Source organism: Cornus florida, unplaced genomic scaffold, assembly GCF_030987335.1.
Source record: "Cornus florida cultivar Cherokee Brave unplaced genomic scaffold, ASM3098733v1 CherokeeBrave_3.0.0_Hap2_Chr06, whole genome shotgun sequence".
Lineage (NCBI taxonomy): Eukaryota > Viridiplantae > Streptophyta > Magnoliopsida > Cornales > Cornaceae > Cornus > Cornus florida.
In genome coordinates this window covers 84,745,391-84,817,479 of record NW_026775576.1, presented here as the reverse complement: position 1 = coordinate 84,817,479, position 72,089 = coordinate 84,745,391, and the positions used below count along the sequence as shown (strand labels likewise).

Sequence of the window (72,089 nt, the reverse complement as noted above, 5' to 3'; positions counted from 1 at the left end):
GGGTATACTCAACTATTTTAGGTTGGACCTGTTCAGACTCGTGCTTTCAGACTTTTTTTATCACAGAATTTGTTCATATCCTATTTTTCTCTCGATTGAATGGCCTCGACCCGCCGACTGTAGCCAATTTCATTCCATCAAACACACTGAAGCCTCATATATAACTCTCCTCTCATATTCATCTCTTTCAATTTTTCTCTCATATCTCTTCATGTTATATATATATATATATAGATATATGCACCTCTGTATTCGTTCACCCAATCCCTTTTTCATCATCCGTTCTTCGTTTTTTTTTCGTGCCCTTAATCATCTCTAATCGCAATCCATCGTCTCGTATGCACATATAGAAGACAATTCGACCTAGGATTTGAAGAGCATAAAATTGGGGGTTTTGATTTGAAGTAAAAATTGCAGAAATTGTTGGATCACATTTGCAATTGGGGGTGTTTGGATGGGTGTTGAGGCTTAGGGAGCAGTTTGGAATAGTGTGTAGTGGTGCTTGTTTGAGCAAAGGGTGTGAGTACTTGCGGGTTCTGCTTGCAGTGGGGTTTGGATTGATATGGGCGTTGTAGTGGTATTGCCTTTGTTGTGATAGTACAGAGCCGCGGTTTGGGGTGGTGGTGTTGTTGAGACATTGGGGAGGTTGTAGAGTGGGGCGGAGCTGGACTGGGCGACGAAAGGGGAGGTGGGGTAGTGGAGGACGTGGGAGAGGTTTGATGAGGAGAGTGGTGGTGGCATTTTCTTAGGAGATTGGAGAGAGAGTATAAGATTTGGGCCATGTAGGGTACTGCACAGCCTCGTCGGCTGCAAATTGGAGGAGGATGAAGGAAGCACAGATTAGAAGAAATGAGAAGGAAAAAAAAAAAAAAAAAAATGGGTTATACCAGAAATTCATGGGCAATGCCCAATTTAATTTTATAAATTTTGGACACGTGTCACGATTTGATTGGGTTCACGTTCCCAGGTTGGATGAACCTAGTTGGACACAAGTATTGTCCTTTAGATAATTTTATTAGAATATGTTGTCATTTCCCTTCATTTCCTCCTAATTTGGGGAGATAACAAACGTTGAAGGTGTTGCCTTAGTGTCACGTTGTGATACCTAACGACGCCATGAGCATAAAAGACACGCATGCTGGCTGGCTAAAAGCATTCATTGACTGGGAATGGTTCCAGGAAGGGGCGTACAGGACCACAGGATGGTTCCTTTTTAGAGTTCAGACAGGTCGACTCGGTTCAGTTCGAGGTGCTTGTTACTGGTCGTGGACTTGATTATGAAGAAGGGAGTTGGTCATCCCTGCACAAACTGGTCGGGAGCTGGAACCGTTCCCCTGATGAGGCCAAGGTAGGCCGAAACCAGTCAACATGTATCTTTGGGAGGGCAGGTCGTGATGGCTGACCAGGGCGCTTGCGCGAGCTGAAGCAACGCCTTAGTGCCGCACGGGCTGTGCCGCTGCGCCAAATCTCTAGACGCGTTACAAATGGTATTAGAGCAGAACTTGGGGCAAAGCACAGAGGTGTGCCCCCTCATCGATCCGGGGGTTTTGAGAATAAAGTGGGTGCACTAAAGCGTCGATGGGCAATCAATGCTATTAGAGGAGAGCCTCCATCTCCCCAAGAGGATGGGTCATTTGAAGGTCGGAGGGCTGCGCGCATCGGATGGCCGGAAGGCCGCGCACATCGGATAGCCAGAGGGCCACGCGCACCAAAGTTCTTGCAAGATCAAGGGGGATGCAAATCGTTGTGAAGGGCAGGTATAAAGTCAGTCGGAGGGCCCTTTTTTGCTCGGGGTATCGCGGGGGCAGCATAACGTGGAGTTGCGTCCCGAAGAAGTGGGCGTCCCTTTAGCCAGAAACCCTATCATTAGGCGAGTGCAGCTAGGGGTTGTACAAGGAAGCGATGGTGGGCAGACAAGCATACCACTTGGAGGAGAGAGACTTTGGAAAGTTGGACGCAGTGGAGTCAGCGTTGTACTGCGACAAGGGCGTCGCATAATTCAGGTGGGAGAGTGTCACGTTGTGATTCCTGACAACGCCATGCGCATAGAAGACACGCATGCTGGTTGGCTAAGAGCATTCATTGACTGGGAATGGTTCCAGGGAAGGGGTGTGCAGGATCACAGGATAGTACCTCTTTAGAATTCAGACAGGTCGACTCGGCTCAGTTCGAGGAGTTTGTCACTGGTCGTAAAATTGACTATGAAGAAGGGAGTTAGCCATCCCTACACAAACTGGTTGGGAGCTGGAGCCGTTCCCCTGACGAGGCCAAGACAGGCCGAAACCAGTTAGTATGTATCTTTGGGAAGGCAGGTCGTGATGGCTAACCAAGGGGCTTACGCGAGCTGAAGCAACGCTTTGGTGCCGCCCGTGTCGCTGCACCAAATCTCTAGGCCCGTGACATTAAGCTTCATTTTGTCAAATAGTATTAACTGGAAAAGGAAAAAAAAAAAAATTAGAAAATTTTAAAAAATTAGGATTCTTACTTGTAACCCTTTATTTTCTCCAAAATGTTTCCTTTACAAATACGGGGAAATTTTATTTTCCCATAAAAGCGTGTCTTTTTATTTTGTGTTCCTTTTTAACCCAACAATTTCATTAATATTATTTTAACTAACAATTTCATTAATATTATTTTATCCAATAACTTCATTTTATATTTGGAAATAATAATAATTTTTTACTAGGTTTCAAAGAATTGGAGTTCACTAACAACTTTATCATTGATAAATTTTTTATTAACTTGACTTTCATTCTTAGCTGTTTTTCAACATATATGAATAATAGTAATTCAAAGGTCTAAATTAATTGAAAACTTTATCATTTTTTAAATATATTTTATTACTAATTCTTTATTATTTTATAAAATAAGGGTAATTTAGGTATTCAAACTATTATATGATATTTTCTTACAATTTTCTTGAAGAAATTTTCATCCTAACCAAATACATATTAGAAAATTAATTTTCTTTTCATCACTTCACTTTTCTTTTCATTTTCCATTTCTTTACCTTTCTTGCATTTTTCTATCTAACCAAACGGAGTGTTATTGAATACCTCCTTTTCCCACTGTTTCCTTTCTTTTCTTTTTCATATTTTACACCAAACACAATTTTATCTCCCTCCATTACCTTTCTTTTCTTTTCTTTTCTCCCTTCCATTTCTTTCCGCCCATACTGCCCCTTAGATATAAAGCAAAAGTCACTTACTGCAAGTGTGGGTTCTACCACTATTAGAATGTATTATGTGCACACCGAATATCCTACAATTACAATCTAAGTCATTACTGTTTATTAAATTTTGAACTTTAATAATCATATTCGTTTTAACTATAATTAGGGGTGACAAAAATTGACACGATTCGTCAACACGACTCGAACACGATACAAAATAAATGGGTTTGAGTTGACCTTAAATGGGTTTGGGTCATAAACGGGTCAACACGATTAACCCGTTTAATTAATCATGTCGTGTTTGGATCGAGGAGTTCAACCCGTGTAATCCGTTTATACACGTTTAACTATATATGTCGTAAATAAATTTCTATTTAAGTTCTAAAATTACTATATAAACTTGTGTTTTATAATTTAATCTTTGTAAACTATAAATTATTTAGTAATTTAGTTGATTAAAATTTATATTTTTTTGTAGTATTTATTATTTTATTGAGTATTATTAATAATTTAAATACAATATATATATATATATATATATATATTGTAAATAAATTATAAACGGGTTACTTGTGTAACCGGTATAATAAACAGGTCGGGTTAGTGTTAAGAGTTCTTGACACGACTATTAAATGGGTCGTGTTCGGATTGAACTATTTAATATAATACCCTTAAGTTGACACGATACAATTACGACCCGCGAACACGAATCGGCACTCTTAACTCTCATTCTATTCATACAATGGATTGTTACCATTTACAACATTAACAGAGGAGTATATTTGAGTGCGAGAATCTTGATCACATATGTTTTGCATAATTCGATCAAAAGGAAATAATATTAGTTTTCTATTTTTAATACAACAACCAGTGAACTGATTCGTTTCCGTCGCCTGATCTTTGCGCCAAATCCTGTTTGATTATTTAATTTAGTGTTTAATTCTGAATGGATTAAACGCTTATTCAATTAAGGGCGTTTGATAACGAAATTTAAATACCATTTAAAACAGTAAGCGTCACTTAAAATGAACATTAAAAATTCAAAAAAATAAAATAAAAAATATGAACATAGAAAATTCAAAAAAAAAAAATAAAAATATTTATTTTTTAATTACCATTTAAAAACTTCAGGACTTAAAATTCTGTCCTTAAAATTTTCAATATTTAGTTTTCAGTTTTACTAAACAGCACCTAACTCTAACCGACATACTACTGTCATTTATGCTAATCATTACACCCTCTAGAATCATCAGCAACTCCCACCCTTTTTATAGGCTAAAATCCTTGCAATGAATCTACAAGATTTATATACGTGTCATATCCAACCAAGATTTATAAAAATGTCACATATCCACATTCATGAGAATTCTATAATTGAGGTCTAGAAACAATACTAAAAAAACGCTAGAATATTTACAACTTAATAGTTTTCATTTGGTGTTGCAACTTGCCTGCTGATTTCTATTTCACTCTTGTCCTTTATGTTTTATTCCATTTATTTATTTATTTTAATCCAGGTTTTGGATTTGGATCCTGTCTTATAATTTTTCCAATTATCACTAAATCAACCTCAAATAGTGAGCAAAAAAAAAAAAAAGTTAAACAAGTGATCAGATTACACCTTTTTAATAATTAGATGTTATTTTAAAGATGCTTAGAAAGAAATTCTTTGAAGATTGTCCCTTTTCAATGTGTCCGAAGGACAAATTTTAGCCATTACTTACAAATTTAATTAGATTAAATTTTCGATCGAAAGTACCATATAAAAACTTTATTTGGTTCCAAATAACTCTAAGTTATTAATTAATTTTTTTAGCTCAACGTTTTTTTAGTAACTTTAAAATAACAGCTTTTGTTAAAGTTTTATAGTTCAACAACCCAGACCTTCCTTCAATACATGGATGCCCTTTCCTTTTAATGCATATATAACGCGAAAAGCTTTGAAAAAAAATGAGTTCAAGCTGTACACAAACTTTTTGAAATTGAATGACACAATGTTAAATGAATATATTTCTTGTGGCACAGCAGGTGGATTTATTTTGAAATTAAAACATGTCAACACGCCTCTGTGGGTCGGCCAACCATGGGTCCAACTGACAACAGAATTACACAATCCTAAATTTGAGGTCCAACTGACAACTCCATGTCCAATTTTCAAATTGGAAGCCCTAGAGGCTGGCTAGGCCCAGGCCGGCCGTGGAGAGCCCTAGAGATTTGTTGGGTTATCGCCCACAAGTAATTAGTGTGAGTACCAAAGTGTGAAGAAATATAGAGAACATGGCAGAGGCAAGTTTCTACCATCTTGATGGAGAGTTTAGGCTCATTGGACAAGTCCTTTGCTCCCCCTTTTCAGCAAACCCAAAATACTCAGAGTACCATATTTGATTGGAAACACATGCTTTCTGAAACACCCCTTCCGCTGAGGTTCTGCAATCTTCATTAGACTACGCAACCGCTGGGGCCTTGATCAAAACTTTTTACATGGTGAACACAAATCTGCCCTCTTTTCTCATTTGTGAGTGCTAGTTGTTGATGCAAGGAATTCAACAAACACTTACACTTTTGTCTTGATTGCAGCAAAATCATCCCTAACCACTTTTGCACGTGTCTGGTACAACATACAATACGACGTTCCTTTCGCTACCACCAATGAACACTAGGTTAGTTTTCCACTTTCAATTACCTGAAGTAGTTCTGTTAACCCAGCTGATCCAATGCAATCCCAGAAATCAGATTGAGACGCAAATCATGAACATGCGGCACATCTTTTATGTTGGGTTTAAATAAATAAATCATATGTAGAAATTAAGAATATTACAATTAATTAAATAGGGAATTTAGATTCGTACCTGATTAATGATTAAATCTTTTGATATCTTTAAGAATTTCTTAGCGCCCTTTGAGATATCTGAAAAATTAGAGCGCTTTACACCCTTCTGAAAGTTGTCGATACGATAGGTCTGAATAAGAATTTTAAAACCGTTTTATATAACAACAAACCACGATCCAACGGTATAAAACTATACTCCCAATCAGACCACCAAATTGAAAAGTACAACCCAATCCATCAAGTATCAAGCAATCCTATTTTAAAAAACGTAGTGCATAGGACCATAAAATAATTTTTATTATTTAAATATATATATAAAAATTCCAACATTTTAACGTAGCCAGTATTAATATCAATACACAGATCTCCAACACGTACCTATAATCTCTGAACAACAAGTATTTCCTATCCTCCACTGTCCCAAAATCCCCTTGCTTTGTAGGACGTGAACAACTCCCTTGCAGGTGTAGCGTGATAAGAAGCTGTCATATCAACAACCCATTCAACATCCTGATTTGTAGTATGCTAAAATGCTTGCACTTTTCACCACCAACTCTTTATTTGTTACAGCGGTTATCGTGACATCTACACTGTCATTTTTCTTATTTTCTTCTTCATCCTGTTGTTTTAGCCAATGCCAACAAAATCTCTTAATATGACGTATCTTGCCACGATGAAAACACATTCTCTTATCTTTAGGTTGTGACTTACCAGTGAACCGACTCTCATCCCTAGGCTATGACTTGCCTCGGAAACAACTTTCAGGTCATCTGATAAACTCTGCTCCCTCTTTATCCTCTATGACAAGAGCTCGAATCTGAGATTGATTTCTATCAAGATCCTTTCGTCGTAATTCTTCATTGAACAGACATTATTTCACCACATTCAAAGTCACTTTAGCATTGGAGCAGAATTACTGAGCGATATCATTCAATCCATCTTCATCATGGTTATATACTTATATGATTCACCAAACTCTGAAAATCACTTGAGTGCTCTACAATAGAATTCCCTTCCTTTAATTTCAAACCAATCTCCTTATTAAAAACGCTTTATTATGGCCAATTTTCCTCTCGTACAATGACTCTAATTTCTTCCCGAGACTATGATCATAATGTCGTCTGAGAAACATGGTGAAATACACACTGGTCGATCCACTGTCTGATCAGCCCCACAATTTTCCCTTTGATCTTATCCCAGTTTTTGGCACTATTTTCTACAAACTTCACACTATCACCCTCAATAGGGTCGTATAAATCCTTACAGTAAAGGATATCATCCATATATTGTAGGCTTTCAAATTGCATAGTTTGAAGCCGTCAATTTTATCATCGCACCTATAGTTTCCTCCATCTTAGGCTAAAAAATATATCACCAACGAGCACCCTCGGCTCTGATACCACTTATTGGTCCCAAATAATTTGGGCTAAGTGAAATAACCTTCAAAATATAAATTCATACAATTAATGATGCAACCAAATCAGAGACACCAAATATTTACGTGGAAAAAACCCTCCCACCATGGGACAAACTTTTCGCTATCACAGGAAAAATTACAAAGGGATTTCCGCTCAAGTTATACACCGACTTGAGCAAATACAAGAACAAAGAAATATCTTTAAAAATTCACGATGGAGTCTCTCACCACACCATGTATTTCTCGCACCACCCTTTATTTTTCCTCGCAATGAAACCACATTCTCAACCAAAATGCCTTTGTTGAACCTATCTGCACTTTTGAGGTGTCAACAATCCGCATACGCCGACACTACGCTGCTACGCATATGCTCACAACCCACCTCTACCGTCTTTTAGAATAACACCCATATTTATAACCAAACAGGATTCACCCAAATCACACGAAATACCAATCGTGGACGCCACGTTCAAGAGACCATCCCCAACAGATTCACCATAACTTGCAAGGAAATTTGAATTGAATTTCAAATTGACCGATCAGTGCGAGTTTATGCAGGCAGAGCCCAATTTCTCGAAATATTAGTTTTAGCTAACCGAAATTACATATTAATACAAACCATAAGCAAATATTATAAAATGAATCACACTCCTTTGATTGAACAAGAATGATGTAACTACACACAATATATATTTTTTCCAAACAAATAACATATCTATTTTTTTTTTTTTTTTTTTCACAAGGTGATGGTGTCAGAGCTTTCTAAAGCGTTCCACAATTCATTATCAAGTACATGCAATCTCTTTGTTCTAAGTGCACTAAATTTTTTTTAAGAATAATTTAAATAAGATTCGAACTTCCAACATCTAAAATGTGATCATAATTTTTACGAATTGAGATTAGGATATCCCATGTATTCATACCCACTCATTAACTTGACAGCAACTTAAATTTACAACCTTTCTACTTTGATAATAAACATCAATTGAATTCGGTGATATTGATCTTGAAAGAAGTGGCAACTGTTTAGTTAGTCATTTCTCTCTCTCTTTTTATTTTTTATTCCTTACATTATATAAAAATTAATTATTTATTTATTTATTTCTTAACACTGTATTGATGCATTTGAATGGTAATTTAACATGGAATTGAAAATTGATGCATTTGAATGGTAATTTAAATCTCTATTTTATGAAGAAAAAAAAAATTAATTAATTCTATATTTTTTGAAAAACGACGGCCAAGGGTACTTTCATAAAGTAGTTTGTCAATTAAAGACCAAAGCATCAAAACTAACGCCGTCGTTTTTATGTCCATCCTATCTATAAAACCTTCGTAAAACAATCTTCTCGTGACCTTCCGTCTATCTTCAGCAGTTTGTTGCTCTTTAGTCGGACCAAAAATGGAGCTCTGTAGCTCTCCGACAACTCCAACGTTCCTCCAATTCAAACCCTCTCTTATCTCTCGTACCTCATCTCTTTCTCTCTTCTTCAACCCACCAACAACAACAACAACAGACTCTTCAATTCTCAAAAACTATCCTCCTCTTCCCGCCATTTCTCTATCATGGAACCCCCTTCACCAATCATTTCGGCCCGCTTCGTCGTTTCGGCATCAACGGCTGCAATCGATGATGTGAAGAAAGACCCACTTCCAACTGAGATCAAGGTCACAGAAACCCAAGAACCCAATTCCAGAGTGAGTTTTTGTAATGTTATCTACTTTAATTTTTGTAAGGAATTAATTGTGAATCATGTAGATATTAATTTATTTTCTTATTTTCTTCCCAATTTCGATATGCACATACAATCATCACTAGCTAATTGGGCGTTTCTTATATTTCTCAATGTATGTGTCCATAGGACTTCTCGGTATGTCTGTATAGGCTGCTTTATAATATCTGTTTGTCACTGGACATTCTTGAACCATTTCTTTGAGCTGTTTGAATAGAGTGGTTTTATCTTTATTTTTATTCAGTAGCATGGAATTGGTGCATTTGAATAGGAATTCGAGAAAAAATGGTGCATTTGAATTGGAATTCGAGAAAAATTGGTTCAAAATTTTTTCGAATTCCTATTCAAATGCACCAATTCCAACCAACCAAACATAGCAAGAATGTTTTGTTATTTCCTATTCACTTTTTTTTTTTAAAAAATGTACCCCTTATAAGTTATTTTATATGTTGGTATATGGAATTGGTGCATCTGAATAGGAATTCTACAAAAATTAGTTCAAAGTTTGAGCTATTTTTTTTTTTTTTTATTGAATTCCAATTTCAAGGCACCAATTCCATGCTACCAAACATAGCATGAATGTTTTGATATTTCCTATTCGCTTGGAAAAAATAAAAAATAGCCCATCTATGTTATTATATATGTTTGTATCTGCAGGTTAGGTTGAGTGTAGAATTTCCTCCTGTTGTCTGTGAGGATTGTTATAGAAGGGTGATGAAGGAGCTCGTGAAGCAGGCAAAGGTACTGTTGAGTTCTGTTTAGGTTTCGCTTTAATATAAGATGCTTTTGTAAGATTTACTGGGGATTAAATGCATACAATGTATCTCTGATTATACTGGATGATTTAGAGGTCATGACTTTCATTGCTATTACACTGTGATTTTGTGAGGGAAAAAACTCATTCACTCCTCCAATTTTTTCGTGGACTCCAGTTGTTATATTCAAGGATCCTGTCAACATCTTGTTATCTAAAATTTTCCCAAGCTCAAAGAAACCACAATATTTTACTGCTAAATTCGGAACATGACTTTTGTGTAATGAGAAAATTCCAAGATTTAGTAATTTTGTCATGCCAGATGCATGTTTATTCATATTTACCCGAAAAAAAAAAAAAAAAAAAAAAAAAAAAAAAAAAGGAAGACTTTCATCTCATTCATTTATGCAAATTGAAGGATTTTTTGTGCTTCACATTGGCAAATAGAATAATCTAAAATCCAACACAGATGTCATAGATATAGAAATGTTTTATTCATGTTTTCATGTAATTTGGCTTGTGAAAAGAAGTGTGAATTCTCATGCTACAAATTGGCTGCATCCTCAGGTCCCTGGATTCCGCCCGGGAAAGAATGTTCTTGAACAATATTCTGATTACTTATGTAGGGAAGCAAAATGTCCAAAAGGCTACAATTGAATCTATTTTGAAAAGAACCCTTCCACATGCTATGTCTTTGGTATGTTGTATTATTCTTTTGTATCCATTTATTGTTTTTGTTTCTACATTTTGGATTCTCCATGCTAATTGCCTATTAGATTAGTTAACTTGACTTAATCCTTTCAGATTTATTTGGTTTCTTCTTTTATTTTTAATGAGACATGCTGATATGATCATCTATATGATATGCATCAGTATCTCTCTAAGGTGGGTCGGGTCACTCTCATTAAGAACACCCTTTCTTGCCTCCCCACTTATTTTATCTCTCTCTTTCAGATCCCTGCCTCTGTGGCTGAGAGGATTGAGAGACTGCGGCGTTGGAGCTTTGGGGTGGAGAGGCGTTGGCTTTGGAGGAGGGTTGTTGCGCACAAATTTGGGGAGAGCAGTGGAGGGTGGAGTTCTCTTGGGCTGCGTGGTCCTAGGGGGGTGGGGATTTGGACTGGTGTTCAGAAGGGGTGGGATGAATTCTGTAAACACGTTCGTTTTCGGATTAGAGATGATAGGAGGATCAGATTTTGGGAGGATCTTTGGTGTGGGGAGCTTCCTCTTACGATCGCTTTCCCACGGCTCTACAGGATTGCTTCCCATGGGCAGGTGTTGGTGGTGGACTATTATCATCTTGATAACGAGAGACTGACTTGGGATGTTCAGTTTAGGAGGCACTTTCAGGATTGGGAAATTGAGGAGGTCACCCGTTTTTTAGAGTTATTGTACCGTCAGACGATTATAGCTGGGGATTCTAATTGCTGGCTTTGGAATCCTAACCCTCAGGGTTGTTTCGAGGTGAGGTCCTTTTTCAGGTGTCTTACAGTTGGCTCTGGAGGCCATTTCCCTTGGAAGTCTATTTGGCGCTCCAAGGCTCCCCCCAAGGTGGCCTTCTATCTTGGGTAGGATTTTAACCCAGGATAATTTGAGGAGGAGGAATCAGGTGGTGGTTAATCGTTGTTATTTGTGCTTGCAAGATGAGGAGACCGTTGATCACCTTCTGCTTCATTGCAGTATATCTAGGGGCTGTTGGGATTTGATGCTTGGGTTGTTTGGGATCCCGTGGGTTATGCCTAGATCCGCTAGAGGGATGATTGAGGCTTGGAGAGGATTTTTAGTGGGGACTCTCATTCGGGATGCTTGGAGGGTTACGCCTCTTTGTGTTTGGTGGTGCATTTGGCTTGAGAGAAATCAGAGATATTTTGATGGAAAGGAAAAGCCTATCTATATGCTTAAGTTCTCTATTATTTCCACCCTTTTTTGTTGGGTTTCAGGGAGAGATTTTAGATCTGTTGAAGAGATTGTTGTTTTTTTGGCCTCTTTGAAGGTTTGAGGCTCTTTTGGCCTTGTGTTTGTCTATGGGATTCGCTCCCCTTTTGAGCGCTTTTTTATGAATTTTACTTATCAAAAAAAAAAAAAAAGTGTTTCATTAGTAGTTAAAAAAAGAAAAAGAAAAATCAGCTATGTAATATGTAATGCTTATGAGCTGGCAACACATACAAAAAAAATTCCTATAGAAAGATTGATGCGTGCTGGTGGTATTAAGTGAAACCCACACCCCCCCCCCCCCCCCCCCCCCCTTCCCTTCTCTCCCAATCCCTCCATTTAAAACAACTAGGAATTGTACTAAGACTTTGCAAATGAAGACTAACATAGCTTCCTTCACGAGATATAGTGTGATGAAATTATGTTCCGCTGTCTGCCTATTTATGTCAAATGAATCCGGTGGTTAATGTAGTAGATTTATCCAAGGGTATTAGTAGAGGATTATGCTTATTAACTGGCTCTAAATGCGTCTTTTGTTTCATAGGTGACTGGAAGGGCATTGAAAGACTCTATTCATATTGTAACCAAATTTTCTGACATGGAAAAGACCTATTCTTCTCTCAACTTCCTGAGGTTTGTCAAACATTCACTTTAAGAAAACCTTGCTCTTACTTGTTCTTGGTTCAAGGTAGAATTAGTGTTTAGCTCAGTAACAAACAATTGAAAAAAAAAAAAATATATATATATATATATATAAGGAATAAAAGTAGCAGTTACCTGCCACCAGTGCTTCTTCTTTGTTGTCAAAACTCATGGCAAGGCTAGATGAGGATCCTGTTGATAGCCTAAGTACCTTCTGGGCTGCTAAGGTGAAATGTAATTACTTTTTGGTTTGTATGATGAAACTTGAATGTATTTGAACTAATAGAAGAGCTTATTGCTGGTTGAGATATTCTTATTAACAAATAAAAACTGGATAACAATATGCATTTAGAAAAGAATTAACTTTTAAGTTCAATAATAAAATAAAATGATGAAAATTAAAGTAAAAATTTAGAGTACCCTTTTCTCTGCAAGTGGTGTCTTGTTGGAAAGCGTTCTTTTGTGTGTGTGTGTGTGCGCGCACATATCTGCACTTGTGTTTTTGTTCTCTGTTATAGCATAGTGAAGTACAAAGGCAATAACCTCTTAATCGATCATTTGAAAAATTCTATGTTTATTTAATATTGTTACTCTAGGAACATTGGGTAACTGAACCTGGAAACCTGTACCCTAGTTTTTCGCTCTTACCTAGCATAAAGAAGAATCCGGTTGCCTAGTCACATTAGGCGGTCATAGCACCTAAAGGAGATTTTAACAATATTGGCCTTGCGTATTTAAAGGAGAGGCGTTAGTAAGGAAATATGATTGTCTTAGCTCCTCTGTGTGACTGTGTGTGTATTTTACATATGAACTTGTCATGGTTGTGCATGCTGATTTATGGTCCAGATATGATATCATTGTTGATGTGGCTCCTGAAGTCAAGTGGAATCCTGAGAATGGATACAAGAATTTGAAAATTGTTATTGAGATAGACAGTGACATAGATGCTCATATAGCTTCTGAACAAGAATTACGACGTTGCCACAAATCCCTAGGATTGCTGAGAATTGTAATTAACAGAGGCATGCAGGTAACCATGTAAAGTTGTTGCAGATACTTTTTCAGTTTTGTCTCTCCTTTTGGAATTTATTTCAATTTCTACTTCGAAGCTTCGTAGACTAGTTGATTCGAAGGAAAATAAATACCATACAGAATCATGACCAATGCTCTGCACCAAATGATGCTATTATCATTAATTAACCTTGTGTGGAATGTTAATGTTAGTTATAGCAATGCAATAGCTAATGCAACTGAATGAAATTTACTGAGCTGGTCGCGTATTCTTATGTTTCATATACCGTTTTTCGTTTTTCTTTTTTCTTTTTTTTGTGAAGAATATCGTGTGTCCTTGGAGGTGTGGGATTTGTTTCTTAAAAAATTCAGATATTGATTAATAATTTAGATGCTAATATGTTTGAATTTGTCTTTATATGGGTTTCCAAATGTTTGAAGTATGAAAGCATCTTTAGATCTATTTTACATGTATCGTGTGCACGGATGTGTACAAGCGGCAGATTTATCAAAATTCCAAATTGAAGAACACATTGACACAGTATATTCTCAATATTCTGGTCTATTTTGTAAGGGACACATCTGATACCATATAAATGTGTTATGTCAGAGGCAGGTGCTTCACTAATTTAGAAGAGTCCATTAAACATAGCTCTAGATCTTTTATCTCCCCTTGCTGTATCTGTTATTTTGATAGATAGGCAAGCGGGGACAAAGAATGAAAACAGGGTTCAGGCTCCTTTGGAGACTCGAGCCGTAGGATATGGTTCAACCACCTTTATGCCTTACCGACCAAGCTCATTAACATCCTATCCCAAGTTGCATTACATCTTATCACTGTTTTATGTTATCAGAGATCATGAACTGTGTTTTTATTCAGATAATTGATTATATCAAATTCACCGCATGATTTGTTAAGGTACTTTCTTTTTTATACTCTTATCTCATTTCACTTTCCATATAGTGATCATAAAGGAGTGTCCCTGTTATTTAAGATTTAGTTGAGGAACTAAACTGGTTGCATGTATAACTTTATCACTTGCCATATGAGCTGTGTTACTTTAACAAACTTGAAATTTCCATAGATCGGTGATGTTGTGGTCCTTGATATATCAGTGACAACAATTGATCAAGATGAATCAAATGTTCAAAAAATTCCATCTGCAGAGAGTAAAGGTTTGTCCACATGCACTTAACCTACAATTTCTGTCAACATAAACTATTTATACTGCATATCATCATGAGTATTCTTTTCCCCAAATATGTTTTCCATTGTTTCAATCCATATTTACTTTTACGGTCTTAGACTTTGATACCTGACAAAAAATTGATGGCCAGAATATATGTAAAAGGACACATATGAGTGCCAGTCTATACCCTGGACCTGAGGCATTTAAACCACGTTTAATCTGCAACTTGATGTAAAAGCATGAGTATCCAGACCCCGCGTAGATATCGACATAGCAAGACAAGAATTATATATTAGCACTGTTGAAACATAGCTTGGATTGGTCTACAGATGCCTTTAAGTACTAAGTGAGAGAATGAAAATGATTGAGAAACTGGTAAAAAAACCCATCCTTTCTTTTCCTGGCTTACAGTGTATTAGATGTGCATAATAATGAAGATCTTCAGTTTATCAGTGTCATAGTGGTCTTAACCCGATTCACATCATCGGGTTAAGATCTTCAGTTTATCTGATTGATTCGAAGTCCACTCCGATGTGAATCTATTTATTATTTTGAATGCTTATTACATGTCTTGGGTCAGAGAATATGTGCCTGACTGGGATACTTTTTTACTTAGATTTATCTCCACAGGGGACCAAATGATGAATTAGAGTCACCATTGATATCTGTACTGTACGGAGGAGCATGATGGCATCTTTTTTCAGAATAAATCATTATTAAGGACGATTCTTATATCTTCAGGATACTCAACTCAACGAAGCCTTTTTCTAACTATTTGGGTGGGTTTTGCATGAGTCCTCTTTCGCCATTCTGCTAAGGCCATAACCTTTGTTAAGCCATATGTTACGTATCTTTCCTAATTATCTCAAATCATGTTAGTTTCGGTGTTTCCATTCCCCTAGTAATTCCCTTAGAAACCACCACATCACTGTACTCACTGGTTCAGTTATTGGCTGTTGCTGCATATGGCCAAATTATCTTTGATTGATTTTCTCACTACTCTTTATTGTTTTTCCTTTTATAGGAAAAATTAATTGTGCAAGTATCAAGATATCCTAATCCTAGAGCTCTATTGTCCTCTGAGTCTGAAACCTCTTATAAATTGCAATTTGGTTGTATCACCTTATGAAATGTATTGTTGATCAAATTATTTCAACTGGTTCCTACCTCGTTGCTGTTCTTTGCAGGTTTTCAGTTTGATACAGAAGATGGAGATAAGGTCCTTTCCTGGATTCAATAAATGGAATTCAATGAGGTGAAACAAAGTCCTTTCCACTCAAATTTCCTGAATCATGGAAACAAGAAAATTTCCGTGGTGTTCATGCTCAATTTACAGTGAGTTTCCTTCTAGTTTTAAGAAATCCAAGTATCAAAGACAAAAAAAAAAAATGACTACCAAAAGACACTAATAGATTGTATGTATAGTCATTATTTTCTATGGCCTTTTTGCCATTCCATTTCTACATGCTATTTGATTTGTGAATTATTGTCAAGTTTTTTGCTGGCTTGGTATCTGTTTTGGCCTGAATCACCTAGTATCGGCAAATAGTGAACTCAAAATTTCAATACATCGATCTCCTGAAATTTTGACCAAATTTCATCTTATATGTTTCCTGATTTTTATGCAATAATGAAATATTAGAACAGCTTGCTTTCGCATAACTTTGCTGAACATTACTGAGAAAGAGTTAAATAGAAAAAATGGCAGGATTGCTTCTTGAACTAGAATCACTTTTCATATTGCTTTACTTTTTCAAAAAACAACCAGGCTTTATTTCGTTGTGTCAGTGTCAAGCCAACAAACTTTCATGTTATAATTTTTATTGTTATGTGGATGCCATATAATTTGCATTAATAGATTTTTTAGTTCTATATTCCCTTTTGTGCTCCATTCATTTAGGTTGAATGTAAAGAACTATTCATAGAGAGATCTACCAGAGTTGAATGACTCCATTGCTGATAAGCTTCTTCCAGGATGCACCACCCTTACGCAGGTAAGGTGTTGCACTTGCGTGGTTCTCAATTTCATTCTGCTTAAATCATAAGATTCTGCAATGAAATTTTCTGCTACATATTCACACAGGTTATATAATCCTTGCTGCTAAGATGCTTAGAAGTTGAGCAAACAGCTAAAGAACAAGCAACAGATAATGCCATTTTAGACCAGCTTCGCAAGGTATTTTTTATTTTTATCTTTGTTTTTCCTTAAGATTCAATTCATCTCCAGTGGCTTTTGGTTGATGCATCCCTGAATCACACTGAACAATGGTTTTCCGTGGTGTATCTTTTCTTCTTTTGTTTCTTGATGCATATCAAGCATGAGCATTCCATATCATATTATCATGGAGATTTTTTGTTGGTTTTTCATTCTATTAGGTGCATGCTGTCGCACTTGGCATTTCTATAGACTATAGTTGCTTGAGAGTAGGTGTTTGGCCTTATTTCTCTGCAGATCCCACAGAGATCCACAAAACAATTCTCTAATTTGGCACTAAAACTTTCAATTCAATTACTTGTTCGTCAACTTAGAGGAACTGTTCGGACGGGAAAATAAAAAAGGAATTGCATTCAATTATTACACAATATTTGACTAGTCCAATGGAGAGAAAAGTTGTTTGAAACTAATATCCTCTCTCTCTGTATGAATTACCTATTTTACTCCCTTCTTTGCTTTTTGACTCCCTCTTTCCACTTAATATGTTACATTTTCTTGTAATTTTCAGATGATTGACGTCAACATACCTCTATCCTTGTTTGAGGAACAAGGTAGGCAGCTATATGGATCCAGACTTTTGCAAATGCAGGTCAGCACGCACTTATTGCCTGTTTTCTTTAGGGCACCCAACCAGTAGCTGTGAATCCCAAAAATTTGCATCTTGTTTGCACTATGTACTCAGAACAAATAAGCCCCCCCCCTCTTCGTCTTTCTTTTTTCTTTGTTTATATGCATTCTCACTCTAACACTATCTTGGGAGTAGGGTTTCATGAAACTAAATGAACAACAGTTAGCATCTCTATCAAGTCCAAAGGCCGTAAATGATTTCCTGGAAAATCAAAAGGAGAATATAACAAATGTGATAAAGCAGAATCTTGCCATTAGGGATATATTTAAACGTGAAATTTTGCAGGTACATATTTTGTATTGAGATAAACTCCTTATCTGTTTCATGCTCTGTTTATTGAAGCATTGCTTCCCATTATTTGCATGTGGTTCACAAATGGTAATTGGGTAGAGTATGCAACCATCAATTTGATACAATTAGAATAATTTTGCTTGATTATCCAGCCTCATAATGTTGAATAAAAATAAGATCTCCTTAGAGGAAGCATGTGTTTATATGACAATGGCTATATAAGTTGGATCGTTTTGCAGTTTTCAACAGAGAATTTGGTCAAGGAGGTTGAGAACTCCATCACTGAATTCAAGCGTCCTAAACAAGAATTTGACGATGAACGTGTGAAAGAACAGGTTAGTATCATCAACCTTTTATAGAAGGGGAATGCTGTTGCTGCAGTCTTTGGGTTGCTACCAAACCCTACCCCTGTAATGTGCATGCATGTTCAATAGCAGATTGTCCGTAAAATGCCCTCTTTTGAAATTCAAGACAGGTGAAGGTGTCTCGGAATGGTTGTACAAACCTAACACCATTAAAATGGGAGGACTTGATACTCTTTATCACACGCTTTTTCTATTTCTAAACCCAAAATGCCCTCTTGGTGGTTGCAGTGTAGATCTTATATGTGTAACAGGTGCTGATAAGGGTACAATCTCTCTTTTTTGAAATTCTATAGGTTCAGGAGATACTAGAGGGAGTCAAAGTGCTGGAGTGGTTGAGAGAACATGCTGAGATTCAATACACAACCAGCAGGTGAGGATGAGAATCAGAATTCAGCATGTCTATGAATGATGGAAATTGGAATGTATCTGGCGGACTCTCTTGCCTCTCAGGTTCTTCTCTCGTGCCGGAACATGTCCTTGAATGGTTTCCAGTTCTTCCTGTAAAGGTTGTGGTTGAGCAGCCTGAGCTGTTCTTAGAGATCATATGACTTTTTAGTTTTGCAATAAACATAATGAAATCCATTGTTTTTTTTTTTTTTTTTTTTTTTTTTTTTTTTTTCCTAAATGAAATCCATTGTTTTCCATTTTAAATGTTCAGGAAATTGAATTGTAGTATTGCTTTCAGCTTTTCTGTTTTGGTCCTTCAGTTTGCATAGTTTTAATGAGGCATTTGGTTGTTAATATGAGGACATTTTGACCTGTGGATCAATTTTTGTATAGCATTTCAATTTAGTCAACCTAGGGGTAAAAGGTCAATAAAACTAACCAGACATTTAACATGAAATCCGCCCAAATTTTATTTATTTATTTTTTCTTACATTTGGACAATTCGGTAACAAATTAAATTTGTTCCGATTTCAAATTAAAGTTGAGATTGTTTATTTGTATTTGTATTAAATACTCTATGATTAAGTATTTGTATTGAGTGAAACCGACCCATGCATTCATATAAACAGTATTTTATTAGGTTATTAGGTTGTGATGTCACCTCTGTAAAATGATACTAGTATGATGGAAGAGCCTAGGCCAATAATAAAGGAAAAGATAATATTTAGATAATTATCTATTGATCACTTTGAGCATAATTAAAAGGGCTAAACTTACTAAACCCCCATATTGTTTTCAAAAACGTCAAATAACTCTATCAATTATTAAACAATGTCCTGAACTATCAAAAATTATAATGGTGCCCCCATTCTGTTTATCAATTATTAAACAATGCCCTGAACTATCAAAAATTATAATGGTGCCCCCATTCTGTTTTGAGCCGTCAAGTGGGAGTGAAATGACCAAATTGACCGCCATATTATATTATTATTTTAAAATTCAAATGTATATTTTCAAAATGACGTTTATGCCCTTATTTTAATTTTAATAATTATATATAATTATTTTAATTACGGTAATTACATAATTATAGTTACAGTAATTATATTATATATATATATATATATATATATATATATATTAATTAGGGCAAATTTTTGAAAACCCCCACTACTTTCAAAAAATGATCATTAAATTTCTGCCAGTTTGAAAAACCCCCAACAATATTACAACGTTACATTTTATCCCAATTCTATCAAATGGGGCCGTTAATCCAACGCTTAACAACTACTTTGCCAATGTGAATTTTGTGAGGAAAATGCCCCTGGAGTAACATGTGCCAAATAAGTGATATATATTTATATGTGTTATTTCAAAAATACCCTCACCCATAATTGTACTTATTTTTGGCACATGAATTTTGGATTTTGTCCATTACTATAATTTATATCTGGTAATTAATTAATAATAAGACACACTAAATTTTATTTTCTTCTTTATGGAAATTATCCCTGTTTATATGGTAATTAAAAATTACACTTCGGTAATTTAAATAAAATAAATAAAGAAAGAAAGAAAGAAAAAAGAACTTGTCATTTTACTAATTTGTTCTTAATTTATTATCCTGTTTTTTAAGGAAGAATTAAAATAAAAATAAGTATTAAAAGAATAAAATTAATATTTTGAAATTTTAAATTAACGGGTGTTAAGTTGTTAATGGTTAAAAAAAGAGAAATTTTCTACAAAAATAAAGGAGAGATTAGTATAAATTTTCAAATAATAAAGTACATATAATTATGATAAATCTAATTGCCTTAATGTAAAGTGAAAATATTAGTAGTAATTATAATTATAATAATTTTATTTTGGATATACTCATAATAAAATCATGAATATCAGACCGTCTTATTACTATTTTTTGAAAGAATTATCTATCGATTTAATAACAATAAATATCTGCCGGAGGAGACGACGCCTCAGGTGAGCTCATCGCCGCGATTCAGGTGATCGAGGCCGATGCGTCGCTGACGGACAGAGAGAAGGCGAAGAAGCGAAAACGAGTTCTTACAAATTCAACGCCTTGGGTGTCATTAGCGTATCCCTAAATCGATCAGTCAGGTACGGAATGTATATTTTAGGCAAAATTAGACGAATAAGACATTCATCAGAAAATGAACCGCGGAGATTAAAATTCCGTTACATCAGTGTGAGATTTAGAGAGAGAAAAAGAGGAGAGAGAGAGAGGGAGAATCAGAAACAAGAAACCAGAAGAAGATAGCTTTCTTCTTCCAAATCAAAGAACATTAATAGCCCAACACTTTGTCCTTACAAACTCCAACACCGTAACAATACATATATAGATACATATAGTGTTATATATAGAGAGTGTGTGTGTGTTGTTTGAGAGAGAGGGGAGGATTGAGGGTGGGGGTAGAGGAGGCGATGGATGGGGAAGAGGTGGGAGATGATAGCAGCTAATCGAATCCCAAATTTGGGGTAAGACCAAGATCAGAGCCGTAGATCAGGGCCGTCGAATTGGTGGACGAAATGGTACAGAACAAGAACAGCTATATTACATCAATATATATATATATATATACACACGCGGATTTATGGATTGAGAATAGAAGAACAAGGTGGAACGAGAAAATAAAGAATTGAGATGGTGAGGAATAAATGGAATATAATAAGAGTAATTTAGTTATTTTATATATTTTTAACGGCAATTAATAGAATTGAAATAAAATGATAGTGTTGTTACGTTATTATATTATTAGAGTTTTTCTTTTTTGATCGCGTGAAGTTTTCTTTCAGCCATGAGTGTATTTGTAGTATCAACAGTCTCATAAAGAGGGTGGTATCAGAGAATTCCGTGTTGAATCAAGGTTTGTGAATCCGCTTTTTATGGAGCATCATGAAAGTCGGTTCAACCTCCACCTGTTAAGTGATCCAATTAGGACGTTGTCGACGAATTGCTGGCCACCATTCACGACTGGACTCTCATGGCAGCTAAGCCTGGTGAAGTGTGTCATCGTGGGCGACGATCAATGACATGCACGAGATCACTAGATGGTGGCACGTACAATAATTGTCGAGGAGAGTTTTTGATTGAGTTAAATCTGACCCAATTTAACAACACACCAAAAAATCCCTAATTTTTTTGGATAAGGAAAAATCTATAATTTTTATTTTCGTTCCAAACTTTAACCACTATATTCGCAGCAATTGGCTCTCTCTCTCTCTCTACACAATTGCATCTCTGTAAACGTCCTATGGAGAGAAATAGCACTGTTGGCCTTGTCAAGAACCCATCCAGCAGAGTGCAGAAGAAGATAGATACGGTAGGGAAGGATAATTTGGTAATTACATAATTATAAGGGTATTTTGGTCAATTAAAACTAATTTGCTCCCGTTAGTTTTAGACTGTCAACTAACGGGAAGGGGTGATCTGATATGTTTTTTAAAAAATGAGAGGATAATATGATAATTTATGTAGTTGAGGGGTTAATAGATAATTTTTGTAAATAACCGAAAAGTTTTATATGTTTAGCCCTAATTAAAATAATTCTTGACCCATTAAAGGAGTGTAAGACTTCTCTGGTTATGAGAAGTTCACAACAATAGCCATTTTTTTCAGATAAATTCTAAATTGATGGTGACAGAGAGATTGTAAACTTTGTGAAAGTTCACAAAACTCACTATTTATTTTGTGGCCTCTTGGAACTTAAAGAAATGTTTAATTTTTACCCTTTTTAGTCTTCTTTTTCAAAGCCGAAATCTTATGAAACAATAATGAAAAATAAAAAAAAAATAAAGAAGAAGAAGATAATAATCATATTTGGAAAAAGAAATGAAATGGTCTTATATATAATGAATTTATTATAATACCTCTTTTTATAATTTTTGTCTTTTATAAAAATACCAAGAATAAAAACAAAATAGTACTAAAAAAGTTTTATTAAACTTTGTGACCCTCTGCCTTTTATTTCCATTCTCATTTTTAGGAGGATAACAAGACTCAATCTTCATACTTCATTTGTATCCCTCCATTTATTTTCTTTAATGATATATACCAAACACAATACAACATTTTCCTCCATAAACTTTCTTTTCCTTTCAATTCTCTCCAGCCACCATATATAATATCTATCACATGAATTCAAAAGAGAAAGAAAAAATTACATCAATGTCCCCTTTGTGTATAATAAAAATGCATGAATTTTTTTTGTTAGACTTTATGTTTACAGTTATATATCAATATATTTCAACAGCCTTTACAGCATTCTGAATCAGAGAAAACTGAAGTGGTGGGTTTATAATCAAAATGACAAGAATATCATTAACAACGTTGATATAATATAAAACTTCTCACAAAAAAAAAAATATATATATATATATAGTATGCTAGTATTTTTAATTGTCGCTTATTATATGACAATTTTTTATATAAATTACTAAAATATTTCTTTATCTTGTTTTTGATAATTATGTTTTCTTAAAGCTTGCGAGATTTGTTTGGTTAAATTTTTTTTTTTTTCAAATAATTTTTTTTTTCTTTGCGTCCTCTCTTTTTATCAAGAACTTTTATGATTTCCCATTCTCTGCGTTTTTCTTTGACTGCAATGTCATTTAGGTTATTTTTCTCAAGATATATACATATGTATATTTTGACTACTATTATAATAAAAAATTATACGATTACCTATTATTAATTGGTCCCACCAAAAATTTATTGCTCCGTCCTGAGGCAGCCCCAACTAACCCTTGAGTGGTCCGCCCATTGGAATGAGAAAATAGTCAGTAAAACACAATCTCTTTTTGCCTTGTACAAGCTGTTTGCCTTTTGGCCTTGTGCATCATTACTACTTGTTTTTTACTCTCAATTTTTGATTAACTACAAATTGTCTTTTGTGTCCCATTAGATTTTTTTCACCTTTCATGCATGGTGATGCATCATGAAAAAAAAAAAAAAAGGCTTGATTGATTCGTGACACCTAGCAATGATGAGACTTTTGCTTGAACCAATTCTCGTTTTTTCACTTGCAATCACACTAATAATGACTTATTTGGCTTTGGATATAAGGAGTCTTTGCTAAAGCCGGTTTACTAACACTTTCACTTTCTTATTTTTACTTTCTTCAAAAGTAAAATTATGATTTTTATTTTTAAAATTGAAATATGAAATAGAATCATGTTTATTAATTTTTCATGCTTTCAATATTTTCAAAGTAAAAAATTAAAAAACAGGTTCAATAATTATAATTTTGATTTTGTATGTAAAAATTTTTTTCAATCCTTCTCTCTCATATTTCTGTGACTAATTGAACCCAATTCACTGTCAAATTCGCTGACCCCTGCCCATCACCACACAAAAACCTCCATTACCATCCACCTAAACCAAGTTGCACCAAACAAATCACAACCAACAAAACACAGACACTGCAACCCTAAAAAAAAAAAAAATTCAGTAACAGAGACCAGAGATTGGATCCACATAGACAAACCAGAAAAGAATGGACGTTGGGAGCTACTTTCTCGTCATTAACCTCTTTTTCAGATTCTTGGGGAAATTTGGTTAGCTCCTTGAACCACAGTCATCTTACAAGGTTTTCACAAGCAGTACCCAAAAGTGAAAGTTCAGAAAGGATCAATGCGATCGGCGACCAGAGAGCTGTCGTTACCAACCGCCAAGTGCAAACACCACCACCTCCACCCAAAGCCTCCATCGCCACCACCCATCACCGCCTACTGTAAAACTCAAACCATCGACACCCTAGCCACCACTGCAACCTAATCACAGCGAACCTAAGTCCCAATCCAAGGAACAAAAACCAAACCCACCACCGGAATTACATAGTCACAACATTTCCGTCCTCGAAATTGTTGGTTGTTGTCATCGGAATTGTGAATCCTTCGTCGCCGGAATCTGTAAAACCGTGGTCATCGGAGCTTGAAATCGCCATCTTCATAAATTAAGCCAATGAAGAACAAGTCTTTGGTTGATTTTAAACAGAGAGAAAAGAAGGGTGGGTGATGAGGTAGAGAGAGATAGGAGGAGGAGGGGTGGAAATTGATGGTTGTGGCAGTGGTTGCAGTCGGCTAAGGCTCGAGGATGAGGAGCGCAGAAGAGGGATTTGGATGGGCTGGGACGAGATGCGTTATGGAGTCTTTTTTTTTTTCTTTCTTTTCTTTTTTTTTTTTCTTTTTTGTTTTGATAAGTGATGCTACAGTATAGAAAGTGATTTCAGTGAACAGTGTAGAAAATAGAGAAAGTGAGAATTTCTTACTTTCTCTTCCCTTTACAAAACTAGAAAGTACTTTCTTAAAACAAAAAAGTAAAAGTATTTTATTAAACATGATTTTTACTTTTGATTCTTAATTTTAGGAATTGGTAGTAAAAATCAGGAATTATTCCTATTAGTAAATAGGCCCTAACTAGATGCCCTTTTCTTCATACTCAATTACAAAATTGTACCTAGTTCGAGACTTGAATTTTTGGTAAATGAATCAAATTTTATTTTATTTGATTTTAATCTAATCATCATATCAATTTTATGTTCCTAGCTCAATTCTAAATCCAACAGGTTTTTTTCTTTTTTTTTTGGAGGAGGGGGTGATACATTAAAGATGCACCAATAGTTGTTCATTTTAAATTCAAGGGTAAATTGCACTCACATTCCCTGAGGTTTGAGTCAATGTCACTTAGTGGAGGGTCAACGCATTAGTTTACATTGACACTCTCGAGGTTTTGAAAGTCATATTTACCCCTAAACCTGTTAATTGACAAAAAAAAAAAAAAAAAATTAGGTAATCCCCTCACGCAGCTTCGACAATATTAACTTTCGGCAATTCCTTTTTGCAATTATCCAGTTCATTACTCTGATATGAGCTCCATCACAATTATTTGGTAACACTCTCTCTTCACTTCATATTCTATATGTAGATGGTTATTATGTATAGGGTAAAGGGCAATAAACCCCCTTGAACTTTTCTCTCTCTCCCAAGAAAACCCCCCAAACTTCTATTTTTACACTAAACCCCCTAATCTATTTCCTTTTCTACAAAAAAACTCCAGGTGACACTATTTCGGCACCTGTTCATCACCTAACCCAATATATAATTTCAAAATGACTGAGTTGCCCTTATTACTATTAAGAAAATAAATAAATAAAAATTCCAAAAACATCTTTGTTTAACCCTAATTTTCTTCACAAGTCACCGTTGCCATCAACAACGACCAGTCAAGTGCGTGCTCAAGCTCGCTGGCATTATTGTCGTCTTCCTCAACATAGACAAGTTCCCTGCTATCTCCTCCGCCACACCCATGTTCACACCCATTTGACACCAAAGCCGATCTCTACCATCACCATCAAAATCTCACCTGCCGCTTCTGCCATCACCGATCCCACCAATCAAGTCTCCGCCGAGATCGCCGCCGCCATCCATCTCAGATGGAAGTCATATTCAACAACAGAACCTGAGTTCACCAAACTCAGCTTCAATCTTGGGCTCACCGTTGCTGCACCACCGACCAATCGCCAGCCCCATCAATCGCGCTGCAAGTCCAACGGCCGAACTTAGTCTCGCTGCCTCCCGACATCACAGTTGTCTTCTTGTCTTCTTAACCATCGTCAACCACCACAGGTCTCCACTGTCATCTCTGCCATCGTCAATCCCTACCACCGATCATCACACCGCTGCTCTCCTCTGTCATCAAGCTCGCCGCCACCCACTGCCGAATCGTCCCAAGTCTGTCTCACCGGCTCTCCAACAGTCGCCATCTCTGTCTCATCGACTCTCCAACAATCACTAAATCTGTCTCACAGCCGCCCACTGCCGAAACATCCAGCTGTTCCTCGCCGGTGCCACGAGCCACCATGAATCGTCCCAAGTTTGTCTCACCAGAGCTCATCACTGTCTATCACCACATCTGCTGCTACTCCACAACCGGCCAATCCTTGCCGTCTCTTCGCCGACCAGCCGAAGCCACCCTTTCCACCTTCAGCTTTAACCCTCCCTTTCTCTTTCTACATATACCAAAGTTGTGGGTTATACTTTGAACACGCCTTCTCAGTGATCAAAGACAATTGCGATCCACATGCCATCGAAAAATAATAATAATAATAATAATACTTTGCATCAGACAGAAAGAGAAATGAGTGAGAGTGATAAAAGGGTTGTGGGATCCCTCCTCTTCATGGTGGCGTAGGATCCCGAAGATTCATACAACAACAATTGCTATGGCTACTAGGAGAGGACACACAGACGTTGATTTCGTGATTATTATGGTTTGATTTGCCAAGTCGAGTCCGAGACAAAAAATGAGGAGTTAGCCGTGATTCTCGCTGGCATTATGGGGTAGAGATGGTGGTGGTTATGGGAATAGTTGGAATGATACCTCCGCATCTGTACTGGTGGTGGTGGTGGTGCCACCAGGACTGGTTCAAATGAAAGACGGTGGTTGGTAGAGAGAAATTAGGGGATTGGGATTATGAGATTACTTAAATGTCCCTAGTATTAATGATGTGGCAGTACATGATGTGGATATTTTTGTCCAAAAAAAATGGTGATAAGGTATTTGTGCTGTCATAATATTATTTGTTATTACTAAAGGGCAATTTTGTAATTCAACATTTCCGGTTAGCTCCTTGCCGGCAAATTTAGATTTTGTCCTCAAATTATACTTTTTAAATAGTTCAGGGGGGCATTACTTACTTCAGGGGGGTTTTGTGCTTTTGGTTGAAAGTTCAGGGGGGTTTATTGCCATTTACCCTTATGTATATATTGCTTGTAAAATGATGTAGAACAAGTTATCGAATCTTATGTCCGGTCCGTTTGGAATGTCAAAAGACCAAATGGTAGGACTAACACATTTTTCGGTGCAATTTGATGAGCCTATTTTCACTTGTTGAGATATATTCCGGATCAAAATTGATGAGCTTATTTTGACTTGCGGGTACATTTTCTCAATCAAAATTGATCCAACAAGCAATACTCATTAGCTTTGTTATTATATATTTTTTGTAGTTATCTTAGTTTAGCCATTAGAATTGATTCGATCAGAATATATATATATATTTCAAAAGTAGGAAACACTCACATACCCACGATGCCTGCGAGAACTTGAACCTTCAACCTTCTCTTTTGGAATGTAATGAAGTACCATTAGACTATATCGTCTTTGTTTTTTTGTTATCGTCCTTTTCGTCATCGGATCGAATCTTCGATTTGATCGGTTCCTCGTGCGAGGCAGAAGCCGCTGCTCTCTGAGATTCTATACGGGGGCGACGTTCTTCCGACTGTTTCTCGAGTGACCGAAAAATCTTGTCACCGCCGGCTGTAACAGATCCATTGGGAAAGATATTACTGGCATTTGAAGGCTTCGTCGCACCTTTTCTTTGTCGCTTGGTGTACGTTACCTTTTGCCACCCGTGAATGTGATCTTGGTCACTTCGTCATGGTTCGATTCGAAGGCGAAGGACTTCTCTTCCATTATTCTGATTTTCTTCTATTTCTAAAGAGAGAAATTAAAGACAGAATAGAGGGATCCCTTTATAGAGAGAGAAGTGGTAGAAAATGAATTGTTTAGATAGAGAACGAGAGAAGACAATCGGTCACGTTGCCTCTAATTCGCGAGTGGTGATAGTTTTAATTGTTGGTGGTGACGGCAGTGGTGGGTTTCTCTGATTTGCGAGCGGTGGTAGCTTTTGTTTCTGATTGTTGGTGACGACTTCAGTGGTATAGTGTGTTTCTCATGAAGGGGGCGGCGATGGTGGTGGGTGGTGTTAAGACACAGAGGGCATGGGAGGATAGAGATAGAGACAGAGGATATGTTGGGTATTGGGTGGTGTATAGTATGGTGGGTTAAAGAGAAAAGGTAAAATGAAGGGTATTTTGGTCCTTTAAAATTTAGTTTACATGGTTATTAGTAATTTATATTTTTTATGTATTTGTTGACTAAGTCAAAGGTTAAAATGATCATTTTCTCGGGTAGAGGATGTGTGTATGTAAACTTTTGAAATCTCGGGTGTCAATATAAACTAATGTATTGACCGTCCGCTGAGTGGTGTTGACCCAAATCTTAGGAGGTGTAAGTGTAAATTACCCTAAATTCAAAAGTAAAGAGTAATTTACAATTTTTTTTTTTTTCTTTGCAAGTTATTCCTTATTGTATTGCATTATGACCCCTCAACCATTCAAAGAACAAGTTGCAATTAACCTCAAAAGAACTTGTTTTGAGGTACAAGTTGCAAAAAAATGTATAGTACATAAATTTTTTGCAATTAACCTCAAAATAAATGTCAATATGATTTTGAATATTGCAATTGGGTCAAGAACAGAAAACACCCTAAAGTATGCTTATAGTACATATCACACCTTTCACGTGCAAAAAACACCCCTAACGTTTAATTTGGTGCAAATAGGTCCCTCTTACAAAATTAAACCCTAAATTGATTAAATTACCCTTATTGAACCATTTTATAAAATATTTTTAAAAAAAAAATTGTAAAATGACCGAAAATAACATTATTGAAGAATGCTCCTATCATGCAAAAAATATCCCTAAAGTTTCAATCTGGTACAAATTGGTCCCTCTAACAAATTTAACCCTTAAGTTGACTAAATTGCCCTTACTGAACCATTTTATAAAATATATAAAAATAAATAATTTTATAAAATGACCGAAAATGACACTATTGGAGGACGCCAGTAATGAATAATTAAATATAAAAATATAAAATTAAAATAAAAGTATAAAAATAAAAAAAAAACAAAATAAAATGCGAACTAAAAAAAAACAAAATTTTCCAAACTCCAAAAATCAGTGCACACAGATATTGAGATTTTTTTTTTTTTTTTTTATTTAACAGTGTTGGTACCAAAAAATAATAATAATAAAGAAAAAAAATTTAATAGAAAAGAGTAAACTGGAATCTCAAAAATTCAAATTCTTGTTCTACAAATTATCAAAGTTTTAAAAAATATATAAAAGGTAATGTGCACATAACACCCCTATACTATGAGATTAGTAGCATATATACACCCTTGGGCATTTTCAGAAGAGTAAAAGAGCAAAACGGGTCTTACAACACTCTTTTATATCAGAAGAAATATTTTTGCACAATGTGAAAAGATTAGTAATATTTTTGCACACTTTTTCAAATAGGGGGTAAAAGTGCTACGCAGAGTATACTTTAGGGGTGTTTTTTGCACTTGTCTTTTTGCAATTAATCTTACATTTAATACACGAGATACGATTTATCTAGACACTGAAAATCCATTATACCATTCAATTGCGTTATTTCTGCGGAGTATGATTTATTTATTCATTAATATTAGAATGGAAAACTAAATTGTGATAAAATTGGACGACATAATTGCAATGCAAAACTCAATTGTTGATCAAATGTGACCAATTTGCATTAAACGCGATTGATTGCTTACGATACATTTTTTTGCTTTAAAATTTTTGAAAATATATATAAATATTAAAAATTATATAGATATAGATAAATATGTGTTAGAGCATTTCCAGCAGTATGTTAGAATACTCTTTTGTGTAAAATATACATTGCCATGTATGATGTGTAATTTTTTTTAATCTCCAGTTAAGATACACTGCCACATCACCAATGTATAAAATTATTATGTATTTTACACAACCTTTTTACACAGCCATATCAGCATATTTCCTTTCTGCTCCCTATTTCTTATTCCATTAAAGAATCAATCATATTTTAAATAGGTTTATAAAAATTATGTGGAGTATAGGCATGATACTGGTTGATTGTTTTTAAAGATTTATATTTTTACATAAAATGTATAAAATAGTCGTTGGCATTAAAAATAAATAATCCAAAATATACACAAAAGTTGGAGATGGTTTTATATTTTGATAATATAGCTATGCAAGGAGCGGGCATGTGGGCCCCAAATCTTTTTGAAAACGGTTTGATTGAAATGGGCCCTCCTTTTACGTAATGTTACCCTTTCATTTCGGTCAAGCAACTCCATGGTGGGTCAAAACATTATAGTAGGTATTAGTGGACAAATAAAATAAGCAAATTTATTATTCACATAACACCAGTGTCATCTTTGTAATTTAGTGTAAAATCGTGGACATAAAAATACATAAATGCTCAGGACAATTATACGATCAAAATCAAAGGTTCCCACAGAGTCTCGAACTTTTCTCCTTCCAATCCTCTGTCAAACTCTCCTCTCTCACTCTCTCTTCTCACTAAGGCAGCGAAGACGTTAGATCTGTGACCACACGCTCCAAAAACCTTAAGGGCAGCCGGTATAGCCGGCTAACAATGCTTTATTGGATTGTTAGTCACATCAACAATTGTGTTGATGTGACTAGTTACAGTATATTGCTATCTTTGAGTCACCATATGAATTAATTGATATATATTATTTTATTATTTTTTTGTATTTTTTAATATATTTAATATTTTGAGTAAAAAAAATTAAAAACATTTATTTTTTTTGTTTATTTGTATTTTTTAAATCAAAGAAGAGACTATTACTAAGCATGATCGGGAGGATGCAGCACAACAACTCTGGAAAGATTACTTCGCCGAAAATCTTATGTTTCTACCTGAATACTTTCATAGATGGTTCTAGATGCGACGACAATTGTTTCTTCGTATTTTGAACGATATTACAACTAATGACAACTTCTTCAAATAGAAGCCCGATGTTACTGGTCGTCTGGGGTGTACCCTTATACAAAAGATGACAGAAGCAATACGTATACTCACCTATGGAATTTCAGTGAATCTTTGCGATGAGTACATAAAGGTTGGAGAGCGCACTACGATCGAAAGCTTGAAGAGATTTTGTGATGCTATAATTACATTGTATGCGGAGCAGTACCTACGCTCGCCAAACGAAAGTGACATTGCACGTTTACTTCAAGAAGGGGAAGAAAGAGGATTCCCCTTGGTTTTATAGATAGTATCCATTGAGAATGGAAGAATTGCCCTAAAGGGTGGCATGGCACACACAAGGGGAGAGGTCGTAAGCCTACCCTCGTATTGGAGGCGGTTGCATAAAAAAATCTATAGATCTGGCATGCTTTCTTTGGTATAGCCGGTTCACACAATGACGTGAATGTCTTGAATTAGTCCTCAGTATTCAATCGTATCATTAATGATATAATGCCTCTAGTTAATTATGAGGTGAATGGACATCATCGTACATTGGGGTATCACCTATCTGATGGTATATGCCTTAAGTGGGCAACTTTGATTCAAACCATCATGCACCCAAATACTAGAAAAGATAAATTGTTTGCTCAAAGACAAGAAGCCGTTGGAAGGATGTTGAACGGGCATTTGGTGTGTTGCAGATAAGGTGGGCTATAACGCATGGACTAGTATATTATTGGAAGAAAGACGACCTGATCAAGATAATGAGAACGTGCATCATATTGCACAACATGATCATAGAAGACGAGGGCGACACTAACATTTTGGAATGGACACCTCCAACGGATGAGTCGGTCTACCTTCCACAGTACAATCAAGATTTGGCAACACACATTTCTACTTGCCTCAATAGAATTTGCAATGCGAAAAACTATGGGGATCTCAGGATAGATCTCATGGAGCATTTGTGGAATAAATTTGGCAATGAAATAAGTTTAACGATAATATTGAGTAAAATGTATTTTATCGTATTAAATGTTTGTGATGAATAAAATATTATTTTAGAATTTTTTTTCTTATATATTTGTTGACAAATTTTAAAGAAAAAAATATCAAAATCATAAATATTTTTTTTACAATAAAATTAAATTACATATAAAAGGAAATAGTAAAGAAAAAAAACCATCTCTAACAATATTATTTTATTTTTTTAAAATAATTTCATATATATTTGTTGAAAAAAAAAAAAAAAAATTTCAAAAGACAAAGAAATAAAAATCATACATATTTATTTGAAAATAAAAAATAAAATAAAATAATCAAAATTATAAATCATAAATATATTTTTTACAATAAAAATAAATTACATATAAAAGGAAATAGTAAAGAAAAAAAGCAAAACAAAAAACAAAAAAAAGAAAAAGAAAAGAAAAGGAAAAGAGCCGTTGTGGGGGCCAGTCATGCCTCGCAACGGCATTCTGTTGCCATAGCCCCTTCTTTGCTATTATTCGTCTGGGTCCCACAAATTGCTTTATTGGAAGCCAAACACTAGCAATACCGACTTCCTAGCTAGCAACAGCATTACACCGGTTGCTCTCCAAGTTGATCTCTGTAAGCATTTTCTGTCCATCAGTCTTTTCTCTGTTGATTCTTCAGAAATGTGGATTATCTTTTACTTGAACTCACTCCCTCTGTGATCGATTTTGAATAAAATGGCTTTGATTTGAGATCTGATACTTTTGAAGTTCGTTTCACACTTGTTTGCACTTAATGTTGTGTTTGTAGTTGTGGATTGTAGACATTCTGTGTAAGAATCAGGGTTTTGGGGGTTTGGTTCTACATTTCCTGAAATTTTCTTGTTTTACACTGCATGAGGGAAGTGAATTGCTTGTAATCATTATTAGTTTGAGTCCTTGTGGTTAATGCTCGTTTCTCGGGTGATTCTGTCTTAGTTTTTCTTTTGATGCTAAAATTTGGTTAATTGAGTGGGCTTGAGTGCAAATGAAGTTTACTGAAACTTTTTAGTCTTTACAATCTTGTAATGTTGAATTCTAATTTTTACTCTTGGCGTTTATGCTCTTTGTTTTGCCAAAACTTGGAGGGTTTTCTTCATAGATTTTCTATAATCCCATTTTTTTCATCCAATGCTTTTTCCTTTTAATGTTTTAGTTATTTATTGCATTTGGGTTATAAAATTTGTTCCTAAGTTTAGATGATTTTGAACTTAAATGTGGAACCTAGGGTTAAATCCCAAATTAGGCGGTCTTTCTTTATTATTGATGCTGACAGTTGCGGATGTTTTGATTGTCTAGTAAAGTGCTATTTCATTGATGCCATATGATGGATATGGATTTAGTTCTGTGTTTGGGGGGGTGTACTCTGCATCTTATATGTGCTTTGAAGAACATTCTGATCCATATAGAAAATTTAAGAAAGTCTTTTGAATACTTTGTTGGTGCAGGTTAGATTGTAGTACTAGCATCCATGGCAGCGGTAGATGTTCAAAATATTCTTCTTGGTGAAACCACATGTGGTTCCTTATTGAAGCAATTGCAGGTAATCTTTGTTTTCTTAATTTAAAGTTTTGGATCAAATTTAATTTTGTAATGTGTTATGTCAAGAATTGGGATTCAAGCTTTGTTACGTTGTATAAGTGAAATTAAATTTATGGAACAATATGATAGACTGATAATAATTTGTGTTTTTAATGCCAGCAAATTTGGGATGAGGTTGGTGAAAGTGACGAGGAACGGGACAAGATGCTTCTTCAGTTAGAGCAAGAGTGCCTGGACGTGTACAAGAGGAAGGTTGATCAGGCTGCAAAGTCAAGGGCTCACCTTCTTCAAGCCTTGGCAGATGCCAATATTGAACTCTCCAGTCTTCTATCTGCTCTCGGAGAGAAAACTTTTACTGGAATTGTGAGTAACCACTTTACCTTTTTGTGGAATTTTTTAGATTACTCTCACCAGAGTTATAGCAGTGGAAGAACTTAGAATTCTGGGAGTCAGTAAACCAGGTTCATTGTTGTTTTCTTGGGTCTGTTTTGCAGCCTGAGAATACTTCAGGAACAATTAAGGAACAAATTGCTGCTATAACACCAGTACTTGAACAGCTGTGGAAACAGAAAGGGGAAAGGATAAAGGAGTTTTTTAATGTACAGTCACAAATACAAAAGATTAGTGGAGAAATTGTTGGGACAGGTGAGCAGGTAGGGAGTCCTGCAGTTGATGAGACCGATCTATCCTTAAGAAATTGGATAATTTTCAATCTCAGCTCCAAGAACTTCAAAAAGAAAAGGTAAATTGTTAATAATAGTTTGTTCAATCACTAGACTTATTGAGTTGATCATTATTAATCATTTGTTTGATCTTATAGAGTGATAGGTTGCACAAGGTCCTTGAATTTGTAAGCACTGTGCATGACCTCTGTGCTGTCCTTGGGATGGACTTCTTCAGCACTTTAATGAGGTTCATCCAAGCTTAAACGACTCTATTGGTGTGCAATCCAAAAGCATCAGCAATGACACCCTAGCTAGGCTGGCTAATACGGTTTTAGCACTAAAAGAAGATAAGAAGCAGAGGTTGCAAAAGGTAATTCTTCAGAATTCAGTTCTAGGTATCTATTAGTGAAGTTCATAAGAAATTTCCATTTTGATTTATATATTAGGAGTCACAGACCAGACAGTTATGCTTTTCAGTATGAGGATAACAGATAGTACAAAGATCTGCTTGCTGTTGGTTACTACATTTAATTATGCTTGTAAAAGATTTCTTGATGTATGAAGTATGATATCTGAAGCTCAAATCATGTATTGTAATATATATATATATATATATAAACACTTGTCCTTCCATTGTTCTACTATTCTATTTGCATGTTATACAAGGATTTTTTTTTTTTTGTAACTCACTCTTCCATTCTATATGTATGATGCCGGCTTCTTCATTCTTGAGAAGAAGATTATGTTTAGATTACATTATATGTGCACATGATAGTTATGTTTTACTTGGTATTTTGTTTTACCTTGTTATATCCTCATAAAATATTAAACCCATAGTTTATCAATTTAGTTATGTAATCCTTATTACATTACATTTGTACTTGGTTACTTTGCTGTCATGTAATATAAAGAGTGGTTTGGGGCACACACTTTACTTTTGAAAATGTGGTGCTATGTTTGACGATACATTTATCTTATATCAATATGTGTCAAGGAGTTGGATTTATTAAATTCTTAAACCTGATGGTTGGTATACAATTATACATGTATTTTTGAGTGCTTTCCTTGCCTTTTAGTGTAAATGGGTGTTTTTATGTAGCATAGGGTGTCCAACATGGGAACTTTACTCATTTTGAAGCAAAAAGGAACATAATAAGAGATTTTTAAATACAATTATGCAGTATACTTGAATTACCAGATATTCTTGGTAGTGCATATCCAACCAGACATGTTATCCCAAACTCTGCTGTTGTGTGTTTGAGACAGATTGTGTATTTAAAGGAGTTCATGTAACATAGATTTGAATTACTTAAAACATGTGATGCTTTATTTCAGCCTCTATTTTCAACATTCATAAGCAATTTACACGTCTGTGACTTTGAGATCATGGGAATCACCATGATCTGCTGTCTACTCCAGCAATTGAAGCAATTCTTCTAACATGTATTTTTTCCTTTCACAGCTTCAAGAGATAGCAAGTCAGCTAATTGATCTTTGGAATTTGATGGATAACCCCCCAAGAAGACCGAAGTTTGTTTGATCACATTACCTGTAACATATCAGCTTCAGTAGATGAAGTAACCATCCCGGGGGCCCTTGCCCTGGATCTGATAGAGCAGGTAATTCAAATTTGTTCTTCCCAATGTGTAGTTGAATATACAATACCAGCGTGTGCTCAAAATACTTTTCTTTTGCTGTCAAGGCTGAGGTGGAAGTTGAAAGGCTTTATCAGCTAAAAGCTAGTCGGATGAAGGAAATTGCTTTTAAGAGGTAAGCTGAGCTTGAAGAGATATTTACCTGTGCTCATGTTGAGATTGATTCGGAGGTTGCCCGAGAGAAAATTATGGCACTTATTGATTCTGGGAACGTCGAGCCTTCTGAGTTATTGGCTGACATGGATAATCAAATAGTAAAAGCAAAGGAAGAGTCTCTCAGCAGAAGAGACATATTGGATAAGGTTGAAAAATGGATGTCAGCTTGTGAATAAGAGAGAGTTGGCTTGAAGACTACAATAGGGTATTGCTCTCTCTCTCTCTCTCTCTCTCTCTCTCTGTATGTGTGTTTGTGTATTGGATATCCCATTTACAAAGTTCTATTTATGTACGCAATATATTTCTACTAACATGACTGAACTGTGTTTTGAACTTTGGGTAATTTCAATTTTTCAATGCAATCATCAAACTCACTTGAATACATCATTGATGAAGAAGAGATTTCTGATTACATAATTATGTGATTCTGCTATATGCTGGTCATTCGGATAATGCACTTTAAACTCAAACCAGATCATACTTCCAGTCATATGTACTTATGGATCAAAATTATAATTTGGGGGTGATTTATTGGGATGTTTTGTGCCACAAGCTCCAATTCCAATATCATTCTTTTGATCTCCGGTCTTGCTTGTCAATTTTTTGTGGTCATTAATGTGAATTTAGTAATTGATAGTTGGAGATATTATTATGTTGAAAAAGAGATATTTGGTTTTAATAAGACCATATTTTAGGGGATATGATAGGCGTGTAAATATAGATAGTCAATGACCAGATTTTAGGGGATATTTTAGTGTATAACCTATAGCTTCTATTAGTGCACAGCCTGTAGCTTCTGTTAGTATACAACCTGTAATTACAGCCTGTAGTTTGCTGTCACAGCTTGTAGTCAGCTTGTAGTTTCCTTTTTTTAGCCCCTTGTATGTCCTATTTAACTAAAACATTGTAAACCATTCAAAGGAAGGCAATATACAGATTTTCTTTCAATCTTGAAATCGCCTATTTGGTATCAGAGCATCTTACCGATTCTTCTGAAAAAAAACCCCTATCTGTTCCTTTTTTTCTCTCTTCCAAACAACTCTAATCACCATGTCTGATGACATACCTGAGTCCAAGACCAAGACCTTTGAGTCCCAAGTCCAAAACTCTCAGACACACTCGGTCCAGATTACCACAATTCGGCTAAATGGTGAAAACTTCCTTCGCTGGTCCCAGTCCGTGCGGATGTATATCCGAGGCAGAGGCAAAATCAGCTACCTAACAGGAGAAAAGAAGGAACCAAAACCTGAAGATCCATCCTACTCGACCTGGGATGTAGAGAATTCGATGGTGATGACCTGGTTGGTGAATTCTATGGAGGAGGACATCAGTTCTAATTATATGTGTTACCACACAGCAAAAGAACTTTGGGACAATGTCAACCAAATGTATTCAGACCTAGGAAATCAGTCTCAAGTCTATGAACTAACGCTGAAACTCGGAGAGATCCGTCAAGGAGATAACAGTGTTACAAAATATTTCAACTCTCTGAAACGTTTGTGGCAGGACCTTGATTTGTTCAGCGATTATGAGTGGAAATCGCCTGAAGATTGCAACCATTACAAAAAGAAGGTGGAAGACAACCGCATCTTCAAGTTTCTCATTGGACTCAATGTCGAGTTTGATGAAGTGAGAGGCAGAATAATTGGACGACAACCCTTGCCTTTAATCGGTGAAGTCTTCTCCGAGGTTCGAAGAGAAGAAAGTCGCAGTCTGGTCATGCTTGGAAAAAAGTTATCAAATGGTGCTGTTGAGACCTCTGCCTTGGTCGCATCTGAAGCGAATATTGGCAGGAAACATAATGAAAAGCCCCGTCTTTGGTGTGACCACTGCAACAAGCCTCACCATACCCGTGAAACCTGCTGGAAAATTCATGGTAAACCAGCGAATTGGAAGAGTAAGCAGGAAGGCAGATTCAACCAAGCCCCATCAGCTCATAAAGCCGAGGCACTTCCTTTCAGCAAAGAACAGATGGATCATCTTCTAAAATTGCTGAAATTCAATTCCTCATCTGGTACTCCTAATGTTTCTCTTGCTCAAACAGGTAACAACCCGAAGGCCTTATCTTGTCGTTTAAATTCCAGTGTTACCCCATGGATCATTGATTCAGGGGCTTCTGACCATATGTGACAAGTTGTTCTCATTTATTTCAAACTTATTCACCTGTTCTGGCTCTGAAAAAAAAATCAGAATAGCTGATGGTTCTTATTCTCCTATTGCAGGCAAAGGTTTAGTGAAACTTTCAAAAATTATTGATCTTAAGTCTGTCCTTCATGTCCCTAAGCTTGCTTGTAACCTTTTATCAGTTAGTAAATTGTCCAAAGACTCTAATTGTCGTGTTATCTTTTTTGAATCCTATTGTGAATTTCAGGACCAGAACTTGGGGAAGACGATTGGCAGTGCTAAGATGATAGATGGTCTCTACTATTTTGAAGATGATATTTCAAGTAATAAAAAGGCTCAAGGTTTGAGTAGTTTTCGTTCTATCCCTGTTAGAGAACAAATAATGCTATGGCATTTTCGACTAGGGCATCCTAGTTTCCCTTATCTTAAAAAATTATTTCCTTCTTTGTTTAAAGGATTAGATTGTTCATCTTTTTATTGTGAGAATTGTTTTTTATCAAAGAGTCATCGTACTACGTATTCTCCTAAACCTTACCAAACATCAAAACCATTTTATTTAATCCATAGCGATGTTTGGGGCCCTTCTAGGATCACAACTCTTTCTGGAAAAAAATGGTTTGTGACTTTTATTGATGATCATACACGTTTGTGTTGGGTGTATTTAATGAATGAAAAATCTGAAGTTGAAAAATTATTCAAGGATTTTTATATGATGATTGAAAATCAATTTCAAACAAAAATTGGCATTCTTCATACTGATAACGGCACCGAATACTTTAATGAAGTTTTAGGAAGTTTTTTAACAGAAAAAGGAATTTTTCACCAATCCACTTGTGTTGACACACCCCAACAAAACGGATTTGCTGAAAGAAAGAATAAACATTTACTTGAAGTTTCTCGTGCCATCATGTTTTGAATGAATGTTCCTAAGTATTTGTGGGGTGAAGCCGTTTTAACAGCAACATATTTGATTAACAGGATGCCTACTCGTGTTCTTAACTATTTTACACCCCTTGAAAGCCTTAAAAAATCTTTTCCTGAAACTCGGATTTATTCAAACCTGCCTTTGAAAGTATTTGGGTGCACTGTCTTTGTCCATTTACCTAGTAGACTTCGATCTAAATTGGATACTCGGGCTGAAAAATGTGTATTTGTTGGGTATGCCCCGAATAAAAGGGGTACAAATGCTTCAATCCGACAACAAAAAAAATGTTTATCAGTATGGATGTTTTTTTTCTAGAAAATCATCCTTATTTTCAGAAAACTTTTCTTCAGGGGGAGAAAGAGAGTGAATAAAATTTTTGGGAGATTTCTACTAATATTCCCTTACCTAAAACTATTGTCTCACACTCTACTCCAAACACTGATATTTTTAATCAAGAAAATGATGTTCTAGAATCAGGAAACCCGGGGCCTCCTAGTCCTAATCTGCCGAGCCTTACTGTATCTCCAACAGGGGGAGAAATCCTACCAACGGTTCCAAAAAAACCGAATCCTGAGCTTCTGGTTTATAACAGAAAAAAGACTCATCAAAAGAGTAGAGAGCCTACTATTGTACCTGAGCAAGGCCAATCAGAGGTCCCGAGCAATGACTCCCTGAACACTCAAGGTACTCTAAATCCTAACTTGTCTACAGTTGTCCCTACTATTTCTAATCGTACAGAGACACCTAGCCAAGTTCCTGTAGACCTTGATATCCCTATAGCTGTTAGAAAAGGAATCCAAACCTGTACCCAGCATCCCATTGCCAAATACTTGTCTTATGATAAACTTTCCCATAAACATAAGGCCTTTACTTCAAATATTTCTCACTTGTTTGTTCCAAGAAACATTCAGGAAGCACTAAATGATCCGAATTGGAAATCAGCAGTGTTAGAGGAGATGAATGCTCTTAAAAGGAGTAGAACGTGGGAGATAGTTGACTTACCCAAAGGAAAGAAAACTGTTGGGTGTAAATGGGTTTTCACTATTAAGTGTAAAGCTGATGGTAGTGTGGAAAGGTACAAGGCAAGACTTGTGGCGAAAGGTTTTACGCAAACGTACGGCATTGATTACCAAGAGACGTTTGCTCCTATAGCAAAAATAAATTCTATCCGAGTCTTATTGTCGTTGGCAGTCAATTCTAATTGGCCATTACATCAATTGGACATAAAAAATGCCTTTTTAAATGGAGACTTGGAAGAAGAAGTGTTTATGAGCTTGCCACCTGGGTTCGAAGGAAAACACAGTCAGAGCAAAGTCTGTAAACTCAAAAAATCCCTGTATGGTTTGAAACAGTCTCCAAGAGCGTGGTTTGAACGTTTTGGAAAGGCTGTGAAGAGTCATGGGTATCATCAGAGTCAGGCAGACCATACCATGTTCTACAAACACGGTGAGGAAGGGAAAATTGCCATTTTAATTGTGTATGTGGATGATATAATTTTGACAGGTGATGACATTGAAGAGTTGACCAGACTGAAGAAGAAACTTGCTAAAGATTTTGAAGTCAAAGATCTGGGAGCATTAAAATACTTCCTTGGAATGGAATTTGCCAAGTCAAGAGAAGGAATTTTCGTGAATCAACGAAAATATGTGCTTGATTTGCTTAATGAGACAGGACTACTCGGGTGTAAAGCTGCTGACACTCCAATTGAAGTCAACCTGAAGTTAGAAGCTGCCGAACCCGAGAATATGGTTGATCGTGAAAGATATCAGAGATTGGTGGGAAGACTAATTTACTTATCTCACACACGCCCAGATATAGGATTTGCAGTCAGTATGGTTTGAACGTTTTGGAAAGGCTGTGAAGAGTCATGGGTATCATCAGAGTCAGGCAGACCATACCATGTTCTACAAACACGGTGAGGAAGGGAAAATTGCCATTTTAATTGTGTATGTGGATGATATAATTTTGACAGGTGATGACATTGAAGAGTTGACCAGACTGAAGAAGAAACTTGCTAAAGATTTTGAAGTCAAAGATCTGGGAGCATTAAAATACTTCCTTGGAATGGAATTTGCCAAGTCAAGAGAAGGAATTTTCGTGAATCAACGAAAATATGTACTTGATTTGCTTAATGAGACAGGACTACTCGGGTGTAAAGCTGCTGACACTCCAATTGAAGTCAACCTGAAGTTAGAAGCTGCCGAACCCGAGAATATGGTTGATCGTGAAAGATATTAGAGATTGGTGGGAAGACTAATTTACTTATCTCACACACGCCCAGATATAGTATTTGCAGTTAGTATGGTGAGTCAGTTCATGCACTCTCCTGGACAGGAACACTTTGAAGCAGTGTACAGGATTCTGAGGTACTTAAAGGGCTCACTAGGTAAAGGACTTATGTTCAAGAAACAAGGTCATTTACAAGTGGAGGTGTACACAGATGCTGATTGGGCAGGCAGTATAGTTGATAGACGATCTACCTCAGGATATTGCACCTTCGTTGGATGAAACTTAGTCACGTGGCGAAGCAAGAAACAAAATGTAGTAGCGAGGAGTAGTGCAGAAGCCGAGTTCAGAGCACTCGCCCATGGGATTTGCGAAGCTATATGGTTAAAAAGACTCCTTGAAGATTTGAAGGTTATTGTTTCTCCTCCAATGAGAGTCTACTGTGACAACAAAGCTGCCATTTCAATTGCTCATAATCCAGTCCTCCACGACAGAACCAAACATATGGAAGTTGACAAACACTTTATCAAGGAAAAGCTTGACTGTGGTATGATTTGCATTCCTTATGTCTCTACTACTGAACAAGCTGCAGACATCCTTACCAAAGGACTACACAAGAAACAGTTTGAAGTTTTAAGAAGCAAGCTAGCTATGGAAGACATCTACAAGCCAGCTTGAGGGGGAGTGTTGAAAAAGAGATATTTGGTTTTAATAAGACCATATTTTAAGGGATATGATAGGCGTGTAAATATAGATAGTCAATGACCAGATTTTAGGGGATATTTTAGTGTATAACCTATAGCTTCTATTAGTGCACAACCTGTAGCTTCTGTTAGTATACAGCCTGTAATTACAGCCTGTAGTTTGCTGTCACAGCTTGTAGTCAGCTTGTAGTTTCCTTTTTTTAGCCCCTTGTATGTCCTATTTAACTAAAGCATTGTAAACCATTCAAAGGAAGGCAATATACAGATTTTCTTTCAATCTTGAAATCGCCTATTTATTAACCTATTATTGATCTGACATTTTAAAGTGATATCCATACCATGGAAACTTTGGAATGCGCCAGATCATAACCCTTCTATTCTTTTCTTTTATATGTCATTTAGTCATCAATAAACCATTCTGACATGTAAAAGCAAAGAGTCAATCTCTTATTTTGTTGCTGAAATTTCAAAAGAAAAAAGGGAAAATGAAACTGGATAATACCATTAGTTTATCTATCTTAAAACCGTGCAATCTGCATCTTGAGAAAATAGGGAAGCTTGGATGGTTGGGAAAGGTTCGAAAATGGACAAGGCCCATACCTTGACCTGATTTAAACATTCTTTTCAGCTGGCATCAATCTACAGCTGGAAAAGGGAAAATGAAACTGGATAATACCATTAGTATATCTATCTTAAAACCATGCAATCTGCATCTTGAGAAAATAGGGAAGCTTGGATGGTTGGGAAAGGTTCGAAAATGGACAAGGCCCATACCTTGACCTGATTTAAACATTCTTTTCAGCTGGCATCAACCTATAGCTGGAAATATCCATGAGTTTCTTAAGTATCTCTGATTCGCTTTGATAGGTAGGTGGCAACTACTTTGAGTGACAAGTATCTCTTCCAACTAAAACATGTTTTGTGAACCTCAACGGTGTCTTTAACTAAAAATGTTCCTTTTTTTTTTTGTATGCGAATTGTGTCTCATTGCTAACACTACAAGATCATAAAATTTTCAATTCCTAGTGTAACGACACTCATTCTTTTCACCATGTTGATCTTCCTAGGGCGTGTTCTTCTCACAGGGGATGTAGCATAAAGGACACATTCTCCTCACCAGGACTTTATTGACCCACTATGCTACATGACTCTTTAAAAGTAGAGGAAGTACCTGTGTCAGGCACACAATGTTCAAACATGTGTGTGCGTTATGTGTATGACACTTTTGGTTGGACATGCACTTAAAAAACATATCCAATAATTCAGTTTTATTACATTATTGCTTCAGAGTGCGTAAAACTTTAATAAAAATAAAAATAATATGAATGTTTAGCAGTTTCCTGTTTGGGGGTTGACGCTTCCGATGTTTAACACATATGAAACAAACACAGTTGATCCATGAAGTTTTCATGTCCTAAAGGGCGATGATAGGCAGGCTCTTTGTGCCGCAGACATGTTTTTTAGGACTGTTTTTCCTTTCTTAATGCTTTAAGCCTAATTATTTCACAGTAGAATTAGGGTGGTACTATGTTTGTATGTCACTGAAGTTGCCTTGTTGAAACTTGAAACAGGATGAAAACAGGTATAACGCAAGCAGAGGTGCGCATTTAAATCTGAAACGTGCTGAAAAAGCCCGGATTTTAGTCAACAAAATTCAGGTATTTGCAAAATAATATCACCAAATTGCCATAACAGTCGCATAGATTTCTTTTTGGTTGCCAAACTTAATATGCAGTTAAGAATGAAGAATGCATATATTTAAATTTACCGGGGTCTTATAGCAATCTTATGATCTATGATTGATTTGGCTTTGAGTGATGGCTTGATCTTCTCTCTCCACACTCTCCTTTGCTTTTCTTTTAGTCTAGGGCCTTCAGAATGTTGAAATTATTGTCTGACATGATACGGAATCTGGATAGATATTACATGTTTGTGGTGTGATAAACAGGCATCCACAAAAGGACAACATTCCTAGATGGCTTGAACCAGACAATAATATTTTTCAAATGTCAATTCACATTCTGAATGTTAAGATACTAGAGAGAGGGAGACAAAGAGATAGAGATGCAATATGAAATAATATATTGAATTGATATAATGATAATGATACAAGCAGGTATAAATAGGCTAATATCAAATGGCTAGTAAATCATTATTACAACGGCTATATAATGTAATTATGGTAGCAATCTAAGCAACGGCTATAATATAATCTAATTATGTTAACATCCCCCTTCAAACTCAAGGCGGTAGAGCAGAAACCAACTTGAGTTTGGAGAGAAAATCTAGAGCGGAAGATGGGAAGCGGATTCGTGGGAACTCATTGCATGTGAAGTGCAAGATAAGGCGCGTGAAGCGCATGAAGACCACTGATGGAGCGTGGTGATGCGGTACCGGAGTTGTGAAGATCCGATACATTGAGGTGCTTAAAAACACATAATAGACCACTTATGGCAAGTGTGGTAGCCTTGAGAGAGCTCTTGAAAGCAAATACTAGCATAGAATCATGAGTGGAATTTACCATTTGAGAGACGCACGGATGCGTATGACCGAGCGGGATTACCGCTTGATAGAGTGGGCGCACAGGCGCATACGGACCACTTTACGGCAAGTGTGGTAGCCATGTGCTCTTGAAAGCAAATAATAGAATGGAATTATAGAGTGGATTTACCACTTGAGATGCACGAAGGCACACGATAGGGGGCCGCACGGATGCATGATAGAGCGCTTGGAAGCGCGTGATAGGTGACAGAGCGCTTGAAAGCGCGTGATAAAAATGTCGATGACAGGGCGCTTGGAAGCATATGATAGAGATGTCGATGCCAATGAGCGTAGAAACATTGGAGAGCTGGATCAACGTCGAAAAACTAGGTGGACTGTAAACCAGGAACTGGAAACTGGTCGGAATACACCCCCTCAAGTTCTAGAGGATGTCAGGAGCACTTAGAACTTGAATCTTAAGTATAAACAAATAATGAATTGGGCTAGAGTGAGAACTGGGCCAAAATTAAAATGAAATAGGCCAAAGCTGATCTGGCCTGTAGCTGAATAAATGAGGTATGGTACTGCCCAACAAACAGAAATATATATATATATTATATAAAAATTGATTATGTCAGTGAACGTGGTGAGGAGGGTCCCAGGGATCCCACTTCCCTTTTATCACGCTCATTATTTGTTTTTGGGGTTACAGTCTATTTCTCTCTTAAGATTGCAGAGGAGATTTGATGAGAGAGAAAGGACGGAGCGGCGCCATAGAGTGCTGAAGAAATTACCGGCAACTACTCGGACGATAGCGAGCACGGGACATTCGGAAACTGACTGTGATGAAGAACAGCGATGATGTTCTTACCGGTGGCGGCTATGAGACCGGCGAGAGATGGGTCTGTGCAGCGGTAATGACTGAGGTTGAGCTTGGAGAGGTGATGACGTCGCATACCGGCGGTGACGACGTTGAACAGAGAACCTGAAGAACCCATCGACGACGAGAATGGAAGTGCTTGTCGACGGCAAACAAAAGGACTGATGACGGCCAGCTATAAGCGTGGAATAGATTGAACAGTGGCAAGCGACTGGAATACTCGCTATTCCTGTGACGATGAACAGTGGGAAGCAAGGTATGCGCATAGATCCGGCAGAGAGAACGGACCGCCGTTGTAGGTGCAAGCTGGTTTCGGCGAGGGTGCGGGACTGAGACAAGAGTTCTAACAAAATGGACCACTGGTTTGGCGACAATAATGAGCATGGACGGTGGGTCGCGGGAGATCGATGGGAATCCGACAGAGAGTAGGACAGGTGACCGGCTTTGAACTTGCGGCTGCGGATGATGGCGGCAGGCCAGACTAAACGGTGGGACGGTAATGGGCTCGGTACGGCTGTGGAGAAGTCGGCTGACTCAGCGGTGAGCTTACGGCTTCGCTTGGAACGGTGAGGTCGGCTGAGATGGAGTGACGACAGCGGTGGGCGACGTGTTGTGGCTGTGGATGATTTGCGATCAGCGATGGCGACGGTGATGGCGGCATGATGGAGCAAGTCGGATTGGTATATTCGGCGAGCACACAAACTTGCGGCTGCGGATGATGGCGGCCGGCCGGACTAAACGGTGGGACGGTAATGGGCTCGGTACGGCTGTGGAGAAGTCGGCTGACTCAGCGGTGAGCTTACGGCTTCGCTTGGAACGGTGAGGTCGGCTGAGATGGAGTGACGACAGTGGTGGGCGACGTGTTGTGGCTGTGAATGATCTGCGATCGGCGATGGTGACGGTGAAGGCGGCATGATGGAGCAGGTCGGATTGGTATATTCGGCGAGCACACAAACCCGTTTGTGTGCGTGACATAATTTATGAGGACTGAACTGCACAATGGACCGGCAAGTGTGAAGAAGCTCGGCGGTGAAGTGGTGGCGCTTTGAATGGCTATGGCTGACTATTATCTGACCGGCGGTGGCGATGGCAAAGAGCAAGGTTGAGGGCGAGCAGGGAGTTGGGCACGGTGATGGCTGCCGTGATTGGGTCGGATGAAATGATGGAGTGGCGTTTGGCTGTGATGAACGCATGTAGGCACGTTTGATGATAAGGAGTGTGGAGAGTGGGGTGCTTGTAAGCGCGTTAGATCTAGGCGCAGTGGCAAGGTGTGTAAAATTGGGCCAAATAGAAGAGAAAAATGAAAGAAAGAGAAAACTCTATGAAGATTGAGGTGTTGAGGTGGCGTGGTTTGATTGAGGACCTTGGACGGAGAGGGAGACAAATAGAGATAGAGATGCAATATGAAATAACATATTGAATTGATATAATGATAATGATACAAAACAGGTATAAATAGGCTAACATCAAACGACTAGTAAATCACTATTACAACGACTATATAATGTAATTATGGTAGCAATCTAAGCAACGACTATAATATAATCTAATTATGTTAACACTGAAGAGTTCACATGTTAGACTTGCTATGGGTACATTCATCCTCCTCCTACCTAGGGCACAGAGAAAAATATTTTTGACTCATTCGTGAATTGGGTTGTCAGATATTATGACATCTGGAGACGCTTAAATCTGAAACCATGTAACATATTGACGGGATTCTACAAGATGGCAAGGAGATGATTGGGTAGAAAGGCTTAACACTTTATTTAGATCATGAATGGTTGTTGAAAAAATAGTGAAAATTTGTCACTTGTTCTAAGGTTATCATTAGGGATGTATTGTGGAGTTTCATGCTTGGAGATAGATCCGCGCATGTTTTGTCTATTGAGTGCAAATATAGCAACTCATAAATGCATCCAAATGGTATTTGCTTGATTTGTCACTTGTTCTAAGGTTATCATTAGGGATGTATTGTGGAGTTTCATGCTAGGAGATAGATCCGCGCATGTTTTGTCTATTGAGTGCAAATATAGCAACTCATAAATGCATCCAAATGGTATTTGCTTGATTTTTACAAATGGGTTTTCATAAATAACTCCTATTGATTGGTTTTTTTGGCAATGTAGCTCTTGTTGACACTCTGGTTGCTAAGACAAGGGCTTGGGAAGAAGATCATGGCATCTCATTTGCCCATGATGGTGTTCCCCTGCTTGTAATGCTAGATGAGTATGCAATGCTCAGGCATGACAGAGAAGATGAGGGGTGGGGCTTCTCTATTCATCGGTTAAACAACTTTAGTTTTTATTCACCAACTCTATGAGGAAGATGCATTTACCACATTGCATTAGAAGAAACACCATGGAAACACAGGAGACACATAAACATGTCCCCTACCCTAGTAGAGTAATTCATATATAGTAACCCCAAAAAATGAGAGAGGAATCATCATTTCCTAGCCATTAATGCTCATGCTGAAAAATTAGAGTAAAACAATAAGGAAAGAAATAAAGCTAAGGTTTGTGTCCAGCAATGCCATAACGGCTACGAATCAATTAATATGTCAATTACCCACTAGCAACCTTGTGATCAAAGAAATACTAAAATAATTTTGATTGAACATACAGAAGACTAAAAAGTGTAAATTTGTACAGGACACTATTTTGTGATAATACAATTAAAAAAATAAAAAGAAAAAGAAGAAGAAGAAGAAGAAGGAATAAACAATAATCCAAACGTTACCCAAAATGGCTTTTGAGCTCTTTAAATTCTGGTAATACAAACGGTATTCAAAATGGGCTTTCGAGCTCAAAAAGCAAAATCAACGTTTTGGAAGATAATCCAAACAGGCACTAGGCATTCTTTTCAACAATATAGCACAAAATCGTCAACAAAAAGAATCATTTCATGTCACATTAAGATCAGTTTGTGCTTTCTTAACGTTCAGATCATTAGGATAATTCTGATACATACACTTAACAAAAAAAGGATAATTTTGATACATACAAGTGGGGAAAATATGAAATCTTTACACTATTCATCTTGTCATGGGAGGTCACTGTGGAATCATGGATTCAAATTCAACCCTCAACTAGATTAATGGGATGTCACTGTTCACACCTATAATTCTTTAATGAAAGATCCATCAATCCCCCTATTTGCTATTTCATTGTCAATGTAAGTCCAAAACAGTGAATATGCGAATAGAGAAACATCACCAAAGAAAAAGGACAAAAAAAGAAAAGAAATAAAAAAACAGAGTATAAAATAAAGACAACATAAAGAAAAACAATTGCAATTTGAGAGATGCATAGAAAATCTCATACCAGATTCGAAACATATTAGAAACTCCTTGTTTGATTCCCATTACCACAAATAGTCAATGGCTCCTTCCTTAGACCGAGCATTGTTATAGTGATAGGTTTTACTACTATCACTACTTATTTCAAATTAAGTCTTAAGCTGTAGCGATAAAGGGTGACAGATTCGTATGGCTTACTTATTTCAAATTAAGTCTTAAGCTGTAGCGATAAAGGGTGACAGATTCGTATGGCTTCTCTATACTTAGCCAAAGTTTTATGTTTCAATTGTCCTCCATTCCTTTTAAGACCTTGGTAACCATAATATGTTGACATATCCATAATATCCATACTTCGTTTGCCACCAGTAACGAAAGAAACAATAAACATTTATCATTAAACAAAATTCAAGTAGAAGAGAGGTGGCGGATCAAACTGCTTGAGGTGACAAACATATATTAAACATAAATGGACCCTTGAATATGATTAGGGAATGTAATGCACTCATCATTAAACATTAACAATCCACACCCAATTAGAGGAATACCTTTACATGGTTTACAGAACATCTCACCTTGGTACTGTCTTTGTGTGCGCATTGTGGCCCTTCGCACTGAAGCTAAAAATTCAACAGAAAATTTGAAGATAATTTAACAATAGAGGATGCTAATAACTAAATACCAATATCTCACCTCTCTGTGCCAGAGTCTGTGTGTCTGGAGTATCCTACGCATGATCCTCAATATAATCTTTGATGCCAAGCAAGAGAGCGGTGTAAATGGATAAAGCCCCAAAAGCCAAGTAGGGGTACTCCGAATCCGCGTAGAGAGAAATTGAGAAAAAGATGCAGATATAGAGTAATCTAAGACAGTCCAGGGCGGAGAAGGGTGGCCATGGCCAGGGAATAAAGTGCCAGTAGAGCTTGTGTCACAACAATTTGCCAGTCAAGTACGTTAGAGTTGGTGTTCAATGTTTTGAGAGACGATGGAGGAACTAAAATTGGCTCGTTACACCCACCTAAGATCAAGTCAAATAGGTTAGGGTTAGGGTTCAATGTTGTATGGGAGGATGATGGATCTAAAATTTGTTGCCTAGTGAAGCTCAATTCCGGCAACAGGGATGAAACACCTAAAGTATTGGTGCAGTTAAAGATATAGTAATCGAATCCAGGAGAAGGAGAGACGTGGTGACATCTGGACAGAGATACCTAAGATGTGATAAACCCAGAGAAAAGCATGGAGAGCCAGTCTGTAGTGGCCTTTAAGATCACGCCGGAGAAGAATCGGTGGGGGCGAAAAGGTCGCCTCATGCGGAGAATCACAGTGACAGCAAGATGGGTGATGAAGATCCTCAATTAATTGATAGATTAATTGACAGATTTATACTAATGATCCTCAATATAATCTTTGATGCCTAGCAAGAGAACGGTGTAGATGGATAAAGCCCCAAAAGCCAAGCAGGGGGGTACTTCGAATCCGCATGGAGAGAAATTGAGAAAAAGACGTAGATATATAGTAATCTATGGGTATAAGACAGCCCGGGGCCAGGGAATAAAGTATCAGTAGAGCTTGTGCCACAACAATTTGCCAGTCAAGTACGTTAAAGTTGGTGTTTAATGTTTTGAGAGAGGATGGAGGAACTAAAATTGGCTCGTTATACCCACTTAAGATCAAGTCAAGTAGGTTAGGGTTAGGGTTCAATGTTGTAAGAGCCCTGATAGATCTAAAATTTGCTGCCTAGTGAAGCTCAATTCCGGCAGTAGGGATGAAACACTTAAAGTATTGGTGTAGTTGAATATATAGTAATTGAATCCAGGAGAAGGAGAGACGTGGTGACGTCTTGACAGAGATACCTGACAAGTGATAAACCTGGAGAAAAGCATGGAGAGCCGGTTTGCAGTGGCCTTGAAGATCATGCCAGAGAAGAATCTGTGGGGGCGAAAAGGTCGCCTCATGCAGAGAATCACAGTGACAGCGAGATGGGCGATGAAGAATAGGATCGGAAGCCATATCGGGTGGAACCTTAATCGGTGATCTAGCTTTGAACCCTTAAAGGCAATGTAAACGCCGATTAATGAGACATTTGCCGCCACTAGGGATGAAACACTTAAAGTATTGGTGTAGTTGAATATATAGTAATTGAATCTAGGAGAAGGAGAGACGTGGTGACGTCTTGACAGAGATACTTGAGAAGTGATAAACCTGGAGAAAAGCATGGAGAGCCGGTCTGCAGTGGCCTTGAAGATCACGCCGGAGAAGAATCTGTGGGGGCGAAAAGGTCGCCTCATGCGGATAATCACAGTGACAGCGAGATGGGCGATGAAGAGTAGGATCGAAAGCCATATCGGGTGGAACCTTAATCGGTGATCTAGCTTTGAACCCTTAAAGGCAATGTAAACGCCGATCAATGAGACATTTACCGCCACCAGACTCAGATTCCTGACTAGCCGCTCCCATTTTTTCCAAGCTTGTGGTTGTTCACGCTCATCACCACGTCCGGCGATGAGAAGTGATCAACCTGGAGTAAAGCATGGAGAGCCGGTCTGCAGTGGCCTTGAAGATCACGCCGGAGAAGAATCTGTGGGGGCGAAAAGGTCGCCTCATGCGGAGAATTACAGTGACAGCGAGATGGGCGATGAAGAGTAGGATCAGAAGCCATATTGGGTGGAACCTTAATCGGTGATCTAGCTTTGAACCCTTAAAGGCAATGTAAACGCCGATCAATGAGACATTTTCCGCCACCAGACTCAGATTCCTGACTAGCCGCTCCCATTTTTTCTAAGCTTGTGGTCGTTCACGCTCATCACCACGTCCGGCGATGAGGGGAGTTTCAGACTAGTAGTTTCTAGTGCTACAGGCGACTTTCTCAGTCATTATTTTCGACACTCGAGAGCCCTAACGACTCTTGTTAATATCCTATTGAGTAATGCAACTGTAGGAGTCCTTCCCTCATCATATGATGAGCTCTACTTTGTTGAACCACTGATTCATTTGACTTTTCAAATATCTCAACAAAACAATCGGTTATTTAAAAAAGAATTCACGTTTGAGCGCTTACAGAGTAGTATTACTCCCTCGAGGCAATTAGGCTAAGGAGCTGGGCTTGGGCTCCTGTCTAGCTTTTGGAGTGTGGGTTTATAGATGATGGAGCCTGTTTGGGCTGTGTAGCTTGACAACAAGTAGGAAAATTGTTTTTTGAACATGCAGGTCTCAAATTTTTTTATTTTTTATTTTTTATTTTTTGTCATATAACCATTATATACAATAGAATATTTGGAAAATTATTATTATTTTTTGAACATGCAGGTCTCAAAAACAATATATATATATATATATATATATATATATATATATATATATATTAGAGGGTAATTGCTGAAATTGTCCAGTCCAAATGGCTTCCGATCCTGCTCTTCATCGCCTATCTCGCTGTCACTATGATTCTCCGCATGAGGCGACCTTTTTGCCCCCACCGATTCTTCTCCGGCGTGATCTTAAAGGCCACTGCAGACTGGCTCTCCATGCTTTTTTCCGGGTTTATTACATCTCAGGTATACCTCTGTCAAGATGTCACGACGTCTCTCCTTCTCCTGGATTTGATTACTATATCTTCAACTGCACCAATACTTTAGGTGTTTCATCCCTGTTGCCGGAATTGAGCTTCACTGGGCAGCAAATTTTAGATCCATCATCTTCCCTTACAACATTGAACCCTAACCCTAACCTACTCGACTTGATCTTAGGTGGGTGTAACGAGCCAATTTTAGTTCCTCCATCCTCTCAAAACATTGAACACCAACTCTAACGTACTTGACTGGTAAATTGTTGTGGCACAAGCTCTACTGGCACTTTATTCCCTGGCCATGGCCACCCTTCTCCGCCCCGGGCTGTCTTATACCCCAACCCATAGATTACTCTAAACTATGAAAAATTGAGAAAAAGACGCAAATATAGAGTAAACTATAGGTTGGGGTATAAGACAGTCCGGGGGGGGGGGGGGGGGGGGAGAAGGAGGGTGGCCATGGCCAGGGAATAAAGTGCCAGTAGAGCTTGTGCCACAACAATTTGCAAGTCAAGTACGTTAGAGTTGGTGTTCAATGTTTTGAGAGAGGATGGAGGAACTAAAATTGGCTCGTTACACCCACCTAAGATCAAGTCGAGTAGGTTAGGGTTAGGCTTCAATGTTGTAAGGGAGGATGATGGATCTAAAATTTGCTGCCCAGTGAAGCTCAATTCCGGTAGCAGGGATGAACATCTAAAAGTTGGTGCAGTTGAAGATATAGTAATCGAATCCAGGAGAAGGAGAGACGTGGTGACGTCTTGACAGTGATACCTGAGATGTGATAAACCTAGAGAAAAGCATGGAGCGCCAGTCTGTAGTGGCCTTGAATTACGCTAGATAAGAATCGGTGGGGGCGAAAAGGTTCCCTCATGCGCGGAGAATCACAGTGACAGAGAGATGGGCAATGAAGAGTAGGATCGGAAGCCATTTGGACTGGACAATTTCAGCAATTACCCTCTAATATTCTATATATATATATATTGTTTTTGAGACCTGCATGTTCAAAAAAGAATAATAATTTTCCAAATTTTGAGACCTTACATGTTGAAAAAATAATTTTCCTATTTGTTGTCAAGCTACACAGCCCAAACATGCCCTATAATATGTAAATCCACAAGCTAGACAGGAGCCCAGACCCAAGCTCCTTAGCCTAACTGCCTCGGGGGAGTAATACTACTTTGTAAGCGCTCAAACGTGAGTTCTTTTTTATATAATCGATTGTTTTGTTGAGATATTTGAAAAGTCAAGTGAATTAGTGGTTCAACAAAGTAGAGCTCATCATATGACGTGGGAGGGACTCCCTACAGTAGCATTACTCAATAGGATATTAACAAGAGTCGTTAGGGCACTCGGGTGTCGAAAATAATGACCGGGAAAGTCGTCTGTCGCACTGGAAACTACTCGTCCGAAACTCCCCTCATCGCCGGACGTGGTGGTGAGTGTGAACGGCCACAAGCTTGGAAAAAATGGGAGCGGCTAGTCAGGAATCCGAGTCTGGTGGCGGCAAAATGTCTCATTGATCGGCGTTTACTACCTTTAGGGGTTCGAAGCTGGATCACCGCTTAGGGTGATGTGGCTTCATCGCCCATCTTGCTGTCACTGTGATTCTCCGCATGAGGCGACCTTTTCGCCCCCATCGATTCTTCTCCAGCGTGATCTTCAAGGCCACTACCAACTGGCTCTCCATGCTTTTCTCCGGGTTTATTACATCTCAGGTATCTCTGTCAAGACGTCACCACGTCTCTCTTTCTCCTGGATTCAATTACTATATCTTCAACTGCACCAATCCTTTAGGTGTTTCATTCCTGTTGCCAGAATTGAGCTTGACTGGGTAGCAAATTTTAGATCTATCATCCTCCCTTACAACATTGAACCCTAATCCCTCCTACATTACTTGATCTTAGGTGGGTGTAACGAGCCATTTTTAGTTCCTCCATCCTCTCTCAAAACATTGAACACCAACTTTAACGTACTTGACTGGCTAATTGTTGTGGCACAAGCTCTATTGGCACTTTAATCCCAGGTCATGGCCACCCTTGTTCGCCCTGGGCTGTCTTATACCCCAACCTATAGTTTACTCTATATCTGCATCTTTTTCTCAATTTCTCTCTACGCGGATTAGGAGTACCCCTGCTTCACTTTTGAGGCTTTATCCATCTACACCGTTCTCTTGCTTGGTATCAAAGATTATATTGAGGATCGTGCCCAGGATGCTCCAGACACACAGACTCTGGCAAAGAGAGGTTAGATATTGGTATTTAGTTGTTAGTATCCTCTGTTGTTAAATTATCTTCACATTTTTTGTTGAATTTCAGCTTCAGTGCGAAGGGCCGTGATGCGCGCACAGAGACAACACCATGGTGAGATGTTCTGTAAACTGTGGTAAAGGTGTTCCTCTAATTGGGTGTGGATTGTGAATGTTTAATGATAAGTGCATTGCATTCCCTAATCATATTCGAGGGTACATTTATGTTTAATATATGTTTGTCACCTCAAGCAGTTTGAACTGCCACCTCTCTTCTACTTGAATTTTGTTTAATGAGAAATGTTTATTGTCTCTTTTCTTTGCTGGTGGCAAACGAAGTATGGATATTACAGTCCACATAATGTGGTTACCAAAGTCTTAAAAGAAATGGAGGACAATTAAAGGATATCACTAATGTAGATTTTTGCACAAATGGAAACATAAAACTTGGCTAAGTATAGAGAAGTAGAACCATTTGACGGTATCTGAATCCGTCACCCTTGACGATTTTGTGCTATATTATTGGAAAGAATGTCTAGTGCCTGTTTGGATTATCTTCCAAAACGTTGCTTTTGCTTTTTGAGCTCAAAAGCCATTTTGAATATCGTTTGTTTTACTAGATTGAAAGAGCTTAAAAGCCATTTTGGGTAGCGTTTGGGTTATTGTTTATTCCTTCTTCTACTTCTTATTTTAATTGTAATATCACAATAGTGCACTGTACAGATTTACACTTTTTAGTCTTCTGTATGTTCAATCAAAATTATTTTAGTATTTCTTTGATCACAAGGTTGCTAGTGAGTAATTGATAGATTAATTAATTAATAGATTAATTGATTCATTTACGAAAGGAAAATGGATCATGCATCAGTCACACTTGCATAATTACTCCTCTGAAGCATTAACCTTTCCAGCGGAAGACAATACATGAATGGACAACGTGCCTAATAGTTAACCAAGTGCCAAGAAAGCAATTTTCGGTCCCCAAGATACCCAATGATCTTAGCCATTCGACTCGAGTCACAATTAGCCGTCGTAGTGGTTTTTGTCAAATCAAAACATCGTGACAAGATAGGCTAAAAAAACACTTGATTGTCTTCATAGTCTAACTCAAGTTCAAACCTATCAGATTAGTTGTATGCTTAATGACTCCGTTGTTGGAAACGGGGCATACAAAACAGAAACTTAGGATGAAATTTGGAGTAGATTCTGTTAAGAATTTTTTGTGGATCTATAGACGAACGCGTTCCTCTCCGCAAGGAGATGAACGTGGTATATTTACTTTCTTAAATTTATTTTCGAGTGAATGAGAAATTAGCTCCAAAGTGAGGTGTATGATATGCCTAAATGAGTATGCAAAATGTGGGAAGTGTTTGTCCCATATGGAAAAAATGTTGAAACTATTTGAAGTTTAAATAAGCTAAGTTTGGGATTTGGGTTTGGGCCAAGGGCACCCAAGTTTTTAAGAGGAGGGAGGACCTAGGCAAGCTTGGATCCAAACCATCGATCCACACGCGTGCGCGCCAGGGCCGGGCCGGGCTTGGGCTTAATTGTAAATTCTTTTTACTAAACGGAATTTTGAATTGGGCTTGTGTTTTAGACTTAATTTATTTTTAGGCTGGGCTTATTTAAATGGGTTTCACAAATGGGTACATATTTGAATTTAAATTAAAATCAATTTTTAGGTTTTTTTCCAAAGGGTTGCACTTTTTTTTGAACCATCATAAACCCATGGTTGCACCCACCCGAAAATGCACCTTGCTGCCTATAAATACCCATAATTCTTTTCTCTAATTCTAAATTCTTTTCTCTAATTCTGAATTCTTTTCCTCCTCCTCTCTTCTTGCATACATAATCTGTGGGTTTGAGCCTTAATCTGTGGGTTCGAGTCTTAGTTTGCGTGTTCGAGTCCGAGTTCGAGTTTATTTAAGAGAGAGAGTACTACACCGAGCCGGTTCGCCCATTTCTTCAGTTTGCAGTGCTACTACTGAAGGAAGACAAGTCATTATATCCTGAGAGATAAATGCCACTGAGTCCGTTAGCACCATAGCGAGGCGAATCTGTCTTAAGGACATAGAATTAAATTCTAGCCTCGACTTACAATCAGGTTCTTTTATTTTTGTATAGTTTTATTTTATTTCTTAAATATATAACTATATATTATAAGAAATTATATATATAGAGATTATTGTTTTATGATAATGACCCGAAAAGAAGAAGAGTTATCAAGGTCGCTTTGAGGAAGTGGAGTGCTCATGTTGTCTGCTTACAAGAAACTAAATTGGCTGATATTACTGTTGAGATTGTCAGGAGTCTTTGGGGAGGTAGGTTTGTGGACTTTGAAGTTTTAAATGCAACAGGCACTTCAGGTGGTATTCTCCTCATGTGGGATCGTAGATGGTTGTCAAGTTTGAACTGTTGGAAGGGTATTTTCTCGGTGTCATGCATGTTTCAGATGGAAGAAGACAATTTCAAATGGACGTTTTCAGGTGTGTATGGGCCTGTTACTGATAGTGATAAACCAGTCCTATGGGAAGAGCTTTGCTTTGTTAAGGACTTATGGTCATTGCCTTGGTGCTTAGGTGGGGATTTTAATTCTGTTAGATCCCCATTTGAGAGATCCACAGGAGGTAGGTGGTCTTCAGAAATGACCATGTTTTTAGAATTTATTGACAATAATTTTCTTATCGATCTTACGTTGGAAGGAGCGGCTTTTACTTGGTCTAATGGTAGGGAACCGGTTACTTTTTCTCGATTGGATCGTTTCCTGATTTCTGGGGCTTGGGAAAAGCATTTCCCGGATGTCTCTCAGGCTGTGTTGGTTAGAGTCACATCTGATCATGTACCTCTTGTTTTGGATTGTGGTGGTTTGAGGTCTAGACGCACTCCTTTCAGATTCGAAAACATGTGGCTTAGATCTGAAGACTTTCAAGGGAAGGTTCAGTCTTGGTGGCAAAAAGGGTCTTTCACAGGCTCTGCTAGTTATGTGTTAGCTAGAAAGCTTCAGTTTCTTAAAACTGAGCTTAAGAGATGGAATAAAGAAGTTTTTAGGAATCTTGAATGGAAAAAGAATGAGCCCTTGCTGATATTGCTGAGCTTGATCGTTTAGCTGAGGTGGGACAGAGTAGGGAGTCTTTACGCTCTCAAAGAGCCTCTTATCAAGCGGTTTTTGCTGAGATTGCTCATATGGAGGAGATTTCGTGGCATCAAAAGTCTCTGGCTTTGTGGTTAAAAGATGGTGATCGGAATACAAAATTCTTTCATAGACTGGCCAATGCTCACAGAAGGTGTAATCATATCGGACGTATTCGGGTTAATGGTTCTGATTTGTGGAGAGAAGAAGATGTGCGCGGAGGAATTGCTTCTTTTTATCAGCAGCTTTACACTGAAACTTTGGATCGAAGACCTACTCTTGATGGTCTTCCATTTAATACTATTTCTGCGTTGGATAGGGATAGTATTGAGATTCCATTCACGGAAGAGAAAGTGCTTAGTTGCAACGGGGACAAAGCACTAGGGCCAGACGGATTTACTATGCGCTTTTTTAAGGAGAGTTGGGAGGTGGTGCGAGAGGAGGTGATGAGCACTTTTCAGGATTTTTATTCTCATGGCACATTTGAAAAATCTTTGAATGCAACTTTTATTGCTCTCATCCCTAAGGGCGGTGCATCTGATATCAAGGATTTTCGACCAATTAGCTTAATCGGATGTATGTATAAGCTTATTGCCAAGGTTCTTGTCTCCAGGATGAGTAAAGTGTTGGATGGTCTTATCTCAGAATCGCAGAACGCTTTTGTTAGTGGAAGGCAGATTTTGGATTCTGTTCTTATTGCTCGGGAATGTGTTGACTCTAGATTAAGAAGTGGGGTTCCTGGCGTTTTATGTAAGCTTGATATCGAGAAAGCTTATGATCATGTTAATTGGAAGTTTGTTTTGTATCTTCTTCGGAGGATGGGATTTGGTGATAGATGGATAAAATGGATTGACACTTGTATCTCATCAGCTATGTTTTCTGTTCTTGTGAATGGCTCTCCTGCGGGTTTTTTTGCTAGCTCACGTGGTCTGCGACAAGGTGATCCATTATCTTCTTTTCTTTTTCTCATCGTTATGGAAGGTCTGACTAGATTAATGAGAAAAGTGGAAGATTTGGGTTACATTAGGGGGTTCAGAGTTGGCAGAGATGTTGATTATCAGATCCAGATTTCCCATCTTTTATTTGCTGATGATACTTTGGTATTTTGTGATGCTGATATTTCTCAACTCAGATATCTGAGGTGCACTCTTGCTTGCTTCTAAGCAGTTTCTGGGCTTAAGATTAATGTCGGAAAGAGTGTGCTTGTTCCAGTGGGGGATGTTCCAGATATTTCCTCCTTAGCTACTGTTTTAGGGTGCGGAGTTGGTTATTTTCCTCTTCCTTATTTAGGATTGCCTTTGGGAGTTTCTTCTACTCTGATTGGGAATTGGGATTCAGTGATTAATAGATATGAGAAAAGATTAGCAGGATGGAAAAAGCAGTATCTATCTAAGGGTGGGAAAGTCACACTTATAAAGAGTACTCTTTTATCCCTTCCTACCTATTTTTTATCTTTGTTTCAAATTCCATGTTCTGTTGCTGATAGAATTGAAAAAATTTAGAGGGATTTTCTGTGGGGTGGAAGGGGAGAGGAGTTTAAGTATCATCTTGTTAATTGGGATCAAGTTTGCCAACCATTGAGATTCGGAGGGTTAGGCATTCGAAAAATTGTTCCTTTTAATCGTGCTCTCTTAGGAAGGTGGTTATGGCGATTTGGAAGGGAACGACATCGTCAATGGAGAAGAGTTGTCTTGTGTCGTTTTGGTGAGGGGAGTGGGGGTTGGTCATCTCTTCCAGTCACTATTATGGGAGGCGTTGGTTTGTGGAAATTTATTCGGAAGGGATGGGATGTCTGCTCTACTCTTATTAGATTCAAAGTTCGTAATGGCAGGCATGTTCGTTTTTGGGAGGATCTTTGGTGTGGTGACCGGTTGCTTTCACACTCATTTCCTAGGCTTTATAGCATTGCAACTAATAAGCATGTTTTCGTGATTGATTGTTATCATCTTGATAACAATGGAGTTACGTGGGATATGCGGTTTAGGTGGTCTTTTCAGGACTGGGAAATGGAGGAAGTCTCTTCTTTTTTGGATATTTTGTATAGGCAGAAGGATATTGGCAGAGGGTGTGATGATATTTTGTGGGTTCCTTTGGCTCATGGTCGGTATGATGTCCGCTCTATGTTTATTCATTTATCCAATTTCGTTGGTTCCGAGTTTCCTTGGAAGTCCGTGTGGTGCTCTAAAGCCCCTCTTCGAATCGCGTTCTTCGTTTGGACAGCTACATTGGGGAAGATTTTGACTTTGGACAATTTGAGAAAGAGAGGCAACATCATTTTTAATTGGTGTTGTTTATGCAAATATGATAGTGAATCCATGGATCACATTCTTTTGCATTGTCCTGTGGCGTTTGGTTGCTGGAGTTTTATTTTCAGCATATTCGGCATTTTTTGGGTAATGCCTAAGCACTCCTCTCAATTGATTAACGCTTGGAAAAGCTGTCCTGTTAAGAAACAAGCTCGTGCTTATTGGAAGATTGTTCCTCATTGTGTCTGGTGGTGTTTGTGGCATGAGAGAAATAACAGATCCTTTGAAGGAAAAGAATCGTCCTTAGCTAATTTAAAAATTCATATTCTTCGTTCTTTATTCTTTTATGTTAGAGGAAGTACATGCTCCTCGATTGATGATTTCTTTGATCTCTTGGATTCTATTGGTCCTTAGATCTTTTCTCTTGTATTAGGGATGCGTTCCCCTTTTGAACGTTTTTCTAATATATTTTTACTTATCCAAAAAAAAAAAATTATATATATATATATATATACACACACATTATATTTTGCATAATATTTAAATAAGTAATAATATAGTAGGCTATATTTTGGACAACAATCTTAAGATAGATTTTGCCTTTTATATAGTACTCCCACCGTCCCAATATTAGTATCGTCATTGGAATTTGTGACTCACAAAATTGTGAGTCACAAATTCCAATGATGACACTTAAATGGGATGGTAGGAGTATTAATTATTTAAATATTATTTTTGTTGTTATATTGCTGTATATATTGACTTGTGGTCTGCATATTTGATATATAACAGACGAATGACAAGTACAAGTACTACTATGCCTAATGTTCCCCGTCAGTTATGGGGAGAATCCCGAAAAATTTAATGGGACGGAGTTTAAAAGGTGGCAACAGAAAATGATGTTCTACCTTATAACTCTAAATCTGAGCAAGTTCCTAACTGAGATTGCCCCAGTGCTAAAATAAGGTGAGACTGATATTACAAAATTAGGAGCTGTTGATGCATAGAAGCATGGAGATTTCCTATGCAAGAACTACATCCTCAATAGATTGGACAACACTTTATATAAGGTGTACAGTTCAATAAATACTGCTAAAGAGCTTTAGGAGTCACTAGACAAGAAGTATAAAACAGAAGATGCTGGTTTGAAGAAATTTGTGGTCGGACGATTTCTAGACTTCAAAATGGTGGACTCCAACACTGTTATGAGCCAAGTGCAGGAGCAGTTGATCCTACATGAGATACATGCTGAGAAGATGACTTTGAGTGAATCTTTTCAAGTAGCTTCAATCATTGAAAAATTGCCGCCTACTTGGAAAGATTTCAAAAATTACTTGAAACATAAGTGTAAGGAAATGGGGCTCGAAGACCTGATTGTCAAGCTGAGGATTGAAGAAGATAACCGCACATCTGAAAAGAAAGTCGGGAATTCTTCAATGGTGTCAAAGGCAAATGTAGTGGAAGCTAGGCAGAAAAATAAGAAGAGGAAGTACTCTGGAGAAGGTCCCAGCCAAGGAAACTACAAGAGGTTTAACGGAAGTGCTACATATGCGGCAAGCTAGGACACCGAACTAAAGATTGTCGTAGCCGCAAAGCATAACATAACTCCAAAAAAAAGACCACTGAGGTGCATATTGCCGAGGAAGATAAATTGACAGCTGATATAGAGCTAAATCTTTCAGCTGTGGTTTCTGAAATCAACCTTGTGAGCAACAATAGAGAATGGTGGGTGGACACAGGGGCTACTCGTCATGTTCGCTCAGAAAAGAGGATGTTCATTACCTATGAAGTTATAGATCATGGAGAACAACTCTACATGGGGAACTCTCTTCTACTGCAAAGGTTGAAAGGACAAGGAAAGATTAAGCTGCTAATGACCTCGGGGAAAGAGCTCACTCTGAATAATGTGCTACTTGTACCACATGAAGAACTTGGTCTCTGGATCTCTTCTAAGCAAGAATGGGTTCAAGTTGGTATTTGTTTCTATTAAATCTGTGCCAACCAGAGGTGGAAAAAAGTATTTTATTACTTTTATTGATGATTGCACAAGATACTGTTATGTATACTTGCTAAGAAGCAAAGGTGAAACTTTGGAAATGTTTAAACATTACAAGAATGAGGTTGAAAATCAACTTGGCAAAAAGATAAATGTATTTAGAAGTGATAGAGGTGGTGAATATGAAGCACCATTCACTTACATTTGTTCATAACATGGTACTATTCACCAAACTACCGCTCCTTATTCATCTCAACAGAACGGTGTTGCTGAACGCAAAAATCGTACCTTAAAAGAAATGATGAATGCTATGTTGATAAGTTCTGGTTTAACCCAGAATTTGTGGTGGGAAGCTTTGCTTTCTGCAAATTCTCAATAAAATACCTCAAAAGAAAACAAATGTGACACCTTATGAATTATGAGAAGGTCAAAAACCTTCCTATAAATTCTTTAAAATGTGGGGGGGTGTCTAGCTAAGGTTGCGGTTCTTACTCCTAAGAAAGTTAAGATATGACCAAAAATCTTTGATGGTATTTTCATAGGCTATGCACAAAATAGTAGTGCATATCGTTTCCTTGTGCATAAATTAGACATTCCTGACATCCATGTTAATACAATTATTGAGTCAAGAAATGCTTGTTTTTTTTGAGGATATATTTCCTTGTAAAAATATACAAGATAAAAATCCTCTTAAAAGAAATCATGATATTGCTAATAGCAATATACAAGAGAATATAAACCAAAAGTCTATAAATGATGGAAATAAGGATGAACTTAAACGTAATAAAAGAGCAAGAACGTCTAAGTCATTTGGTCATGATTTTCTAATATATATATTGGAGAATGAGCCACAAAGCTATAAGGAAGCTATGTCTTCTCCTGAAGCTCCTTTATGGAAAAAAAGCCATTAATAGTGAAATTGAATCCATCATGCAAATCGTACTTGGGAGCTGGTGGATCTTCCTCCTGGTACTAAACTTTTAGGGTATAAGTGGATTTTCAAAAAGAAAATGAAACCTGATGATTCAAATTGATAAATATAAAGCCAGGCTTGTTGCTAAGGGATACAGACAAAAGGAAGACTTAGATTATTTGATACATATTCACCAGTAACAAGAATAACATCCATTAGATTGTTACTAGCTATTGCAATGTTACAAAGTTTAGAAGTATATTAAATAGATGTTACGATTGCGTTCTTGAATGGTGAATTAGAGGAAGAAATTTATATGGAACAACTTGAAGGTTTTATAGTTCTAGGGAAAGAAAAGAAGTTGTGCAAGCTTGTAAAATCCTTACATGGATTAAAACAAGCACCTAAACAATGGCATGAAAAATTTGACAAAGTGATGTTGTCAAATGGTTTTAAAATCAATGAGTGTGATAAATGTGTTTATGTGAAAAACACTCAAAATGGATATGTCATTGTGTGCCTATATGTGGATGATATGCTAATAATAGGTAGTAATGATGTTATAATCAAAACTACTAAAAAGATGTTGACCAAAAATTTCGATATGAAAAATTTAGGCATAGTTGATGTCATTCTAGGAATCAAGATTTCTAGAACATCAGATGGTCTAGTATTATATCAATCTCACTATATTGAGAAAATATTAGAAAAGTTTAATAAAGAAGATAGTAGTCTTGCAATGACTCCTGTTGATGTAAATCGTCATTTATCAAAAAATACTGGTTGTAACATATCATAACTTGAGTTTCTTGCATTATAGGAAGCTTAATATTGAGAAAATATTAGAAAAGTTTAATAAAGAAGATAGTAGCCTTGCAAAGACTCCTGTTGATGTAAATCTTCATTTATAAAAAAATACTGGCCCTAACATATCACAACTTGAGTATTCTCGCATTATAGGAAGCTTAATGTATCTGATGAATTGTACACGACCAGACATAGCATACTCAGTTAATAAATTGAGTAGATATATAAGCAATCCAGCAAAGAATCATTGGACTGTAATAAACAGGGTTCTAAGGTATTTAAGATATATCATAAGTTATGGATTGCATTATTCAAGATATCCAGCGGTACTTGAAGGATACAATGATGCTAATTGGATATCAAATACGAAGGATTCTAAATCCACAAGTGGCTATATCTTTACTATTGGAGGAGCTGCCATATCTTGGAAATCTTCGAAACAAATTTGTATCGCCAGATCCACTATGGAATCTGAATTTATTGCTTTGGATAAAGCTGGAGAAGAAGCTGAACGGCTTCATAATTTCTTAGAAGATATTCCAAATTGGCCTAAACTTCGAAATCTTGGAAATCTTGGAAACAAATTTGTATCGCCAGATCCACTATGGAATCTGAATTTATTGCTTTGGATAAAGCTGGAGAAGAAGCTGAACGGCTTCATAATTTCTTAGAAGATATTCCAAATTGGCCTAAACTTGTGACTGCTACATGTATACATTATGATAGTCAATTAGCAATTGGTATGTTACAAAGTACTATGTAGTATAATGGTTAAGTCTCGACATATACGTTGAAGACATAATAACGACAATTGCTCTAAAGTGGGATAATCTCAATAGATTATATTAGGTCTAAAGATAATTTAGTGGATCCGTTTACAAAAGGTTTGACAAGAGGGCAAGTGTATAGTTCATCGAGGGGAATAGGATTAAAGCCGAAAGCTAACGAGTCATCTTAATGGAAACCCAACCTAGTTGACTGAAGATCCTAAGATCTAGGTTCAAAGGGACAACATAAATTCTGAATGGCTCACCAGAAGCACTGGGAAGATTTATTCTTCTACTCATTTCTATGATGGGACAGTGCTACTTACAGCGAGGATTATGATAAGTTATGCTTTTAATGACTCTTATATCTTGAAAATTTAAGTGGGGTATGGTAGGAGTACTTAATAAGAGGTCACCTATATGAGTGTGAAGCGGGCCGGCTTCTATGAGAACTTCGAAGGCTAAGTTTTCTAGAGCACTCATGAAATACCAGGAGTTGTTCAGGGCCATATGAACATACGTGAGAACCGACTTTTTGCGGAAGGGAACTGTGTGTTTCCCAACCTAGTTGACTGAAGATCCCAAGATCTAGGTTCAAAGGGACAACATAAATTTTGAATGGCTCACCAGAAGCACTGGGAAGATTTAATCTTCTACTCATTTCTATGATGGGACAGTGCTACCTACAGTTAGGATTAGGATAAGTTATGCTTTTAATGACTCTTATATCTTGAAAATTCAAGTGGGGCATGGTAGGATACTCTTAATAAGAGGTCACCTATATGAGTGTGAAGTGGGTGGCTTCTATGAGAACTTTGAAGGCTAAGTTTTTTAGAGCACTCATGAAAGGCTTCTATGAGAACTTCGAAGGCAAAGTTTTCTAGAGCACTCATGAAAGGCTTCTATGAGAACTTCGAAGGCAAAGTTTTCTAGAGCACTCATGAAATATCAAGAGTTGTTCAGGGCCATATGAACATACGTGAGAACCGACTTTGTGCGTAAGGGAACTGTGTGTTTGCTATTGTCTTGGTTTACATCAACGGCTGAACAGTTCAAGACATCATGTTTACTGGTTAGCTAGTAAATCCGATAGTACACTAGGAAAGGTTCAAGGCTAAAAGCTATATATCCTAATTCAGTAACTTTCCGATAGTACTCTCTTTAGTGTCTACATTTTCATCATTTGCATTTGACACAAATTTCCATTCATGTAGGGGATTGTTAGAAACGGGACATACAAATCGAAAATATTGGATGAAATTTGGAGTAGATTCTACTAAGAATTTTTTGCAGATCTATAGATGTTCGCGTTCCTCGGCAATGAGATGAACGTGGTATATTTACTTTCTCAAATCCGTTTCCGAGTGAATGAGAAATTAGCTCCAAAGTGAGGTGTTTGATAAGCCTAAATGGGTATGCAAAATGTGAGAAGTGTTTGTCCCACATGAAAAAAATGTTGAAACCATTTGAAGTTTAAATAAGCCAAGTTTGGGATTTGGGTTTAGGCCCAAGAGCACCCAAGTTTTTAAGAAAGGGAGGACCTAGGCAAGCTTGGGTCCAAACCATCGCCTGGGCCGAGCTGGGCTTAGGTTTAATTGTAAATTCCAGTTATTCTTTTTACTAAACGGAATTTTGAATTGGGCCTGTGTTTGGACTTAATTTATTTTTGGGCTAAGTTTATTTAAATGGGTTTCACAAATAGGTGGTTGGTATTTGAATTTAAATTAAATTTAAAATCAGTTTTTTGAATTTAAATTAAAACTACTTTTTAGTTTTTGCCAAAAGGTTGCACCTTTTTCTGAACCATCATAACCCATGGTTGCACCCACCCGAAAAGGCACCTTGCTGCCTATAAATACCCCATTTTGGATCATTTGCAAATCACTCCATTCAGAATTCTCTTCTCTAATTCTAAATTCTCTTGCATACATAGTTTGTGGGTTCGAGTCTTAGTCTGTGAGTTCGAGTCTACTTAAGAGAGTCCGAGCCGGTTCGCCCATTTCTTCGGTTTGCAGTGCTACTACCGAAGGAAGACAAGTCATGAGATGGACACTACTGAGTCCATTAACACCATAGCGGGGCGAATCTGTCTGAAGGACATAGAATTAAATTCTATCCTCGACTTATAATCAGGTTCTTTTATTTTTGTATAGTTTTATTTTATTTCTTATATATTATAAGAAATTATATATAGAGAGATTATTGTTTTATAATAATAATTATATATATATACCAATGGGCCAATGGCCTAGAGGTGTTAGTCTCTTACTTCCCAAAGGGAGGTCAGAGGTTAAAGTTTCAGAAGAAACATGTGTGTGTGAGTACCAACTATAATATATATATATATATATATATATATATATATATATATATATATATATATATATATACACATTATATTTTGCATAATATTTAAATAAGTAATACTATAGTATATGGTATATAACTAGGAAAAAAATATAGTATATGATATACTTAGACCATATTTTGGACAACAACCGTCACATCTGTATCAGCTAAAGACGATACATGAATGGACAACGTGTTGATAACCGTCACATCTGTATCATCTAAAGACGATACATGAATAGACAACGTGTTTTCATCAACTCTTAACTTCACCCTACATTTGACGCTCATCTACGCATGAACTGTAGTTCAGCATTATAAATAGAACTCATTTACGAAAGGAAAAGGGATTGTGGTGTTACTCCTCTGAAACATTTACCTTTCCAGTTTACAAAACTTTGTTTATATTCGATGTATTTTCCTTTCAAGCTTGTAAACTTAGCTCTCTTACTTGCCTCGCGTGTGCTTCTAGTAGTGTAAGCTTGTATTTCTTAGTTCATTTTCTTTTCATTTTTGCTGTTAACCTTGGAACACTTGAATTATTAGGTTTCTTTACTTCATGGAATTTATAACCAGTTGCTACGACCCCAAACACTAGTACCAAAGATTTGTAACCTCCTTGTACTACTTTTAGTCAATGAAGTAGAGAATGTTACATGTTAGTTAAAAGGTACTAGTTTGTTGCATTTGATTTTGTTTTAGCTTACGAGACTTGAACAAATCTCAATCAAGACTTTTTTTACCTCAAAAGTCAAAGATTGATTGAATTAGATTAAAGTTTAATGACCATTGAGAGGTCTTTAATTGCAAGCAAGAAGATTTTAGACATATATAAAATAAGATACATAAGCGTAAATATGAAACAAAGAAGATAGTTTAGCAAAATTAAGAAAGATGAGCATTGGTCTGGGTCGGAATAGGGTGAAATTAGGGCATTTTGAGAGAGACCAAGTGTTGGTTTTGTCAGCCATTAGGGCAATTTGAGCAGCAAGCTTTTAGTGGAGTAAAAACTATAATGGATGTGGATCGAGCTACAGGGTGTTTTGATGAAAGGAGTGGGAAATTGTGTCCGCGGGAAATATTTTTACTTAATGGAAAAATTAATTTTTGCCTTTATTAGCTAGACGATTTTATTCTGTTAAAGTTGGACAAATACTAAAAATATTTATTTACGAGAATTTTATTAAAACCCCGTGAAAGTGTGACTCTTTATATAACAACTACAAAGAGTCTCGATCTTATGAATCTCAGACCTTGTTTGTCACTGCAGGAGTGTTTTTGAAGAAAAAGAAAAAAAACGTTTGCTAAAAAATGTTTCCTTTTGTACAGTATCAAAACGTTTCATGAATAGTGACAACAAAACATCAATATGATGTTTTTACACGTTTTTGCACTGTACCAACAGGTACTATAACAATATGAACAATACCCCCAAAAAATTAAAAACTTATAACACTTTTTTCCAATTGCTTCCAAAAATTTTACAAGATATAAACATTATCAATTATACTTTTTATTAATATTCAAAACACTTATTCTTATTATTTTGTTAATGATTAAATCAAAAACAAAATAAACAAAACACCTACCAAATCAACCCTAAAACAATTAAGAAAAAAAGAAAGAAAAAAATTACTATATTTGATCAACAGTGGTGAATGGTGATGATGCCGGGTATACTGGTTCAGTCCCCATGTGTAGCTAGACAGGAGGACCGTCCCAAGCGTCTTAGCCTCACCGCGTTGTGGCAGTAATACTACTATGTAACCGCTCAAACGTGAGCTCTTTTATTTAATCAACAGCTTTTTAAGATATTTGAATAGTCAAATAAATCAGTGGTTAAAAAAGGTAGAGCTGATCATTTGACGAGGGACAGACTCCTATAGTAGTATTTCTCAATTGGATATTAAAAAGCGTGGTTAGTTTAGGGACTCTTTTGAATCTCGAGAGTCTAAAACAATGCTCGGGAAAGTCGTCCTTCGCACTGGAAACTACTTGTCTAAAACTCTACTCATCGCCGGAGCTGGTGAACGTGATCGGCGACAAGCTCGGAAAATATGGGAGCTGCTTGTTAGGAATTTGAGTCTGGTGACGGTAAACTTCTCATTGATCGGATTTTACGTTGTCTTCAGGAGTTCGAAGCTGAATCACCACATAGGGTTCCACTCGACACGGCTTGCGATCCTACTTTTCATCGCCCATCTCGCTGTCACTGTGATTCTCCGCATGAGGCGACCTTTTCGCCCCTTGGATTATTCTCCGGCGTGATCTTCAAGGCCATCACTGACCTTCTCAGTGTGTTTTTCACCGGGTTATTGACATCTCAGGTAACTTGGTCAAGACCTCACTACTTCTCTCCTTCTCCTGGAGTAGATTACTTTCTCTTCAACTGCACCAGTCCTTTAGGCTTTTCATCTCTGCCTGAACTGAGCTCCACTAGGGAGCAAATTTTAGTTCCATCATCCTCTCTCACATTATTGAACCCTAACCCTAACCTACTTGACTTGATCTTAGCTAGGTGTAGCCAGCCGATTTTAGTTCCACCATCCTCTCTCCAAACATTGAAAACTGAACCTAACTCTAACCTACTTGACTGGCATATCGTTGTGGCACTAGCTCTAGTGGCTCTATATTCCCTGGCAATGGCCACCCTTCTCCGCCCCGGGCTGTTGTTTACCCTAACCCCTGTATCACTCTCTGTCTCCTCCTTTTTCTTATTGGCTCTCCACGCGGATTCGGAGTTCCTCCGCTTTGCTTTTGGCGCTTTATTCATCTACTCCATTCTCTTGATTGGCATCAAAAATTATATTGAGCATTGTGCCGAGGAAGCTCCAGACACACAAGTATCCTCTATTGTTTTATTGTTTTATTTTTTGGTTGTGGAGGTTAAGAGGAACAGGTTCTGTGTTCTGATAGTTGAAGTTATATTCAATTTGAAGTTTGATTCGTTGAATTAGGGTTTTGGAATTGCCGATTTGTTTGTCACATTTGGATGTTTGTCTCATGCACCATCTGTCAATTGCTGACCTCAAAATTTACTCCGCATTGCAAGACTAAAGTCCATAGGGCAGTGTATGAATTCTGTTGAATTTCTAATTTCTTACTCCTCATATAACATATCTAATATCCTATATATATATATATATAAAAATTTATTTATGGATAAAGTGCAAATAACCCCCTCGCTATATAACTGAAAGTATATGAACATATATACCTACATAACTGATTTTTGGTTTTCTAAAAAAAGAAAAGAGGAACAAACTGAATCGAATTCAACATTAACCTCACATATGTTTTCTGTTATTTCCCTTACTTTCCTAGTTCCTCACCAACCAACAAAACAAATTTTAGTCTAATTCCGTTCACTGCTCTGGGCCACACTTAACATAACACACACGCACACTGACTTTGTGTCTCAAACCCTTGTTCAATTGTGAATAAATTTTTAATTGCGTTCCAATTTGCTGCTCGTCCTTGCGATGGATCGTCATTGCAATTCTTCATCCCATTCACATGAACCATGCTTCAGCAGAACTCAAGAGCCTTTGTACATCCTGAACTCCAACACCAACTCCACCAATTCATTTTTGGAGGAGATGAAGTGTTTGATCAATGGTGCTCAACAAACCCACTTTGTCACTTGGTCTTTGTTTCTACCATGGTTACCGCCGGTGCTTTGGCATTCACTAAGTTTCCAAAGCTTGTAAAATATATACGAGAGAGAGAAGATAGAAGGCTGTTGGGTGTTTCTATTTTTATTTTGCCTTAAGGGCATTTTAGATATTTTAATGTTCAAATTGAGGAAATATCCTTATTTGCTCAATTTGGAAAATGTAGGGAGGTTTTTTTTAACACCAGGGTATACGCACATTTTTTTTATAGCAGGGTCGTTTTTTTTGCTCTTCTACTTGTAATTTTATTTTTGTTCTCATGTAACTGAAGGAAACTGCTTTTACGTTACAATGAGAGATTCAATTATATGTAAATCCGTAATTCAGTATTATTCACAGACCTCAATTGCTGTACTAATTGTTCTACTAAATTCAGACACTCTAAGATATAGTTAGTTACTCACCAAATGCACTGCTTCAGTACTCACCAAATGCACTGCTTCAGTACTTTATTAGCATTTCAACCATACAATGCATGATCCAATATCAACTACACAATATTGCTAGGCAATATTTTTCATTAACAAATTCTCTTCTGTATCCTATAACTTGATTGAGAATCCTAAATACTTCTATTATATATGCCCCTGAACTTTAATTTATTTGTTATTTCCTAAATACTTCCATCATATATGCTGCTGAATTTTTATTTATATATTATATTTTTATCTTTTGGGGAAAATTGTTGAATTTGTTCTAGTGAAGTATTTGTTTCTTGTGCTCCAGATAGTTGGACCATTGAGCTGAGTGAATTAGTGAGAAATGTTTATTCTTCTTTTCTTTTCTTGTGGCAAACAAAGTATAAATTTTACAGTCAACATATTGTGGTTACCAAAGTCATAAAAGGAATGGAGGATAATCGAAAGGATATCAATAGATGTAATTTTTTGCACAAATAGAAACATAAAAACTTGGCTAGAAGTAGCCATTTGACGTCATATGAATCCATCTTCATTTTTTGAGCCTGTGGTTTCACTCTTTATCGCTTCATCTTAAACTTAATTTGAAATAAGTAAAAAATATGACTATAACAATGCATACCCTGAGGAAGGGACCATTGATTGTTTTTTGTGGTGACGTGAAGCAAACAAGGAGCTTCCAATATGTTTCAAACCTGGTATGAGATTTTCTATGCATCTCTCAAATTGCAATTGTTTTTCTTTATGCGATCTTTATTTTATACTCTTATTATTTTATTTATTTGTCCTTTTTCTATGTTGATCTCATACTTTTACTAGCATTTGAATTTGGATATGTCAATTGCATGTTGTTGTTTACCATGAGAGATAGAGAGAACAGAGAGAACAGATCTGTATATTTCACCTTCCCGCACCAAATAAGCCTATATAGGCTTATATAAGGGATACAAGTCTCCTTAATAACACAAGGGCCTACTAATATAATGTAATTACATAATGGCCCAACATATATATATATATATAACATTCTAACACTCCCCCTCAAGCTGGAGAATATATATCAAATAATCCTAACTTGGAACAGATAGTTCT

The 72,089-nt window shown here is 37.0% G+C and overlaps 1 protein-coding gene and 2 pseudogenes across 1 annotated transcript; all 3 read left to right on the top strand.

Annotated features, from left to right (window-relative positions):
* Nucleotides 1-8,755: 8,755 nt before the first annotated feature.
* LOC132312487 (trigger factor-like protein TIG, Chloroplastic) lies at nt 8,756-18,785 on the top strand (annotated as a pseudogene).
* Nucleotides 18,786-33,638: 14,853 nt separating this feature from the next.
* LOC132312486 (65-kDa microtubule-associated protein 1-like) lies at nt 33,639-49,497 on the top strand (annotated as a pseudogene).
* An 8,382-nt stretch (nt 49,498-57,879) lies between these two features.
* On the top strand, nt 57,880-64,459 carry LOC132314474 (uncharacterized). Its single transcript, XM_059813337.1, has 5 exons — nt 57,880-58,926; nt 59,008-59,229; nt 59,329-60,091; nt 61,812-62,045; nt 64,284-64,459. Exons 1-5 carry the CDS (start codon nt 57,880-57,882, stop codon nt 64,457-64,459), a joined length of 2,442 nt encoding a protein of 813 aa, XP_059669320.1.
* Nucleotides 64,460-72,089: the final 7,630 nt, after the last annotated feature.

Bases quoted from the DNA above. Each gene is read 5' to 3' on its own strand.
- LOC132314474 (XM_059813337.1), top strand. From the start codon at position 57,880: ATGGAGGAGATTTCGTGGCATCAAAAGTCTCTGGCTTTGTGGTTAAAA. The intron at 58,927-59,007 runs GTATTTTGTGAT...TCTGGGCTTAAG, and splicing joins TATTTGCTGATGATACTTTG to ATTAATGTCGGAAAGAGTGT. The intron at 60,092-61,811 runs GCAACATCATTT...GGGTGGACACAG, and splicing joins GGACAATTTGAGAAAGAGAG to GGGCTACTCGTCATGTTCGC.